General features: G+C 41.3%; 1 protein-coding gene and 1 non-coding gene across 2 annotated transcripts; both read right to left on the minus strand.

Annotated features, from left to right (window-relative positions):
* Positions 1–8341: 8341 nt before the first annotated feature.
* On the minus strand, positions 8342–38310 carry LOC141617429 (uncharacterized). The gene is made up of 9 exons (XM_074434630.1): positions 38305–38310; positions 31031–31091; positions 30799–30941; positions 30532–30594; positions 30358–30440; positions 24025–25152; positions 23599–23840; positions 10030–11043; positions 8342–9633 (listed from the first exon to the last, which is right to left on the minus strand). Exons 1-9 carry the CDS (start codon positions 38308–38310, stop codon positions 8342–8344), a joined length of 4032 nt encoding a protein of 1343 aa, XP_074290731.1.
* LOC141624646 (small nucleolar RNA R71) lies at positions 26730–26837 on the minus strand. The gene has a single exon (XR_012534452.1). It is a non-coding gene; the product is annotated as a small nucleolar RNA R71 (small nucleolar RNA).
* Positions 38311–72089: the final 33779 nt, after the last annotated feature.

The raw sequence follows: 72089 nt of genomic DNA on the forward strand, positions 1-72089 counted from the left end.
TACCTGACGACGGTATCATCTTCCAAGTCTTTGCATTAGCTCTTGACAATTCCTACCCGGGTTCATTTTAGTTTGACTCCTTATGTTCATTAGGTTCATTGGTTTTAGGTTCCAGAATCGTCGCTCTGATACCACTTTGTAACACCCCCATATACCAAGGTGCCTTACCAAGACTACCTAATGCATGGAAGTTCTACCATCTCGGTTACCCGAGGCAATGTATATCCAAAGAACCATAAAAGAACGTACTTTATTAAATAAGTTTAGTGCGATACATAATAAAACCAAAACTGTGAAAAGAGATATAACTGTTCCAAATACCAAAACTCAACTAATTGAAATATAAAGTTCAACAACATAGCGGAAGACTCTAAGGGACACGTGGTGACTTGATCCCAGATATCCCTCGCGCAATCCATCTCATACCTGCTCAATAAATGCTCATCATCCCCGAATGGATCACCATAGTTTTTGAAACAATTAAACGGGGTCAGTTACTGAATACACAATATAAGATAAGCCAATATCAACAATACAACAATCACCCAACTCCGTCACATCACCAATCACCTGACTAGCCCGATGGTCTAGTTCTGCCAGATTACGACCGCAACCAGTAATCCTCACCGCCAGTTGGGGACCGCAGCCGTTCCCACCTAAGCCCCGCTCATCAATACCAAGCGCAAACCCAAGTTCCTTAATGTGCACATCCCCTTTTTGGCGGGTTCCACAAAGGGCGAATCAAGGGCGTGAAGCAACTCCCGCAAGAGACTCCACTCAGCCGAGAACGCACCCCGCGAACCACAGAAAAACACAACCAACCAGCTATACATCAACAATTACCAATTACAAATTCCAATACGATATAGATCAACAACATTACACAACCATCAACCATCATCCATCAAATACAATGTAACCAATAACTGAGTAGGGAAACCCTACCTGGTAAAGCAATCATGAAGATCATCACAATCAGCTAATCAGAAACGTTCCTCTACGAAATCACCTCCTATCAATCACACAATCATACAATTACCATCTAACAATTACAATACTCCCAAAACCCCCAAAATACCCAATTAGGGTTTCAACCAAAATCAATGAAACGACATAAAAATCATACTAGAAGCTTACCCACACTGCGACGGTCTCAACAACATAAAGAACTTAGAAATCCGACAACACAAGCCTTGGGATTTGATAGCAATGCGAAAGAGAGAAGCAACGTAACTTGTTTTAATCTTTGTGAAAGTTAAAGTAAGGTAAAAAGTAAAAAGAACTGACGAATGGTGTGTATATATCTTCCTCGCATTTCTAACAAAACCCGTCAAACAAAACCCGTAAAACCGACTTACTCGATCGAGTAAGTCACTTACTCGATTGAGTGCCCCCTACTCGATCGAGTGACCCCTACTCGATCGAGTACCCACCAGACAGTACACTGTTTCGTAACCAAAACTTACTTACTCGACAGAGTAAGCCTTACTCCATAGAGTACCCAATAGTACAGAAAACTGGAGTATTATACTTAGACTCACCCTTTATCATCTTGTCATTCGAGGGATATATTTTCCCCCATTTTTGACTATCACGTTTGTATAGACTTAACTTTATTTCCGCATATTTTATCTATGTTGTAAGATTTATTGAACCCGCGCTTTAAACTTTAAAAAGTTTCGAAAATTTCCTAAAATTCTGCTTTTTTCCTTATTGTATTTTCTTGCGATATTGCGGGGGGTTCACACGATCGAGTTGTTTCCGTTAGAGCTTAATCCCGGTTTTCGGGTGATAATTATGATTTATACATACTCTTATCATCGTGTTAGTTTAAGAATGTAATACCCCATATTTTATTACCTTGGTTAAAGGTTAGTCAACGGTAAATGAGAAAATGTATTTTATAAAATTATATTTTTAATTACACTAAAACTTAGGAGAGACGGTCTTTTAATAAGTTATTGAGAGACCAGTCTTCCATACCCTTTTATTTTATTTCGTGACCCTTTTGTCGTTGACCGTGACATAGTAATTTCGTACCTATTTACATAATAAATGTACCCATTTTATTTTTAATCATGATTTGTACCTATTTTATTCCCGTTAGTACCACTTTTTCTTAAAATTATAAAATAGTCTCTCAATAAACTTATCGAGAGACCGTCTCTTAGGAGACCTACTCTTTTAATTGTATTCCTTTTACGAATTATGTTATAAGACGGAATAATAAAATGAGATAATTATGACTATGGTATTTAGTAATAATGGTAATAAAAATATACGATGATAATTGACTCAAGGCGGTAGTAATTAGTGACGGTTGCTAGAAACTTCCATCCACCTACTTTATTACCACCAACCTTATCCCATAAAAATCACAACAATATTAAGGAGAGAGAAAAGGGAGAGATTTGAAGGGAGCCTTTTGTACCTCCGCCTCAAGATCTTAAGGTAAGGCCGTTTTATAACTAGTCAGTCTCTTAATTAATTTATACCGTTGACCCGTCTCGATCTTGACCCGTCTCTGACCATCATTGACCACCCTTTTGACCACTGTTGACCGTCCCAAATCTGGGTTTGACCGTGTATTAAACTTGTTATTATTGTTGTTGTTTATACCATCTTTGGACTGGGTTTTGACTCTCAATTTGTGGCTGACCTAGGGTGATTTTGGGCGGCTCTCGTTGCGAGCTGAGAGGAGAGTTCGTTGGTGGTTGTGGGTGGTAGTTTAGGTGATGGTAAGTGGTATTAAACGGGTCATTTGTGGAGGGTAGCGAGTTGTGTGTTGTTGTTGAGTTGTTGTTGTTGGTGTCGTGTATGGTGGATTGGGCTTGGATTTGGTGGTGGCTGCTAGTGCTGGGCAGGGCCACGGTTCACCGTGGCTAGGTGGGGTATTTGTGGTGCGAATGGTGGTGAGTGTGGTGGTGTTTGGTGTGAGTAAGTTGTGTGTGTGTGTGTGTGTGTGTGTGGTGTTGTTGGGCTGTCATTATTGTTGTTGTTGCTGCGATTTTAGGGGCTGGTTGGGGGTTGTGTGAGGTGGCTGTCTAGGGTGGTGGTTGGTCGTGGTGAAAGTGGAGCATGGTGGTGTATGGTGGCGGTGTTGGCCGTGGTCTTGGGTGGTCTATGGGGCTGTTTTGGGCGTGTTAAAAGGGGTTGTCCACACGGGTTTACTCGTGTGTGTTTTCATGGGTTTGGGTAGATTTAAGAAGAGATTTAATTAATTAATTATATATCGTCTTATAGTTAGATTAGTTAGTAATTATATGTATTTATTATCTTATTTAGGTGTCAGTTTTGTGGAGGAGCACATTTGTATACGTTTACTTAATTGTTTGACGGGATTCCTAAAAGGTAGGTTAATCCTACTCGATTTCAATAAGTTTGAATGGTCATGTGAGTCGTTATTGAGTGGTCATTGCATTATAACATGTTTGTTGTGAATTCATATGTTACTAAAAATGCATTATAACATGATGTTGGTTATGACGACTCGAGGAACTCGGAATATTGAGGGATTAATGTTTATATCGTACTAGCTTAGAACCCGTGCAAAATTGCATGGGCATGTATAAAAAATATATAAATAGTCATTTGAAATTTATAATTATAATATCATTCAATATTATAGTATGAATGTACAAAAAATATAGTATGAATGTACAAAAATTTACACATTCAAATTAAAGTACAATATTGAATTGAGATTCAACATTTATAATACTCCTAACATTTAGACCAAATTGATATATAATTGGTATAATAATCGGTGAAGACTTTCTCATACCCGTGTCTTATATTTTCACCCAAGCATTCATAAACAAATGTGCTTAAACTTATATATTATTTCATATCGATGATGATTTCGAATGTACGCGAATTACACTCGTCTCATATGTTTTAAAAATCATTAATTAAAAAATATAATAAATTCTTAAATCATTAAAACTTCAAATTAAACATAGTTGGTGTGTATGCGGGTATATCCCCGTCCCACCACCCATCACAGGTGGAATGCACCCATACCCCTTTACAAATGCTCTACGCATACCCGCCCCAACATGGACGTGTATAGTGCGGCACCCATTGTACCCACCCAACTAACATCTCTATTCTTTACTAATAATCACACTATACATTATCCAAATAATTATAATTAAAAGGTACACGTGTAAAATACGTATTGTATCGCTTAAGAGGTATACATCTGGTCTTTACGGATTTTTTTCATTATGTTTTCAACACTACACAACAATCTTCGTGTAATTTTTAAAGACAGTACGATATAGACCATACGAAGTTAAATTATTATAAACACGGTAGGAATGGACCATATGAAAGATTTTTTTTTTTTAAAATGGGCCTAAAGGTCGGGTTGTCATTTTAGCTAAATGAAATACACATTTTGTAATGTAAACTTAAGTTTAGCCTAAAGAAGTGACATGAGACTCAAAATGAGATATATTCCTAACATTTTATGACATCCTACCTTAGTTAGACAAGCACAATGCTTTTTGACTCGGGATTGACGGTTTTAGGAAATGAAGATGGTTTTTGACCCGGACTCCAAATGTACTCTAATTACTGCCAAAACGACTGTAATGACACCTAGATGACAACCAAGGGGTAGACATAAGTGTACGAGTTACCTTTTATTAACCAATTTATAAAACGTCATAAAATCACGACATATGCTAAACATGCGGCCCAATCATCACTGGGTAGTTGGCGGGAGGTATAGAAACAAGGTGTCTACAATAAGATAGTCATAAATTAAATAACCACCACAATACTCAGTATAACAACCGCCTCAGCAAGATACACATATTAACATAAGATAATTAAATACTTATTATGAGTTGAGTAGAGAAAACCTACCTCAGCACTAGACCGTCGCAGCAAAAGCAATACAGCTAAAAGGGCTCTTCTACCGAATTCGTCCTAATATAATATAACCAACATAAAATAAACAATACTACAACAATAAAATACGCAACACACGAATTTTACGTGATCTAGGCCGAGACCAAGGCCACGACTAGGCCGCAACATGTCACGCTAGGCCATCTCTCATCCACGGCCAGGCCATGCTCTTCCACATCCATAACTCAAGGCCATTCCCCTCCCGTGTTCACGGTCTTACACGAAACCACCACCAAGCCTCACCTCCCTTACTCGCGCCAATAATTTACCATAAACTTATCAGTGCGAAACCGTCTCATAAAGGACAATTAAAATCTCATGCTATCATAGTAATCATCATACTAGGGTTCGGGTAAGAATCGCAAATATTACTACAACAATCACTAAAATTAAGTACAAGAAATTATAGAATTATGCCTACGATCAAAAGGATGAAAATTGGTAGAAAGAGTCCCGAAAATCGCGCCCTAGCCTTCCCGCCGTTCGTCTCCTCACTCGGTCCTCTTCTCCTCTCTTTTATCTCTAGGTTTTCTTCTATTTTGTGTTTAGAAATAGAAATCTACGATGTTGTAATGTAAGGTTGGGGCATATATATCCCGAGTGTAATAAAACAACTTAAATGAAACCTGAGCAACTCCCTTCCTTCGGCCTATACATACTCGGTCTACTCGGTCTATACATACTCAGCCAACTCGTCCCAACTCTTAATCCGTCTTTATGCTTAATTCCCGACTCCCTACTCAATCTCATACGCATAATATAAAATATATGGCATCTAACTTATAAACGTAATAAAATTGACATACGTGAATAATATATATATATATAGGCGGGATCCGGTGAGAATGAACATTCGGTGAGAACGGTGAGAACGACCTTTAGTCATAACTTTCACAGCGCGCCCCCTACTACAACAAACTTCATTTCTCATATATATACCCACCACAATTATTAACAACAAACACACCCCAATCCCTAACCTCACGCATCCCACCTACCACCCCCTACCACCACCACCACAGACCGGTGACCACCACTCATCACCGACACCAATGTTCCGGCAGAGATCGTGCGCGCGGCGTCCCTGTATTCTGCCAGAATTCGATGCCTTATTTCTCCCCATTTCCTACCGCTGTATGTATTAAATTACTCAATTATTGAGCAGCAAATATGGGGGAAAGACTAAAAACAACAACTCCATATCTACAACATTCGTCCTCGAAAATCATCAAACCAAAATTAACAAAATAAACTTAATTTAATCAATAATCATAAGATTAAAGGCTTGTACTCTAAGAAGTAATCTCCGATTGACAACAACGACATTATTATTCTTCGCCGGCGAAGACGACAATCTGGACAAGATTTGCAGCGAATACTGGTGATGTATATGTGATTTTGGTGAGGGTCGAATGGTGATTGCCATTGGTGTAACACCCCCATACACCAAGGTGCCTTACCAAGACCACCTAATGCATGGAAATGCTACCATCTCGGTTACCTGAGGCAATGTATATCAAATAGACCATAAAGAAACGTATTTAAATAAGTGAATGAGTTTAAGTGATTACAATGTCAAAATCCCAAACTGTAAAGGAAATAAAAAAGTTCCCAAAAACAAACAACTGAAAAGCAAACTAAGTTTATGCCACAGCGGAAGACTCTAATGACATGTGATGACTCCATCCCAGTTATCCCTCGCGCAAACCATCTCATACCTGCTCAACAACGGCTCACCATCCCGAATGGATCACCACAGTTTTCAAAACATTTAAAACGGAGTCAGTTACTGATTACATAAAACAATATACACAATATACAAGCAACACACAACTCCCAACTCCATTATATCTCCACACACCTGACTACACACTAAAGTGTGTAGCCCTGTCAGAATACCCATCGCAATAGATATTCCACGCCGCCAGTGGGGGACCGCAACCGTACCCACCAAATCCCCGCTCATCTAATCCCAGCGATAACCCATGTTCCTTAATGTGCACATCCCCTCCTGTGGCGGGTTCCATAGAGGGCGAATCAAGGGCGTGAAGCCACTCCCGCAAGTGACTCAACTCAGCCGAGGACACGCCTCGTGAACCACAGACAAACACAACACAACCACTTATACAACAACAACACCAATACAATCCAATATGTTAAAGATCAACAATAAACACAACCAATAACTATGTAACCAATAACTGAGTAGGGAAACTGATGTGACCAATATTTGAGCATATTTAGTCCCCGAATTAGCCTCGTTCCTATGCTTTTTAGTGCATATTTGGGTCATTTACTATCTTTAGTCCTTTGTTTTGCATATTCTTTGAGGTTTTGTTTCCTTGGTAGGAGAGGAGTGAAAAACTTGCATTTTCATGGCAAAATAGAGCTAAATTGATCGAATCTAATGACCAAGCATCAAAGAGAATACAAGACTAGAAGGCCTTTGTACATATTGTAGTAAATGGGCAATGATGAAGAAGACCTTTGCATCCCCGACAAAATCCCGGAGGATTGTTGGGAGAAGAGAAGAAGAAAAGAAGAAAATGAAGGCTGGGACGAGATCCGCTCGTCTAACCAGGCAGGACGCTCGTCCAGAAGCTTCCCATTACACTCGTCCAAGCTTCCCAGACGCCCGTCCAAAACTTCCAAGAATCCGAGCGTCCAAGCTTGAAGGCCGCTCGTCCAGCCACCTGAGAATCGGCTCGTCCCGACCCTTGGACGCCCGAATTGTGTTACAGACCCACGCGTCCTCTTTTGCTCCATGAAAGATGCGCATATTTTTGAAAGACCGGCTAAAAGGAGACCCACATCTTTTTTGAGAGGAGCGATTCCTCAAGGACTTAATCGTCATTTAAGCCCTTAGTAAACCCTAAGTTGTGTACCTAATCCCCACTATAAATACCCCATTAGTCTAATTAGATTAATCATGTTCTTCTTATCAATCCTTAGTATAGTTTATATCATTCTAATCTCTTTTTAATCTTATAATCAACTTCTAATCAAATCTTAATACAAATCTCATTTCCTTAATTTCTCTTTTGTTCATCTTTTATTTTGGGTAATTGAAGTTTATTTGGGTTATTATTGGGAGATTGACAACCTTCCAATCATTCATCAAGTACTTCTATTATTCTTTGCTTTATTTTGGAATCATCATTAGGTATAACTCTCTTAATCCTTTTTAATTATTGTTAATCATCTTCATTTATTCATCATGTTTTGCTTTGTTAATATGATTGACAACCTTGTTAACATGTTAAACTTGATAATGAGTCAGTAGTTTTCTTAACTAGGGTTAATGGGTAATTAGGGGAAACCAACATGGGGGATGATTCATGCTTTTGGGGAAATGTAAGTGATTATATTAATGCCCAACCAACAAATTCGCCAGAGATCAATCTCTAGCTCATTACAGAACTCATTCTAACCGTGTTATCCAGTCTTTCACACTCCTAATACTGGATCCAACACAACTAGCTCTCAATTGCAAAAGAAAAAGCTTCTTCACCTGCTTTATAACAACAGGCAAAGATAATACATTCTCAAGCCGACATCTATTTCTTACCTGCCATATACTATACATTACATGAGCCATACAAGCTGCAACTACATGCTTTCTCAACAAGGATCTATCCCTATGCCCTAGCCACCAAGAGATCACATTCTGATTGGGGATAGGAGAACCCAACCAAACTGCAATCTGTTGCTTGCATTGCTGACTGAAAGGACACAGAAAAAAGAGATGATCAATGTTCTCCTCAGCTGCTCCACACAAAAAACAACAATTATCATGAATAATATTCATCTTCATCAATCTATCCTGAGTGAGCAACCTGTTTTGAGCAACCAGCCAAATAAAAAACTCATGCTTGGGAAGCATTATCCTATTTCTGATCCAAGGATACCATGGTACATCAGCTACATCCTGTGCCAGCCAAGAATAACCCATATGTACAGAGTACTCCTGGTCATTCCTCCTCCATACTTCATCAAACATGTGATGTTTTAGTTGGTGTTTAACTGCACATATACGTTTCCAGGCCCAGCTAGAACTGGTAGAAGGCTCATATTCCTTCCATATCCTGTCTTTTATATAAATAACATGCACCCAACGAACCCATAAATGATCAGCTTTCTTCTCCACCCACCACACATATTTAGCAATGAGGGCAATGTTCCACTGATATAGATTTTTAAAACCAAGGCCTCCTTTTTTCTTTGGTTGACAGATCTGAGTCCAGGCTACCAAATGGGGATGCTCTCTATTCTTAGTACCATACCAGAGGAAGGCTCTATAGACTGTATCAATTTTATTTAGGACAAGTTTTGGGAGCATGAAAATTCTTGCCCAATAACTATGAAGAGCACTAAGCACAGCAGAAATAAGGACAAATCTCCCTGCATATGACAGTTGCCTAGCCCCTATTCTCTGTATCCTCTCAGTGACCTTATCAACTAAGCACTGACAATCAAGCACCCCCAGTCTTTTAGGCATGATTTTGACTCCCAGATACTTAAAGGGGATACTGCCTCTCTTCATACCAGTAAGTGCCTCAATATCCTTCACCAGACTATCTCCCATCCCATTACAATAGAAACTGGATTTGCCACTATTCATGTGGAGACTAGACGCCAAGGAGAAAGTGCTGAAGGCTCTCATCATTAGAGTAATTGACTTTAAATCACCCCTGCTAAACAGCAATAAATCATCTGCAAAACACAGATGATTCAGACTGAGTTTATTGCATAGAGGGTGGAATTTAAAACCATGGAACAGGTGCAGCACTCTAAACAGTCTACTCAGGTAGTCCAGACATATAGTAAACAACAAGGGGGATAAAGGGTCCCCTTGCCTTAAACCTCTTCTCCCTTTAAAAAAACCAAAGACTTCCCCATTCAGAGCCAGTGAGTATGAGGGGGAAGACACACATTGCATAATAAGATCAATGCTAGTCTTAGGAAACTGGAGATGGACTAGCATATCATGTAAGAAACTTCATTCAATTGAATCATACGCCTTTTGAAGGTCAATCTTCATCATGATTCTAGGGGAGCATATCTTTCTATTGTATAATTTTATAAGGTCTTGACATATTAAAATGTTGCCCACAATATCCCTCCCTGCAACAAAAGCACTCTGAGAAGGGTGGATGATATCAGGAAATATACAGCTTAACCTTGAACACAACACTTTAGCCATACACTTGTAGATAGTGTTACAACAGGCAATGGGCCTGAACTGAGTAACACTATCTGGAACTTCAACGTTAGGAATCAAAGTGAGTGTGGTATTATTTGCTTCCTTCAACACTTTCCCTGAGCTAATCATATTTCGGACAGCAATGCAGATGTCTTTCCCTACAATAGCCCATGAGTCCTTGAAAAACTGGCTACTATACCCATCAAGACCTGGGGCTTTAGTACCAGGGATGGAGAACATTGCAATTTTTATCTCATCATCAGTAACAAATCTGGTAAGAATCTCCCTATGCTCATCAGTTAAACACTTACCAGATCTAATGACTCCCTTATGAACAGGAGTCACCTCTTTAGAAGAGCCAAGCAAGCCTATGTAATATTCCTCAAAAGCAGATTTAATTCCTTGAGGTGTAGTACACAGCTTCCCCTCCTTATCCTTGATATGATACACCCTATTATGAGCCCTTCTTCTCTTAATACTAGCATGAAAGAAAGCAGTATTCTCATCCCCATTTTTCACCCAATTCTCCTTTGCTCTTTGGGCTAGAAAAGAATTCCTAGCCTTAGTTAAATTTACTAGATCCTGTGCACATTCTCTTTCAGCATTGCACAAATCAGGATTCAAAGGGTCCTTTGAGAGCTGATCTTGAAAATGTTTTAAGGAGAGATCAGTAACATGAGTAAGGTTCTCAATATTACTAAACTGTTCCTTATCCAACTCCTTCAAATTCTTCTTTAATCCCTTCAATTTCTTGACAACTCTGTACATGGGTGTACCCTGAACATCACAATTCCACCCTTCCTTGACCACTTCAGAAAAATTTGCAGCCATAGACCACATGTTAAAGTATTTAAAGGCAGGCTTCTTCCTCATAAAGTTCTCAGTCAAAGTGATCACACACGGGCAATGATCATATAGACCTTCAGGCAAAAACCGAGCCACAGAATCAGGATAGGAAATAATCCAATCATCATTGACAATTACCCTATCCAATCTACTATACACCTTGTAGATACCCGTATCCGTCGATATTGGAATTTATAGAGAACCCGACAAACACCCGATGATGATAGGACACATGTATTCTTTAGTTGTCATTGTCATTATTTGGAGCTCGTTTTACGAGGTAGAATGGGCGTCGTCGATGAAGTATTTTATTAATTTAAATGATATTTAAATTAATGTTTTTTTTTAAAAGGGAATTCATTTTATTATTTTAAATGATATTTAATTTAATGTTTTTTTAGTGAGTTCATTTTGTTAATTTGAATGATATTTAAATTAAAGCTTTATTTTGAATTTATTTTCCCAAGTTTATTTTATTGAAAATAAAATAAATAATTGATTTGAAAAATCATTTTATGAGTATATTTGATTTGAAAAGTCATTTATTTTAATTTATTAATTGATTTGAAAAATCGATTTTAAAAGCGAAGAACTCGTTTTTAACCGTGTGTTTTGAGCTCGATTTTAGCTCGGTTTTTAAGCCCGTTTCCTTTGCGAATTGGCACGAATCTCGAGTACACTAACCAAACTATACCAATACCCATCAACCCATGTTCGAACCCCCTCACAAGCGGCCCAAATCCTCATCCCAAACAGGCCACAAGCAGCCCGCAAAACACCAATGCAGTCCCCTGTTTTTGCGTGTCAATTCGCGAGCCCAAACCCGCTCCAAACACCACCAAGACCCGTACCCATTAACCCTAACCCATACCCTAGTATCCTACCCATATTATCCTAGCTTAATCACCAAGAAAACCCCCAAAACGAACCCTAGAAACCCCCCTCAAAGCTGCTGGACAGCAGCTATGTTCAGCTAGCCCGATTTGCCTCCCCTCTCTTTTAACCTACTTTAACTCCCTATAAATACCACCCCTTCACCATACAATCATTCCTCTAAGTTCTCCATACATCCTACCTTCACTCACAAGCTTTAAACCTCAGAAACAAACCCTAATTGCCTCCCAAAAACCCTAAACAAAACCGACACACAAACTGAAACTGTTTGTGTGTCTTCCTCGAAAAACAGTTCGTTCCTCCATCAAACCTCCATCAAAATTCGATTTTCTTGTTCCTAATTAACCACATAACATCCATCTACACATTAGACAAAGATTTACGAGCCAAATTGCCCTTGAGAGTACACGAAATCCCTCGAAAAAAGAGTGTTATACACTCTGTTTTTGTGTTTTTATTCTTGTCTGTCCAGTTCTGTTTGTGCTCGTTTTTCGTGCCCTTTAACCCAAAACGAGCAGGGGTTGCTTTAAGATCCCTGTTCTCCTCTCTTTCTAGTTTTCAAAACATCTTTTAAATCGAATTTTCGTCGTGAAACGAGGGAGATATCATCGTTTGAAAGTTGCTGTCCAGATTTGTCAAAAAACGCGTGTTGCTTTGTTTCTTCGTCGACGACGGCCTCTCGAGATAAAATCTACCATCGATTACGACCCAAGACAGTGTCAACGATACATGTAGGTTGAGGGTGCATCAAATCCTCCTCTTTTCCCTTTTATTTCGTTTGTTTTATGCTTGTTTTTTATTGTCTTGTTTTTGTTTATTTTTCGTTTTGTTTATCGATTGTTCTAATTAATTATGAAACTAGTTAGTCCGAGTATAAGTTAAAGTACCACCATGAACACCCGCGTTGACTTGAGATGGGAAAAGAAACCGCTACATCAGTCGGTCGTACACCCCCGTCTCATTTACATATCCTCGTGTTCAAGGTAGGGCATAAATAAAACGAATTTCTAACTTCCGTTCCTCGCTTTTGACCCTTCGTTGTTTCGGCCAATTCGACACACCCTAGGATCCGTTGTATGTTAGTTTAACCTCTGATTGTCAACATATGACGTATTTAGACGACATTCGATCATTTTAATAACCTAATTAGACATGTTAGGTGGCATCGACATAGCTTTTAAAATCGATTAACAATTCTATAACCTAATTGAATGCATCTCTCTCTTCCACATGATTTCTCGCTAGTATAAGAGTGCGTGATTAGCACCTTCTTATTAACACTCGATGAGTTAATTTAATTAGCGAATTTGACCTAACTTGACCCTTTTTAGGCCGTGTAGAATACACAATTGCAAGACCTCTTTTCAATCGATCAACGTCGTTTCTAACTTGTTTTCTAATTCGTTCCTAACCCGTTTCGCAATAATCGATCTAACCTAATGAATCTAACCTAAGAATTAGGGTGTGCTAGATCGTGTGGGCCGTGTTCGGCCGTGTCCTTGTAGTCCCTTTTCTCGTTTTTTTTCTCATCTTTATCTCGTTATTTCGTATCTTGTAATTACTTCGTTTATCGAGTCGTGTTTGTTATCGAGTTGTAATTTTTGAGTTAGCTTTCTTTTATCGAGTCAAAACCTCTTTCAAAACCTTAGTCTTGTTTGGTTAGATGGTTGTGTCCCAATGCATGTAAGAGCGTAGTAAATCGCATGATTGTTTAAAGCAACATGGCCCGGTTTATGCTAATGCATGTTTTGGTGCGTAGCCCTATGTCTAATTCGATGAGATTAAGTGAAAGCACACATCACGAGGAGTGACCCAAGGCCGTGAGTCATGTAAGCCGTGGGCCACCCCTCTTGTGCGCAGTTTCCTAGGCCGATTGGCCGTGTAATGTGTCGTGTACGGTTCTGTATGTAGCAATTGTATTTAGATCGAGTTGTATCTTTAATTTATTGTTGTGTCGGCATGAAATGCCTGGTTTGTAATAGGTAGATCCCAACGGCTCCCCCATTCCCCCTTAAGCCTTGTTTGCTTTGTTTTGTATGTTGTTAGATCAATCAACCCACATGCTAAATTACAACTTTGACAAAGTTAGTTTAGTTGCATCTAAAACGACATAGAAATTGTTGTCACATGTTAGGGTTTAAAACGATGTTTGCATATCATATATCGTAGTAGCTATGACCTTGTTTGAAATCCATACTTGACTTAGTAGAGGCCGTTATTGACGGGCGGGGTTGGGTGTCCTTATGGGCTTCCCAACACGTACCCTCACCCCTTACTCAAGATCTATGGTTTGTGGATCCGTCTAAATACCATTGGATTACGAGAGTCATTCAAATCGAGTGATATAGGGTACAAGTCTTTATCTTTAATCACTCGTAGTCGATTGGCTTTATGCTTTTTGATGAAAGGTGTAAAGTTGACTTGAACGGTTCCAAGTTCCCAAAAAACTTGGTGGCGACTCTAATATGTCTTAATTCGATTCGAAAGAACCTCGAGTCGATTATGCCTGGTGTGGATCCCGCGGACGCAGTTCCCGAGGGCCTTGTCCACAATTTGGCGACTCCGCTGGGGAAAAGAGGACTAGTTACACTTTGTTTCTAGGGTCTTTTCCTCCGAGGTGAAACTTGAAAAGAAAGTGTTGGAAAGTAAAACATTACTCATAGTGCTACGATTCATGCATAAACCCTTAAGGACTTGCCCGGGCCGTCCCAGCGTTTCTTCGTGATGCGTGGGGGGTGACGTCCCACTATGCTAGGAAGCTGCACCTTGCTCGCTTCCACTTCACCTCGCGTGGTTCTTGATGGTGGGGACGATCTTCTAGGTACTCTACCTTAAGACACCTTGCTCTATAAGACCGCAAAAGGATGGAGGGCATAGACCTTCTTGTAGAAGACTTGCCGAGACTTAGAGATGTCTAGGAGCATACATCCTTGTAACATGAGAATGACAATGTGCAAGGTGTTTTCCCGAGTCTTTTCAAAATTTCCCATGTCCTTTCCAAAACCGAACTTTTGAACAACTTACTTTCAAAATAGCATGGTTTTAAAAACGCGGAATGCTGCCCAAATAGGACTAGAATTTTCGGCCCAAAATGAGCTTTTAGCCGGCATCTGCCCATTTCAAATCTCATTTTCGAATCAATCTTTCGTTTTTTTTTCAAAACCAATCCAAAATGCCTCTCGAACCTCAACCAAGCATGAAATGCGTCAAGTCGTGTCCAGGTCATGGCCGTGTTAGGCCGGGTGTGTTTCGTTCCAAGAGTCTAGAACACGACCTTGTTGGGTCACCCAAGCTCACCTCTTGGGCCTTGAGTCATGTTGGTCGACCTTTTGGTCTAGGATAGTCCACAAAAACGTCCAAGCTAGGCCATTTAGGGCGTTTCACCCGAACCTATGGGCTATGTTAGTCCAATCACGGGTTTAGTCACACCGAGTCCGGTTTATAACCGATTTATGACAGTTTGAGTCATGTCGTTTTGTCGAGTCTAAAATGAACCAAGGTCTAGATCCAACCGTGAGTCGAACCTCTGGTTAGTCAATCTCAAGTCGAGTCTTTGTTTGAGTCAAGTTGGGGTCGTGTCCTTAAGTGTGCAGGGGCTCTTACTTTAAATATTGACTCAGTACGGGGTTTTCTTGTAGAAAGGCCGCCAAAAACCCGACGTCAAGCAATGGAAGATGCTATTAACAAGCTCACTGAGGCCGTGAACCTCATGATGACCCGAATGGATGCAATCGAATCTAAGCTGGGTGAAGATTCCCCTCCACCTCTGACTGATCTGGAGAAACGGTTCAAGTTCATCGAAGACCGTTTGAAACTCTCCCAGGGGAAGAACATTCACTACGAAAATGCTAGGGCCTATGCCCCAATTCAGGATAAGTTGCCCACGAACATGGTACTCACTGATATCCCAAAGTTTAAGGGCACAGAAGATCCAGTCCACCATGTTAAGGCATATAAGGGGTACTTAGCACTGAAAGGAGTACTCTTTGAAATGCTCTCTCGAAATTTTCGCTCAATCTCTCGGATGAACACCGAAGGCGTGGTTCTACAATCTTGACCTTAAGAACTTCCCCACTTTCGAAGATATTACGGTGGAGTTCTGCAAGCACTATGCTGATAATGTCGAGATTCAAACCAACATAAGAACATTGGAGGTGATGACACAGAAAGAAAAAGAAGGCTTTACTGAATTCCTTGCAAGATGGCGCGCTGAAAGCGTGAAATTAGCCAAGAATCCTGATGAAGTTGAAATGGTAGATAAGTTCGTAAAGAATCTACGACCTATTTACCGTAATGCTCTGAAATACCAAAATTTTGGCTCTTTCAAAGAATTGATAAGAATCGGGATAAAGGTAGAAGATGATGTCATAAGGGCAGAGGCTGAAAAGCCGAAAGGGTACCAAGGGGCCTCATCGTCTAAGGCCAAGGCCCCAGCAACGACCCATATTGATGAAGCCATCAATCTCTTAGAAGGGAAATCGAAGAATCCGCAGCGCCAAACACCAAGGGCATTCACCGATATCGGATGCACTTATACATACGCTCTCCAAAGGCTCATAGCCCAAGAAAAGCTGAAGCCTATTGGTCCAACTCCGGACCCTCCCGCTGATCAACAAGGTAAATGGTATAAACCAAATGCCTACTGTGCCTTTCATCAAGGGAAAGGCCATGATACTGAAAGGTGCTATCGACTGAAGCACGAAATTCAAGACATGATTGAGAACGGAACGCTCCCGATCCTAGCTGTTAAACCTAATAACATCACCAATCCATTTGGTGATCATTCCAACTTTGTTTCTGTCGAAGACAATGTCGATTATTCCCATCTTATCCGCCCATATCACTTGAAAGGGGTGTTTATCGGGAAAATATTTGTGGATTGCTGTGAATTCTTGCCAAACCCGAAGAATGAAATTCAAATCGGGAGTCTCGCTCTAGAATGTACTCCTCTCATTAACGAAGTTAATAAAAGACAATTCGATTCACCAACCTTCATCACTGGCGTAGATCCTCAGAGGACTACCTCGGGATGGAGGCCGACCATCAAAGGGATCAAGGACAAGAGCCGAGCATCTAAGTCGACAAATTTGAACAAGAGAAAGCTCAAGACCAGATTTGAAAATTATGAGTCGGGATCTGTTTTCTTATCTTAGTCGATTCGAGTCTAGGACTTTCTTTTCTTGAAGTTGAGTCGTTTGTTCCACGATGACCTAGGATGTGTCCTAGGAATCGTTCCTTCGAGTCTGTTAAGCATTTGTCATTCCAATAAAAAGTTGCAGTTTCATTTCCAAATATGTCTTGTTTTCAATCCCCAATCATTCCGAAATATGATAAAACGCACAACACACTCAAAGGCATCCCTGGGTAGAAATATGTCATGTTTCAAAATGTAAGGTACACTAGGATCCCGTGTTTGATTCCTTTACCTATTCCATGTCTGGTGGTAGAAAACCTCCATCTGAACCAATGTTTGTGACAAGCTTTTAGATGATTCTATGACAAACCCGGACTAGCTCCTTGTTTCCCCTATCGATGATGGAAGGCAAGCCTTTTCCCCAACAAAATCATCCCCTCTCGAAGAGAGAAGATATCAACCCGTTCTAACAAGGAATTGTTAGTTCTTACCCAATGTAGTTGGTGAAGCCCAGTTTTCAAGGTGTATCAATTTATGACTGAGAGAATGAATAGAAGATCATTTTCAAAGAGAGAAAAAAGATGAAAAAGAATGAAAAATGAGAAAAAGAGAAAAATTGGAAAAATGAAAAAATGAAAAAAAAAGGAAAAAAAAAAAGGAAAAAAAAGGAAAAAAAAATGAAAAATGAAAGAAAAAGAAAAAAGAAAAAAAGATGTTGAAGTTATTGCGGAATGCTTTTTGGTTGAATGTCGAAGTTACAGAGGCCAGAAGTCAAGTCAAGTACCCATAGTTGAAGTTCAATGGGCGAAGCCCAAAAGCGTAAGTAGTGACCTCTTTACCCTCTAAGTCCTTCCTGAGACAGGTACAAGGGGATAGTCAGGAATTTTGAGAATTACTCCGCTTGTGTTGTTACACCCAGCCTTTAGGGTCCAGACATGGAAATTTGAACCCACATCTTTTTTCAACCCATTTGCACTCGTGGTTCATCAAACCCGAGACACCCATTCCAACCACATCAGCAGCCATAGCCCTTGGCCTTAGCACCACAAAACAAACCTTCAGAATGATGGTTAACCATTCCAACTTGTTATTACCAAGCTCCACATCCCAAAAGATCCAAGCCTTTTACACCTAACCCCAAACACGGGATTTAACGGTACTTTACAGGCTAGAATGGGATATGACATGATACCTTAGGTGAAACCTTCGAGTGTGTACACACAATCAAAATGCCATGTTTATGCACCATGATCGAACTACGTCGGATTTGATTTCGCTCCACGCGAATACGTAGGCAGTCCTTCAGAATAAGGGATTCAATCCACCCACTCACCAACCAAGTTGTCATCTTGTCGGTTTCTTACGGGTCTTAACCAAGTCCAAATGAAGCCACCTTTGTTTGAGTCGGTCTTAGCACTCGATGTAGGCTAGGATGAGGATATAGGTTCAGATGAATAGTATCGAGTCTCAGAATGAGCTTTATCTAATGGTGTAGGCAAAGATGCTGAGTCACATAGATGTGGGTTTGTGTTGGGAACAGAAAATATGAAAAACCCGCTGAAAAGAAAGAAGGCGTGGAAGAAAAAATAATAAAAAGCCCGCTGAAAAGAAAGAAGGCGGTGGCAAGAAATGATGAATACTCGCTGAAAAGAAAGGAGGCGAGGAGAAGAGTGGCAGAATGTTCCCAACAAGCGTGATGTGTGATGTCCAACTGCTCTCATAAAATCAATCTGTGTTTAGTGTCTGGGCGAAGCCAACGTTGTTGCTCTATGAGTTTAATGCTCCTTGTCAATGCCAAGTGATCTTGATTCCCATGTGCCCTCGGGAGCACGCCCATGACATACGATATCTACATCCCAAGTCGACGACCTTGTGATTCCCGTTTGCCATCTTTTGGCGCCAGAATGGCCAATTTACATTTCTACCCCCAACAAGTCAATATTTGAATTAAAACCCGTGCACACTTACGGTTTTATTTTCCTTTTTGTTTTACGGTAGCGGGCTACGCCCACGTGGTTTACGAGTCATACAGAGTGTCTAAGTCGTATTTCATGCTCACCCATCAAGGTTCGATTCCAAAATGCCAGATATTTCAAAATTTCAAAATTTCAAAAACTTTTTGCGCATTATGGATAGATGATCCAAGTCAAGGTTCAAATCTCAATGTTCAAAATCAAATTTTGGGTCGACGACCCAACATCCAAGTGATTCATTTCAAATTCAAAATTTGGGTCGATAGCCCAATTATTCAAAATTTTCAACATGTTCAAATTTCGGGTCGATGACCCAGTCTTTCAAACTCAAATTTCGGGTCGATGACCCAACATTCCAAGTGATGTCAAATTCAAAATTCGGGTCGGTGACCCGATTATTCAAAATTTTCAAATTCAATTTTCGGGTCGATGACCCAATCATTCAAAATTTTCAAATTCAACTTTCGGGTCGATGACCCAGTACTTCAAAATGATCCAATTTCAAGATCGATGATCCAAATATGCTTATGTGATGATTATTGCTCGTACATTTTCTATGTTTCAATTTTAGCAGGATATGCTTCATCGGGGGCTCTAAAGTCTTCGACTTTAGAGCCATTCAAATCGGGGCTCGAAGCCGTTGGCTTCAGAGACCATTATCAAGATGAAAAGGATGACATCCACTCGGAATTCAATTCAATACAAGAGTATGAAATGGAAGAATTCCGTAGTTGAAAGCAAATGATGAAAACGGCGGCAACCTCCTTGGAAAGTCCCGTCCCATTCAGACAAGCGCCAGCAGATGACAAATTTTGGGCAAATGTCAGCAGAAGATGAATTCGGACAAACGCCAGCAGATGATAAACTTTGGGCAAGTGTCAGCAGGGCCGAACTACGACGCGGGTTTGATTCCGTCAGAAACGGATACGTAGGCGCCTAAGGATAAGCCTCAACCCACCATTTATGCAATTTATGGGTCGATGACCAACGATGATATTTCGACACAATGAAGCAAGAGTCAATCCCCCAACGAAGTTTCGGTATGATCTCTTCTTATGGTCAAGCGAGCTTATATACGCAAGTCTAATGGACTATAAACGACCCGCAGAATCCTCAGGTCGAGAGGGACCTGGGGTATACTTTGACTTTCGCCTTGTCCAAGCCTCAGTCAAAGTGGGGGCTCTGTAGATACCCGTATCCGTCGATATTGGAATTTATAGAGAACCCGACAAACACCCGATGATGATAGGACACATGTATTCTTTAGTTGTCATTGTCATTATTTGGAGCTCGTTTTACGAGGTAGAATGGGCGTCGTCGATGAAGTATTTTATTAATTTAAATGATATTTAAATTAATGTTTTTTTTTAAAAGGGAATTCATTTTATTATTTTAAATGATATTTAATTTAATGTTTTTTTAGTGAGTTCATTTTGTTAATTTGAATGATATTTAAATTAAAGCTTTATTTTGAATTTATTTTCCCAAGTTTATTTTATTGAAAATAAAATAAATAATTGATTTGAAAAATCATTTTATGAGTATATTTGATTTGAAAAGTCATTTATTTTAATTTATTAATTGATTTGAAAAATCGATTTTAAAAGCGAAGAACTCGTTTTTAACCGTGTGTTTTGAGCTCGATTTTAGCTCGGTTTTTAAGCCCGTTTCCTTTGCGAATTGGCACGAATCTCGAGTACACTAACCAAACTATACCAATACCCATCAACCCATGTTCGAACCCCCTCACAAGCGGCCCAAATCCTCATCCCAAACAGGCCACAAGCAGCCCGCAAAACACCAATGCAGTCCCCTGTTTTTGCGTGTCAATTCGCGAGCCCAAACCCGCTCCAAACACCACCAAGACCCGTACCCATTAACCCTAACCCATACCCTAGTATCCTACCCATATTATCCTAGCTTAATCACCAAGAAAACCCCCAAAACGAACCCTAGAAACCCCCCTCAAAGCTGCTGGACAGCAGCTATGTTCAGCTAGCCCGATTTGCCTCCCCTCTCTTTTAACCTACTTTAACTCCCTATAAATACCACCCCTTCACCATACAATCATTCCTCTAAGTTCTCCATACATCCTACCTTCACTCACAAGCTTTAAACCTCAGAAACAAACCCTAATTGCCTCCCAAAAACCCTAAACAAAACCGACACACAAACTGAAACTGTTTGTGTGTCTTCCTCGAAAAGCAGTTCGTTCCTCCATCAAACCTCCATCAAAATTCGATTTTCTTGTTCCTAATTAACCACATAACATCCATCTACACATTAGACAAAGATTTACGAGCCAAATTGCCCTTGAGAGTACACGAAATCCCTCGAAAAACAGAGTGTTATACACTCTGTTTTCGCGGTTTATTCTTGTCTGTCCAGTTCTGTTTGTGCTCGTTTTTCGTGCCCAATAACCCAAAACGAGCAGGGGTTGCTTTAAGATCCCTGTTCTCCTCTCTTTCTAGTTTTCAAAACATCTTTTAAATCGAATTTTCGTCGTGAAACGAGGGAGATATCATCGTTTGAAAGTTGCTGTCCAGATTTGTCAAAAAACGCGTGTTGCTTTGTTTCTTCGTCGACGACGGCCTCTCGAGATAAAATCTACCATCGATTACGACCCAAGACGGTGTCAACGATACATGTAGGTTGAGGGTGCATCAAATCCTCCTCTTTTCCCTTTTATTTCGTTTGTTTTATGCTTGTTTTTTATTGTCTTGTTTTTGTTTATTTTTCGTTTTGTTTATCGATTGTTCTAATTAATTATGAAACTAGTTAGTCCGAGTATAAGTTAAAGTACCACCATGAACACCCGCGTTGACTTGAGATGGGAAAAGAAACCGCTACATCAGTCGGTCGTACACCCCCGTCTCATTTACATATCCTCGTGTTCAAGGTAGGGCATAAATAAAACGAATTTCTAACTTCCGTTCCTCGCTTTTGACCCTTCGTTGTTTCGCCAATTCGACACACCCTAGGATCCGTTGTATGTTAGTTTAACCTCTGATTGTCAACATATGACGTATTTAGACGACATTCGATCATTTTAATAACCTAATTAGACATGTTAGGTGGCATCGACATAGCTTTTAAAATCGATTAACAATTCTATAACCTAATTGAATGCATCTCTCTCTTCCACATGATTTCTCGCTAGTATAAGAGTGCGTGATTAGCACCTTCTTATTAACACTCGATGAGTTAATTTAATTAGCGAATTTGACCTAACTTGACCCTTTTTAGGCCGTGTAGAATACACAATTGCAAGACCTCTTTTCAATCGATCAACGTCGTTTCTAACTTGTTTTCTAATTCGTTCCTAACCCGTTTTTTTCGCAATAATCGATCTAACCTAATGAATCTAACCTAAGAATTAGGGTGTGCTAGATCGTGTGGGCCGTGTTCGGCCGTGTCCTTGTAGTCCCTTTTCTCGTTTTTTTTCTCATCTTTATCTCGTTATTTCGTATCTTGTAATTACTTCGTTTATCGAGTCGTGTTTGTTATCGAGTTGTAATTTTTGAGTTAGCTTTCTTTTATCGAGTCAAAACCTCTTTCAAAACCTTAGTCTTGTTTGGTTAGATGGTTGTGTCCCAATGCATGTAAGAGCGTAGTAAATCGCATGATTGTTTAAAGCAACATGGCCCGGTTTATGCTAATGCATGTTTTGGTGCGTAGCCCTATGTCTAATTCGATGAGATTAAGTGAAAGCACACATCACGAGGAGTGACCCAAGGCCGTGAGTCATGTAAGCCGTGGGCCACCCCTCTTGTTGTGATTTCCTAGGCCGATTGGCCGTGTAATGTGTCGTGTACGGTTCTGTATGTAGCAATTGTATTTAGATCGAGTTGTATCTTTAATTTATTGTTGTGTCGGCATGAAATGCCTGGTTTGTAATAGGTAGATCCCAACGGCTCCCCCATTCCCCCTTAAGCCTTGTTTGCTTTGTTTTGTATGTTGTTAGATCAATCAACCCACATGCTAAATTACAACTTTGACAAAGTTAGTTTAGTTGCATCTAAAACGACATAGAAATTGTTGTCACATGTTAGGGTTTAAAACGATGTTTGCATATCATATATCGTAGTAGCTATGACCTTGTTTGAAATCCATACTTGACTTAGTAGAGGCCGTTATTGACGGGCGGGGTTGGGTGTCCTTATGGGCTTCCCAACACGTACCCTCACCCCTTACTCAAGATCTATGGTTTGTGGATCCGTCTAAATACCATTGGATTACGAGAGTCATTCAAATCGAGTGATATAGGGTACAAGTCTTTATCTTTAATCACTCGTAGTCGATTGGCTTTATGCTTTTTGATGAAAGGTGTAAAGTTGACTTGAACGGTTCCAAGTTCCCAAAAAACTTGGTGGCGACTCTTATATGTCTTAATTCAATTCGAAAGAACCTCGAGTCGATTATGCCTGGTGTGGATCCCGCGGACGCAGTTCCCGAGGGCCTTGTCCACACACCTTTGTATCATTTTCATGTTTGTTATTCCAAGTATAGTAAGAACCAGTCACCTTAAGCTCATGAAGGTTACACCCACTCATCATACTTCTCATGGGTGCAATCTCAGCCCATGTGACAGCAGCACCCCCTTATTCTTTCATCCACAGAGGCTATACTGTTAAAGTCCCCACAAACTAACCAAGGACCAGCAACAGTTACACTATACCCCTTAATACTCTCCCATAAACTCTCTCTTTCCTGGATCTTGTTAAAACCATAGACAAGAGTGAAAAAGAAAGACACCTTCTGCATTTTGTCATAAACTTTTGAGTGAATACATTGCTCAGTGATATTTAAGACATCCACCTGATATAGGGTAGGGTCCCATAGTAACCAAACACGACCACCAGGGTGATGACTATTATTTGTGCAGATAGACCAATCATTACATATATTAGCTCTAACATTATTCCACTTACTCCCCTTTATTTTTGTTTCAAGTAAACCAAATAAACCTAAATTATTTTGATGAATAAACCATCTAATATCTTGTTGTTTATTTAGGTTATTCATACCACGCACATTCCAAAATCCCAAACTACCCATTCTCAGAATTAGCAACTTGGAACCCCAATTTCCTTCTACTTTCAGTTCGTGCTTTTTGCATTGATAAATTCAGAGCATCCATGAAGGTAATTCCTCTAGGGGTGAACAATCTAGGTTCCCCAGAATCATTCCTTAACAGCCTGCTTATGAACCTCCTTGGCATTGACTGACCATTATCAATCCTTTCCTGTCCTATAGCAGGAGTCTCCATTATGACAACTGGCTCCACCATAGGTGTGACCACTGTAATAGGAGGAGATACAGGCTTAGGAACAGGTTTAGCAGTGGGTGTCTGAGTTGGTTTAGCAGTTTTTGTGTTAGCAGCAGCAGGTTTAACCTGTGGTTTTGCCTTTGGCCGCCAAACTTTCTGAGTTTTTTTCCCATCAGCCCTGCACAAATCAGATGTATGCCCAAGTCCCTTACACTTATCACATGAGAGGGGCAACCAATCATACACAACTCTTACCCTCTGAGTCTTTCCCAATTCATCCTCAAAAACAAGCTCAGTAGGGAATTCCTGTCCAATTTTAATCTCAACCAGAACTTTAGCATATCCAAGGAATGCACGGTTACTGGTAGCCTCATCACAACGCAAGAATTTCCCAACTAAACCACTGATTTTTGATAGACATCCAGGACCCCAAAACTTGATGTCTAAACCATATAGTTTCATCCAGATTGGAATCAATTGCACATCATGTTTAATTAATTCAACATCAGGAGTCCACTCTTTCACTATTACCGGCTTACTATCAAACATAAGATGACCGTTCCTAACAACTTCCAGCTGTTTCTCTTTTGTTTTAAAGTGAACCAGGAAGATGCCGTTAGGTAAAAACGAAATACAATCAACTCCATATGATTGCCACACTCGCTTAACAAAACCCGTAACCACACTACTAGGAGGCTTCGCGCCCAGAATGTAATAGAAAACAGCAGATGACCAGTAATTGATCTCACCTGCAACATCATCGACGGAGAGTTTAAGCCTGGTACCGGCTGTTCCTGAGCAGTCTCGGTGATGACCTCCACTTCCTGTTCTTCCTCCAGAATCACATCCAATTCCTCCGAGGCCAACAGAGAGAATGATAATCTGATCGGACGAGCAGAAGCAGGCGATTTCCCTTTATTATTACTAGAGCTTGCGAAATTAGAATCAACATGTTTTTTTGTTTTTATATTTGAGTGTATAATAGATGATTTTGATTTAGAAACATTAATCGATTTGGGACTTTTATTAGGGTTCTTAATCCCAGCCATTACTAAAGATTAATCCCCTTTTTAGAATTTTAGAGTGTTTTATATCTCTAGAATCTCTCTCATCCCGAGTGCTTACCCATAGGTAATATGTTTAATCTAATATGTTTTCATAATTTATTTGCTTGCTTGTTGTGATCTCAACTTATGCACATGTTATGTTTGATGAAATGCGAGCCTATGAATCCTTGCATTTTTTACCCATCACTTACCTTTTCAATGAGACTTGTAAGACATAAACCAACTCGAGTCTCATTAGACCATGCATATAGTTGAGTAGGGAGGATTAAGTCGACTTGTAGGTGTTGTACAATCTAATCGATTCGGCTCCGGGACCCAAACCTTCCTAGGATTGTAAGATATAAACCAACTCGATCCTATCACAACAATAATTGCTTGCTTATAATTTGAGAATATGTTTGTTTGATCAATTCCCATGAATCCCCTATGACCCCATGACACCCTAGTGCTTTTAATCAATTGTTTACATCTCATTTTAATCATCTTGCTTGTTTACTTTTATTGCTATTTAGTTTAGTGATCTTCTTATCTCAGCCTAAATCGTGACACCCCTAGACACCGCTACTTGCAATCGAAAATCCTACATCAATACCCGTCCCATGGGATCCGACCTTTACTTACGTCTTTACTAATAGTATAGTTGTTTGTGAAGTTATAAATATTGTTTTGGTCTAGGTGCTCCTAACGACAAGTAACCGAAAATTAAGCTCCAAGTGAGTCCGACCAAAAATGGCGCCGTTGCCGGGGACGGTGTTAACTTGATTTGATTTTCTTAGATTGTTATTAGTTGTGTCTTTCTTTGCCTTGGGGAAGTAAAACTCCTCAAGGTTTGTTCTAATTATTTTCTTGTTGTTTGATATTTTTCATGTTTAGAAGATCACAAGGTAACTTGTTACCCATTGATCACGAGATTGAAAGGACTTTGACAACCAATAGAAGGCTTGCTAGAAACACTTTGAGAGAAATTGGTGAGGTTGTAGATATTCATTCTTGAGTTCATCAACCCTTTTGCAAGAGGAGGTGAGGAGAACCCAACACAAAATCAATCACAAAATCAACCCACAATGCCTAAATTTTCATCACATTCCGTACCAACCGAGGAGAACCTACCCAATGGAACTCCCACACCACAACACTTAACCGGAAATTTCATTGCTAAATCCGCATTTATCCAATTAGTCAAAAGAAGCCAATTTTTGGGGATGCCTAGTGAAGACCCTCATTCCCATATGGAAACTTTTTGTGACTATTGTGATGCGATTTCACAAACCGGTGTGACTCAAGACCAAATTCGATGGGTCTTATTCCCTTTTTATCTAATTGGTGGTTGAAAAGCCTTGATAAAGTTACTCTTGGAATTGACTCTTGAAAGAAGTTGGCTCTAGCTTTCTACAAAAAATTCTATCCTCCGGAAAATACTAACATGCTAAGAGCTCAAATTACGGGTTTTAAGCAAAGGGATGAAGAATCTTTGTATGAAGCTTGGGAGCGATTCAAAGGAATTTGTCGCTCATGTCCTCAATCATGGACTTAGCGAGTGGTTCCTGGTACAACAATTTTGGAATGGTCTTTATGAAGACTCAAGAAATATTCTCAACATGGGATCAAATGGTATGTTCACCGAAGTTGACGATAATCAAACTTGGAACAAGATTAAGGAAATGACGGTCCATAATTCACAATATAGTAGACCTCGCAAGGCAACTAGAGGAGGAAAGCATGAAGTGGACTCTATTACTCAATTGGGTGCTCAACTTAGTGCTCATATTGATACAATCAACTTGAAGTTTGAGAAGGCTATGGCTAAACTTGAAGAAGCCTCAAAATCACAAAAGCATCATGTTAATACCATGGTAGCATCTTCATCAATCCCAAGTGGGATATGTGAGAATTGTGGAATTTTGGGACATGACCAAAGCGAATGTAGGGGAACAAATGAACAAGTGAATGCTTTTCAAGCATACAAAAGTGGTACCCCTTATTCCAACTATTACAATAAAAACACCAAATTCCACCTAAATCTCTCATACAAAAGCCAAAATGTTCAAAACTCTCAACAAACATACACCCCACCTCCCATGAGAAACCAAAATCAAAGACCCTTTTACAACCAAAATCAAGGTTACCAAAATCAAACTCCATACAATCAACAAAATGACCAAGGTTTTGATGTTCAAAAAGCGGTCCTCCAAATGCAAAAGAATCAACAAGAATTTTTCACTCAAATGCAAAACGATAGCCAAGCAAAAGACATCACCATCAACAACATCCTAGCCCACACAAAAATGTTGGAAACTCAATTGACCCAACTAGCATCTTCAAACTCTGAAAGACAAAAAAGGGCAATTACCACCTCAAAGTAATCCCCCAAGACATGAAACGTTTAGTGCCATTCACTTGGGGAGTGGTACGGGATATGAAGGACCAAAGAAGCAAGTTGAGGATGAAGTTGTGGAAGCTAGTGACAAAGAAGAAGTTGTGCAAAACTCTAAGGAAGATGAACCAACAAAAGAAGAAGTTTCATAGAAAAGTGAAGAAAAGGCCAAGGAGAAGGAGCCCATTGTGATTAGACTTCCATTCCCAAGTCGTCAAGCTAAGCCTAAGTTTGATGACCAACTTGGAAAATTCATGGAAATTGTGAAGAATTTGGAAGTCTCGATTCCTTTCACAGAATTAATCAATCACGTGCCGGCCAATGCAAAATACATGAAGGACATCCTTACGAAAAAGAAGTCGATCCGGAAGCTTGAGACTATCGCCTTCACTAAGGTGAGTAGTGCAATCCTTCAAGGGAGTTCACCTCCGAAACTTAAAGATCTGAGAAGCTTCTCAATACCGTGTACCATTGGCGACACCACGATCAACAAGGCTTTGCGTGATCTAGGAGCAAGTGTGAGTATTATGCCGTATTCGGTTAGTAAAAGGCTAGGGATAGGAGAGCTTAAATGTACCAACATCACACTCCAAATGGCCGATAGATCGACGAAGACACCGTTAGGGATATGGGAAGATGTTCCCGTGAGAATTGGCAAATTCTTCATCCCAGTGGACTTTGTCATTGTTGACATGGAAAAAGACTCCAATATTCCGATCATCCTAGGTAGACCTTTCTTGCACACCGCGGGTGCGGTGATAGATGTGAAGCACGGAGAGCTTACTCTAGAAGTGGGAGACGAGACCATAACTTTCAATCTTGACAAGACCATGAGAGCTCCCCGTTTGCATGAACCATGCTTCATGGTTGATCACTATAGCCGGAAGGATGATAGGAAGAAGTCGAAATTCCAATGGAAAACGAAAGTTGATGATGCTCCATCAAAAGAGCAAGGAAATAGCAACAATGAGAGCTTGAAAAGCTCACCCATGACAAGTGAAGAGGATGGCCATATTGGCCAAGACAAGAAAGAAGGAGAGTTGTCTCTATCAACTCAAGAAATTTTTAATGATCAAGTAGACGAAGTTTGCGGTCTTTGGGATGATGAGTTCGAAGGGATATTCAATCCCTACATTGGTAATGCTATGAACCAAGACAATCACAGAGAACAACAAGTGCAAAAATCTATTAAGGACCTTTATCATGATAACGAACAAGCTTTCTACTACTTCTTCAAGGTGTTGAGTAACATCAACAACACCTTGAACATGCCCCTTTGACATCTCACATTGGATGAGAGTTTGGTGGAGTCCTCCCTAAACCACCATTTGTAAATATTCCAACTCCCTAACTTGTATTTCAATTTTTACATTGCATTCTTTGTCATTTTTGGATTTATATTTTTGTGCCTTGATCAAGATATTCATCATTTTTGAGAGAAGTGAGGGAGGGGACTTATGATTTCATTAATGTGTAGTGCTTTGACTTAGTGTGCGGATAGCAATTGCCTAGGCTATTCATGCCTTTGTAGTGCCCCATGCAATGAAGAACACGAGAATTGAAGAATGAAAATGATACGGGTTATGCAGTACCCATGGATGGACCTGAATCCGTGTGGTCAAGGAAGAATCCGAGCGGCCAAAAGGAGAATCCGCTCGTCGACAAGGAATCCGAGCGTCTAAGATGCATTCCGCTCGTCTGGCGGAGCTGCAGAATTCAAAAAAATTGTTCTGTCACAGAATCCGAGCGTCTCAATTGAGAATCCGCTCGTCTGACTCTAGACGCTCGTCTTACAGGAAAGACGCTCGTCTTACAGGAAAGACGCTCGTCTTACATGCCCTCTTGACAGGCCGAATACCAAGCCCTCCAGCTAGGCAGGGGACATAAGCCCTCCTGACAAGCCGGTTTTCCCACCCCTTCAACCATTATAGCCAAAAAAACTATACTTGGTTGAATTACTCATGAATAACAAAATAAAACGAAAATGATGTGCAGGTTATCCAAACAAAATGTTTGACAGGCCCAACAGGATGAAACTCACAAACTAAGCAAAGTCAAAACCAAAATCAGCCAAAAGAAGGCCACCATGCCTATATTAATAAAAACCTTCACCCCCTGGGGCAATGGTGCCAAAATATTCATAAAGGCCAGGGATAGTCTCCCTGACCCAAGACAGGAAAAGAAAAATATTGTTTGTCCAGGGACATCCCCCCTGGATGGGCCAAAATACCAACTGAAAAAAATAAATTACTGCTTCTCCTTAGAAACATTACCAGCATCAACAACCCGCTCCCTACTCTTAGCCGGATCAACGTCAACATCCTGCTCCCCTAGAGAGTCGACCTCCTGTTCATTTTCCATATTATGCAGGTCAGGATACTTTGAAGCAGCGAAAGCCATCTTAGCTTCAGGGTTCCATTTTGCCCTGGCCTCGATAGGCTCCGACATAGCAGCCGCCCTTCCCTTGATATAGAAGTAGAGGGAAGCATCATCCAGCTTGAACTCCAAGTCATCCCTCTCTTGGGTGAGGTCCTCATTTCTGTCCAAGGCCTCCTACAACAGCCGCTTGCTCGAAACTGCCTCAGTCATAGTAGCATCTGTCTCAGCCTGCACCCTTGTCAAGTCAGCAGCTTTAGCAGCCAGGTCAACTCGTGCAAAATCCAGCTCAGACTTCAACCTATCATAATCTGATCTCATCTGATCAATCCGGGCTACCAAAGAAGTAGCCTGATAGGCATTATGGAGACAGGTCGCAACACCCTGATCAAAAACAGAAAGGAAATCATGAGTAATTTACACCAATAATAAAAACCACCCAAACAAAACACACATAAAAATTGTTCCAGCCTACCTCCCTTACAGCAACCAAGGCACCAGCTAAGAGGCTGACTGAATGATCCATTGAAGCAACTGCCTGATTAGCGGTCTCAACAGAGTCAAGGGTGAGCATGCCATCTGATTTAGAAGTAGCGTAATCCCTGATCTTCACCCTAGTAGCCTCCATATTGTCCACCCTGGCTCTCACTTCCCTGACCGGGGCAGAAATGTCAACATCTTCAATTTTCCTTTTCTAGACTGCTGAACTTATTTCAGCAGGGGCAGCAGGTACAAGAGTGACCTTGGCAGCATCAGATTGTTCAGTCAAGTCAATAACAGGTTCAGCATCCCCGCTTCCCTGGGAACCTTCCTCCTTGATCTTAGCCAGCCTGGCTGAAAGGTTAGCCATACCAAACCTGCCAAGGCGAATAGATGACCTGGTGGCTACAACACGAAATACTATATTAGAAATATAAACCAAGCATTATCAGGAAGCTAAAGTCAAAAGAAAAGAATGACTAAGATAGACTTACTGCTTGAGGTAGTAGCACTAGCAGCCCCTGAAGGTTTAGCCGCCCTGGCAGCACCGTTAGCCTTCAAGCAGCGAGGAAGGTGACCGACCCCACAATAGAGAGGCCAAGACCTCTCCAAAGGAGGAATAGCAAGGAAAGCAGAAATATTGGGAGTGGGATACTCAGTTTCAGTAACCCAATCATCGACTGCACACATAAGAGGTATGACTTATTATAATTTTCATTTTATTTTTTCACTAAAAAGTAAAAAATGCAGGGCAAAGAGAGAAACCAAAAGACTCACCAGCAACGCAAGCCTCATGATTCAAATACGCCAAGTCAGGACCTACAGAATTGGTCCTGACAAACATGTACCCAGCAGCCCAACCTTTATCATGGCCGCTGTCCAAGTTACTCAAAAGAGGAGTAGTAGACGCCCTGACCTTAAAACTTATACGGCCAGGACTGTTTGTTTTAACAGCATAACAAGTCTTCAAGTCGTCAAGAGAAAAAGAAATATTGTGTTTTTTACAGAGATTCTCAATGGAACATACAGCCTTCCACACCATTGGCATTAACTGATAAATTGGAACACCGATCTCCTTAATAACCTCAACCATAAGAGGAGGAAAAGGAAGCTTACAGCCTGCCCTGAAAGCCCAATCATGAATACAGAACCAACCAGGACAAGCCCAGTCAGCCCTGATGGGAGAATTCTCAGGGATCCAGACTTCAGCATTAGCAGGGATGATCCCCTTATCCTTCAAAATCTTCTCAAACTCAGGCTTCAAACGGTTTGCAGGAGACTGATCCTCATTTAAAGCCTTCGTAGGCTTGAATTAAAAATCACCATGGAATATTGAGATCATCTCCAATGGATAATCACTCGGCTTACTGATTGTGGGAGATGGAGCAGCAGAAGAAGTAGGCAGATTTTCAGAAGAAGTTTCCTCAGGATTCTGAGGAGGAGGGGTTGCAGGAACCGCTGCCCTGGTAGACTTCTTTTTTGCAGCCATTATTAGAAAGACTATGGAAAATTGATTGAAGATTGAAGAAGTTGGGAATTAAGAGAACTGAAGAGAAAGATTATTAAAGAGAGAAATAATAAGAATTGCTTTGGTGAGTTCAACTTAATGAAGCACGCAGGTATTTATAATGAAGAAGATTAGGGTTTTAGCCGCAAAGGAAGTGGATAATCATTAAGGAAGTTGCAGTAAATACTATACGCGTCATCAACTGCAGTAAAATAGCTATTACAGGAAACTGACTAGGCAAAACTTAACCATTGGGTAATCTCCCTAAAAATAAAGTTATCTCCTCATTTTTTCGTCCTGGCATACTGCAAATAAGGAGATAAGGGGCAATTGTTAGGCCTGGAAATCCGCAGACCTTCCTGATCAGTATCTCATCTGAACCCGACTGCCAGGCCGTCAGGGTGTCAGGCTATCAGGACACATGAAGATAGGCGCCAGGCCATGGAGAGGACAACGGTCAAAATATCAGGACGATATTAGACCGTATACGCGTAATATAAAGGAATTTTATACGCAGCATTATGTGTGAAGATCTCGCAGTAAATGCAGTAATTAAGGGAGGAATAATTAGCAATTATTCCAGGCAATAATGGAGAATAATCCGCATTCATTACCATATCAGGCAGTCGTTCAAGATTGAAGATTATATAAGGAGCACTTGAAGATGTTGGACTTATCTCATTCTCACACAACAAGAAGCATACGTAATGCATAGAGAAATATAAGCATTGTTATTATCATACAATTATTCTCCCAAATTACATAGTGAAATCCTCTCCTGGCTTGGTGCCCGTGGTTTTTTCCCATTCAAGGGTTTTCCACGTACAAAATTCTTTGTCTTATTATTATTATCGTTATTTTATTTACAGCTTTATATTGTACCCTGACGACCTGACCAACAGACTACCTAGAGATAGTTAACCTTACACAACTCTACCCTGACCTGATTTCGTCTTGCGCAAAATCCACACAAAACAGTCCGCATAACTCTTTTGTCGATCCTGGGCCGCTTTCATCTTTTGCCGAATCACTTTAACCTGTTCTACCATCTCCTGTACCATCTGTGGTCCTAAAACCACTGCCTCAGCTCCATCATCCCAGAAAATCGGACTCCTACACCTCCTCCCATACAAACTCAAACGAAGCCATCCTAACACTCGCGTGGTAGATGTTGTTGTAAGAAAACTCAATCAAATCCAACCTATCTTCCCAACTACCACCAAACTCCATCACACAAGCTCTCAACATATCCTTCAAAGTTTTGATAGTTCTCTCTGTCTTCCCATCTGTTGAGGGATGAAAAGCAATACTCATCTTCAAGGTAGTCCCCATTATCTCCTACAATTCTTGCCAAAACCGAGAAATAAACCTCGCATCCCGATCTGACACAATATCCTTAGGGACTCTATGTAACCTCACCACATGCTTCCTGTACCCATTAGCCAACTGAACCTTACTCCATGTATCCTTCATTGGAATAAAGTGAGCTGACTTAGTCAAACGGTCAACTATCACCCATATCATGTTATTACCCTACTGGCTCCTCGGTAAACCAACTATAAAGTCCATGGAGATAGACTCCCATTTCCACTCAAGTACCTCAAGAGACTGAATCTTACCTTGTGGCTGTCGCTGCTCTCCCTTTACCCTCTGACATGTCAAACATCGAGCCACGAACTCAGCTGTTTCCCTTTTCATCCCAGGCTACCAGAAAGTCTTTTTCAAATCTCTATACAGCTTATCACCACCTGGATGTACTGAATACGGTGTGCAATGAGCCTCTATCATGATCACCTTTTTCAACTCTTCATCCTTAGGTACACACCATCTCCCATCAAACCGAACACTCCCATCTGAATGAATAGAGAACCGAGACACTGTCCCTTTCCCTACTTTAGCTCTCCACGTTTGCTTTCCCTTCATGGTATATGATATCCATGTCATATTCCCCTATAAGCTCCATGCATCTCCTCTGTCTCATGTTCATCTTATTTTGAGTAAAGATGTACTTTAGGCTCTTGTGATCTGAAAACACCTTAAAGGTCGCCCCATAAAGATAATGTCTCCAAATCTTGAGAGCAAACACAACTGCACCCAACTCTAGATCATGTGTCGGATAATTCTTCTCATAAGGCTTTAATTGCCTAGAAGCATAGGCAATGACTTTCTCATTCTGCATCAACACACAACTCATCCCGTTCTTTGAAGCATCTGTATACACCTCAAAGTTCTCACAACCTTTAGGTAAAGCTAAGACTGGAGCTGTGGTCAAACGCTCCTTTAATGTTTGGAACGTTGTCTCACAACTTTTATCCCACCGAAGCTTATTCTCTTTCCTCATCAACGCTGTTATAGGTCCGGCGATATTTGAAAAGTCTTTCACGAACCGACGATAGTACCCTGTAAAACCCAAGAAACTCCTGATCTCTGCCACATTCTTCGGTGCTTCCCACTTAAACACTGCCTCTATCTTTAAAGGATCCAAAGATACACCTTCTTTAGAAATCATATGCCCCAGAAAGGCAACATCCTCAAACCAGAACTCACACTTAGACAACTTTGCATACAGCTGATTATCGCGCAAAGTTTGTAACACTAGCCTCAAGTGCTCCTCATGCTCCCCCTTAGTCTTGGAATAGACTAAGATATCATATATGAACACCACCACAAACTGATCAAAAAACTGACTGAAGTCCCGGTTCATCAAATCCATAAACATTGTCGGTGCATTAGATAACCCAAACGGCATCACCACATACTCATAATGACCATACCTCGATCGAAAAGCTGTTTTCGGTATGTCCTTGTCTCGAATCCTCACCTGATGGTAACCTGATCTCAAATAAATCTTTGAAAAGACTCCTGCCCCACTCAACTGGTGAAACAGATCATCTATCCTTGGCAAAGGATACTTGTTCTTTACTGTAACACTGTTCAACTCCCTGTAGTCGATGCACAACCTCAAGCTCCCATCTTTCTTTTTCACAAACAGAACTGGTGCTCCCCATGGCGATACACTAGGTCTAATGTATCCCTTAACTATCAAATCATCCAATTGTTTCTTCAGCTCTTCTAACTCTTTAGGACCCATGCGGTACGGGGCCTTAGAGATTGGTCTCGTCCTTGGTTTCAACTCCACACTGAAATCTATGTCCCTCTTCGGTGGCAAACCTGGTATCTCCTCTGGAAAAACATCTGGTAACTCTCCCACCACTGGTATTTGATCATCTGTCGGCCCCACCATACTATGGTCTTTGACATGGCATAAGATCAAAGGACACCCCATCCTCATACAAGACTTCAATGTCACCGCTGCAATCACTTTGACTTAAGGTTTGACAACAAACCCACGATAAGACACACTAACTCCCTTAAGACCTCTCAAAGAGACTCTCTTTTGGTGACAATCTATTCTAGCCTTGTATTTACCCAACCAATCCATACCAACTATCATCTCAAAACCATCCATAGGAAATTCTAACAAATCTATTGGAAGATCAACCTGCCCAACTGTAACCCCCCCATACACCAAGGTGCCTTACCAAGGACCACCCCAGTGTATAAAGGTGCTACCATCTCGGTTTCCCAAGGTAAGTAGATCAAATGACAATAGTATAACATTTATTAAATAACTTAATACTTTACATCGTAGAACAGTGTGGCAAAGATACAACATGAACAACTACAAAGACTACTAGCGTGAGTGACGGCGACATCTACTTCGGTAGCGTGATGACTCGATTCCCTTCCATGCCCCACAAGAAACAAGACTACCTGTACCTGCTAAACCAACTGCTCACCATCCTCGAATGGATCACCACAGTTTTGAAAACACAACACGGAGTCAGTTAACTGAACAACCAAGATAAGACAAAGTACGATAAAGATAAACAACTGTTCACATTCCACCTCCAACTCCCAATCACATCTCATAACTGACTACACACTAAAGTGTGTAACCCTGCCAGTGGGGACCGCAGCCTTGCCCACCTAAGCCCCCGCTCATCAACAAGCGATAACCCTGTTCATTAATGTGCACATCCCGTCCTCTGGCGGGTTCCATAAAGGGCGAATCAAGGGCGTGAAGCCACTCCCGCAAGTGACTCCACTCAGCCGAGGACGCACCTCGCGAACATCATCAACCATCTCAACACCAACACCATACTCCAATCCACCAACAGCAATCAATCACAATACCAATCGTACAATCAATTACAACACATGTCTTAAATCAATTAAATTGTAAACCGAGTAGGGAAACCCTACCTTATCGCTAATCCATGAAAGTGCATCCAACAACTAGCCAAGCAAGACTTCGAGGCGAATCCTAGAAGTAGTAACCATATCCTATTACTAAACTACTCCAAAAACCTACTGAAAGATAACGACGAAGCATAAACTTACCTTGAGATACGGACCGAAGTCATCGACGATGACCTCCCGACTCGAAGACTCCGAGCATGAACCATTTCCCCTCCTTGGGTTAGTGTCTAGGCTAGGTGAGAGAGTGTAGAGAGGTGGGTGATAGGTAGGAGAGAGAGAGGTCAGGGTTAGAAAGATAAAGGAACCGTCGAGAAATGAAATAAGGTTTACGATCTCGCGTTTTATAATAACGCGTTAACAGCCGTGATACTCGGTCGAATTTTACCACTACTCGGCCGAGTAACCCCTACTAGGTTGAGTAAACAGATACGTAGGTCTCCTATCCTCTCTCATATCCATTGTTACGGGTCTCCTTTGGTCAAAAGGTCGGTCAACGGGTCCTTAAACAGGGCGGGTATTACAGTCTTCCCCCCTTAAAAGGAACTTTGTCCCCGAAGTTCGTCCCATACATCCCCAACACAACGGACAACACATCTAAGGAAGGACCTATCGCTTCACGACAATGAACACAAAACAAAAGTTTAAGATACATATGGCATTAGGTTTTAGACATCCTTAACATAGCTTCGATGACCACATCATCACTATACTATTACTATATACAACTACCAAGTTAATTACGTAGCAAAATTAAATTCAAAGGTACGTATTACATAAGTTTGTGACGACTCAGAACTTGAAAGTTAAAATGCAGATGAAGCATAAAAGGACTCAATCAACTTGTTAGAACTTTTACCGCGATGTTATCTACCCCTCTAAAAAGGAACTTCTTCCCCGAAGTTCATTCTACCCTTCGAACCAAACTTACAAGTGCGCAAGTAAATGACAACCATAGAACATATATTACGTCACGCGACAATTACGACACGCCCATAATGTATGTAAACAGCCACCCTATTCATGCAATTTTAAGGGGACAAGACAAGCAACACAAACAAAGAGATGTCAATAGTACATATATGGACCATGATGATACCATTGCCATTCAGTCAACACTGATTACCGCCAACACTCGCATCCTAGGTCTCATATAACTATTACCGTCTCATCTCAATTTTAGATCGTATATCGTTATCATATAAACAAAGTGCATATCATGAAGTCTTAACATGACACTAAGACATCGAAGCATGCATGTACCAAAAATAGTTACCCACTTAATTCTATACAAATCTAAACAACAAGGGATGCAATATCCGGTATCGGTCGAGTATCAAGAAGTACTCGGTCGAGTACGTGATACTCGGCCGAGTATCGGCATGCTCGACCGAATTTTCCAGAGCAGAATGCGCTTTTGCGGCATCGTAAACACACAACACCAAAGTCTAGTCCTGCAAACAGCTAAATGGCTACATCAACTCAAAGTTCCTGAGCCAGACGACTCAAAAGCAGTACGGAAAAACAAGTAGTGGCCTTATGGCCAATTACAACATCCAAACTAAAAGAGTATGAAAAAAGTGTAGCAAATATCCAACCACAAACCCGAGAAACAAGTCTAGAAAACAAGCGGAAATCAATCATCCGCACCCTCCTCCATCTCCTCACCACCTCCGGTGCCAGATGTACCTGCTCCAGATGCGCCCGCTCCCGGATAAGGTCCAGCTGAATAACTTCCACCACCGGTCCATCTCCCTACCTCATCCAGCTGACTGCCGTAGTTGGCTCCCCACGGTCCCGCGAGGCCGCCAAACTCGGTCTCCTCCGCTGGTCTCCAAAAACTGGGATCAACTCCGTAATATGGAAGATTCCAGTGTCAACCCCGGATCCTCTCCACCAAACCGGCTGCACCAACTCTGTCCCTATACCCTGGTTGTAGACCAACTCGTGCATGTTCCGGAGCACCAAGGTAATGGAGATCCGCTCAGTCAGGTCACCAACCTGCATCCTGGAGTCGTGGACGGTGGGATAGGGTGAGTACCGTGATGGGTAAAAGCTCGGTGTAGAAAAAGAAGGCCCAGTCTCAACCTCGGCCACCCTAGATGCTCTCCTTCTACGGCGCTCACGGGGCGGGGGAGCGATCGGCTACTTCTCCGTCACAGAGACGGGCTCAGGTAAGTTTAGGAGGATGGCGGGGTCGATCAAGTAAAACTGAGGCTCAAGTTCCGGTTCCTCACTTTCCGGGTCATACTTTGCCAGATGGTCAATCACGGGTAGGTGCTCGGGATCGGGGAGCACCATCCACATGGATCCCCTCACTCTCAACGCATACGACCCATCCTCCAACTTCCTAAGACATCTGATATGACACCAGTACTTCTCATCCATCGTAGGGACAGACTCAAACAACCCAGTACCCGACGCAAGTGGGGCCTTAAAGTCAGTCAACCTCTGAAACAAGTGGGTCACTATAGCCCCACAAGAAAGATGGCGGCTCGGAGACCATGCCATGAGGTCCAAACTAGTGCATACGACTCCGGGAGCACTATAGTAGAAAGGCATCCCCCGACGAAGGTTAAGATAGTATATCAACAGCATTACCTCATGCGAGTTCACTTGCTCACATCCTCCCTCCCGAACAGTAGGCAAGTCATCATCCTAAGGAACATACGGAGTGACACATACTGAAAATCATTGATCAACATGGCACTCGCACTAGGAACGGGTCGGTCGATCAGGTAAGGTAGGTAGTGGGGTGCCCCACTGTTCTTTGCCACATCACTAATGTACCCCTCTTTCTCCGTCTTTAGTCCAATGTGGTTGGCAAACTCATCAAGTGTTAGGCTCTGGTCCTCGTTCATGAGGCGGAAAGAAACGGTTTTCCCCTTTACATCAAACACGAAGGAGCTCAAAAACTCCAAGGTCAGATATGAATAGGACTTCTTGCGTAGATGGTAGAGTCCCTCCATTCCCAAAATCTCGAAAATGTGCATGATATCCCCTTTAACCCCCAAGGTCTCCAAGATGTCAGGATCTACACAACGAGTTGGCCTCATGGGCCGACCCATCAAGGCCACAAAAGCAGCTCGCTGCATAAAGTCCGAGAAAATTATCGATGGCTATTCCTCCACCGGAGGAACAACGGTTCTTGGCTAGACTGACCCGTTTCCAAGTGAACATTGGCGCGCGTCCACTTCTTAGCCGAGGCTTTTGCTTTCGGCATGCTGAAAAAAGATGAATTTAACAAGGATTTTTCCAGAAATTTGCCATAGTAAGGACTGTTTTTCGAATTACACACTTTTAAGACGGAGTTTTAAGACGGATGTTTCTTACAAAATACATGTCATACTAATCAAGAAAAGCATTACTATCAGCAAGAAACTCCCAAGAAACATCCTAAGGCAACCTAGGTGACCAAAAAAAATCAAAACTTGAAGCAAACCCTAGAAAATTTTGTAACATAAGATGGATGATTTCAAGCATAAAACCGTTTTAGAACATATATAGACGGTGTTTAAGAGCAAATAGGACAAAAATATCAAAGTAGAAGCATAAAACCTGGATTACAAGAGTTAAAATTCGAAATTTTGGGGCAAATTTTTCCATAGATTGAATGAAAAATTGAGAAAGTTGATTAGATACTTTACCTTGATTGGAGATTTGAACAAGCAAGAGGAGATCTAAGAGCAACCACAACCAAGAATCACCCAAGTATCTTGAGAGAGACAGAAAGTTTGAAGAATTTTGAGTAGAATGAATGATAATAAGACGGAAATAAGATAGGAAGAGGAGTTATAGGGTTTTTGGAATTAACCGAGCTGAACCGCGATAAACGGGTTCTCGGTCGAGTATCGGGTTTACTCGGCCGAGTAGTCTCTACCCGGTCGAGTATTTGGCCTACTCGGTCGAGTCTTCAGAGATCAGTAGCAAGCTTAATATGTCATTCTGAATACTCGGTCGAGTGCCTCTTTACTCGGCCAATTATGGTCTACTCGGTCAAGTATGGACGTTACTCGGCCGAGTTCAACAGAACAGTAACAGAATAAGACGGTACTAAGAGTTTTTTTGCAAAACATCAACGTCGTTCGGAGTTTCACTTAATTGGGCTCGTCACCGTTAGACCCTATTTCTAACACAACAAGGCACATCATTAATCATAAAATTCATTACGATATTCTTAAGTAACACATGTTACTATGCACATAACCGGTAACAAAACAATTCATGCCACATCACGTATCCACAACCAATCTTAGCTATATAGCAGGAAGAACACATCATATATTCCTAAGTCTATTTACGAGCATACATCCACACGATCGTTACAAGTATACATACCTACACCATTAAACACCCGTTCACACTCCCATCCTTCTTGTCATGTTACAACACTACCATCATTGGTTACCTCTTCCGTCATGTACCACCATGCATAAGACTTAGACTCATCAGTTAATTCATCCATACGACACATACTCCTAACCTTACTACCACTTTACTGAAAACATCGCTTACGCGCATACAAAACTCCACCTATTACATATTCGTCACATTACCACATAGGCTACTACATGCATACACATTTGACATACACACTGGCACAGAGACTCTCCTACATAGCTAACCTTCCACGGTGGCTGGCTTAAGCATGATTGGAGCCTGGATTCTGAGATGAGGGCACCTTCTCACCCAAAATCTACATAAGGGGCTCCCAACACACATACACCAGGTTTATTTTAATTTGACATCCTACGCTCATTTGGTTCATTGGTTCAGGTTCCAAAATCGTCGCTCTGATACCACTTTGTAACACCCCCATATACCAAGGTGCCTTACCAAGGACCACCCCAGTGTATAAAGGTGCTACCATCTCGGTTTTCCGAGGTAAGTAAATCAAATGACAATAGTAGAACATTTATTAAATAGCTTAATGCTTTACATCGTATAATAGCTTGACAAAGATACAACATGAACAACTACAAAGACTACTAGCATGAGTGATGGCGACATCTACTTCGGTAGCGTGATGACTCGATTCCCTTCCATACCCCACAAGAAACAAGACTAGATGTACCTACTACACCAACTGCTCACCATCCCCGAATGGATCACCACAGCTTTCAAAACACAACACGGGGTCAGTTCACTGAACAACGAAGATAAGACAAAGTACGATAAAGATAAACCGCTGTTCACAATCCACCTCCAACTCTTAATCACTTCTCATAACTGACTACACACTAAAGTGTGTAGCCCTGCCAGTGGCGGACCGTTGCCTTGCCCACCTAAGCCCCCGCTCATCAACGAGCGATAACCTGTTCATTAATGTGCACATCCCCTCTGGCGGCGGGTTCCACAGAGGGCAAATCAAGGGCGTGAAGCTACTCCCGCAAGTGACTCCACTCAGCCGAGGACGCACCTCGCGAACATCATCAACCATCTCAACACCAACACCATACTCCAATCCACCAACATCAATCAATCACAATACCAATCGTACAATCAATTACAACGCATGTCTTAAATCCATTAAATAGTAAACCGAGTAGGGAAACCATTCTTTATCGCTAATCCATGAAAGTGCATCCAACAACTAGCCAGGCAAGACTCTGAGGCGAATCCTACAAGTAGTAACCATATCCTATTACTAGACTACCCTAAAAATATACTGAAAGATAACAACGAAGCATAAACTTACCTTAAGATACGGACCGAAGTCAGCGACGATGACATCCCGACTCGAAGACTCCAAACATGAACCATTCCCCCTCCTTGGGTTAGTGTCTAGGGTAGGTGAGAGAGTGTAGAGAGGTGGGTGATAGGTAGGAGAGAGAGAGATAGAGGTTAGGGTTATAAAGATAAAGGAACCGTCGAGAAATGAAATAAGGTTTACGATCTCGCGTTTTATAATAACGTGTTAACAACCGTGATACTCGGTCTAGTATTTTCATACTCGGCCGAGTAAGCCATACTCGCCGAGTATTACCACTACTCACTGAGTAACCCCTACTAGGTCGAGTAAATGACACGTAGGTCTCTTATCCTCTCTCATATCTATTGTTACGGGTCTCCTTTGGTCAAAAGGTCGGTCAACGGGTCCTTAAACAAGACGAGTATTACACTAACTATCATAGATACACCCTTATAAAACATCCCACAAGACATCGACTCACCCGACGTTATAAAAACCTCATCTTTTAAAGACTCAAACTCTCTCAAACCCAAAAGCTTAGCATGACTCGACGATACAAAAGAGTGTGACTCCCCCGAATCAAACAAAACAAAGGTAGAAACATCATTAACAAGAAAGGTAACAGTGATCACGTGAGCATCATCCACAACAGCTTTCTTGTCCATCATGAATAACTTGCCACTGGTCTTTTATCCACCTCCCGAATCGTACTCGCTAAAGTAGATGGCTTGGCGGTGACCGATTGTTGTTAGCGCTTAGGTTTTTGATAAGAGTTACCGCCATTGCGGTTGGATCCACCGTTGTTGTTGCCCTGACCTCCTTAGTTATTCCATGACCCCGCCGGTCGGTTGCTAGCATAACTCGAGACGGACCCGGAAAAAGCTCTCTCCGCAATGGCCTCGAAAACCTCTCGCCCCGCACTCGTACACTCATGCCTCTTATGGCCCATACCGCCACGCTGTTGAAACAAGAGATACTCCACTGCTACCGCTACCACCATGACCACGCCCATAAGAAGCTCAACCACTAAAACCCGATCTCGATAAGTAAGCCCTAGTCTGGTTATGGTTACCCCTCTTGTAGCTAGACCGACCACCTCCTCACTCTCACCCTTTTTTTTTCAGACCTCTCTCCTTGTTCTCTTTGGCCATTTCGACCAATCTCTCGAGCTCTCCTCGCTCGCTCATAAACTTCCTTAACATCTATAAGGACCCCAACTGGTAACTTCTCCATTATCTGGTAGGTTAGCCCCTTCTCAAACCTCAGTGCCAAGTTATCCTGACTCAGCCCCATGTCCTCTGCATATCTCGATTTATCATTAAACGTATGATAGTACTCAACCACTTTCATATCCGAACTTATCTTGAAAGCATCAAACTCCTCCCTCAGCTTACTACGAACATGTTCTGGAACAAACTCCCGGCGCATAGCTCTCTTAAACTCAACCCACGGTATAGCTGACTTTCCTGGCTTCAGATACAGATCTAGGGCACTCTCCCTTACATTGTCCTACTACTCTTCCGTAGTATCTCTCAAGTAGAACGCAACTTATTCCACTTTGAAGTTCTCGGGACAATGAACCACATTCAAGATGTTCTCCATCTCCCTATGCCAATTGTCGAGCAAAATTGACGCACCAGTACCCATATACTCCTTTGGGTTGAATTGGGCTATCGTAGTGCTCATCTTGGCAAAGTCTACTCCGACATCTTTGTCTTTCCCAAATCTCTTTAGGGCCTCGATAAGCGCATCTTGATGCTCAAGCATCTTGGCTATATCATTCACACTCATCTCTTGCACCCTAGCGTATATAGTGGATCTCTTTGGCGGTATATCTTTGAGCTATAAGAGGAGAGACAAGCGTAAGCACATAGCCTATAGCTCAAAGCATATATGACCTGTACAATACTTGCTCGATCGAGTAACAACACACACTCGATCGAGTAGAGGTCACTCGATCGAGTACCTCAACTCCAGAACCTGACCAGAACGTACAATAAAACGCACTCGATCGAGTCACTAACGTACTCGATCGAGTAGCCCCCACTCAATCGAGTGCTCCTCCTACTCGGTCGAGTTGCACAAAACAGCAGCGGCTGTTCAACTTAGCCACAAACCCACTCGATCGAGCTCAGCCCACTCGATCGAGTCCACCCTACTCGATCGAGTATCCCTCACTCGATCGAGTCATGCCGACTTTTCTAGCTACCCGCATGCTTTAACTTACTAACTTTTCGCAGCTAAAAATATATACATATACATCAAACATAAACATCCTATTCACATGTTACTATAGAGCTACATTATAAATCATCCATCATGCAACATTATTATCCACAACATATTATCGTATGATCTACTTCACCCTTTTCCACCACATCCTCCATTCCTCCACAATCATTTTCCAACATTTCAATACAACGACACCCCATAGTGACCGGTTCAAAGTTGTAGGGAGAGTTCGCGACTTTAGGATGTCTTCCAAGTCTTTGCATTAGCTCTTGACAATTCCTACCCGGGTTCATTTTAGTTTGACTCCTTATGTTCATTAGGTTCATTGGTTTTAGGTGCCAGAATCGTCGCTCTGATACCACTTTGTAACACCCCCATACACCAAGGTGCCTTACCAAGACTACCTAATGCATGGAAGTTCTACCATCTCGGTTACCCGAGGCAATGCATATCAAAAGAACCATAAAAGAACGTACTTTATTAAATAAGTTTAGTGCGATACATAATAAAACCAAAACTGTGAAAAGAGATATAACTGTTCCAAATACCAAAACTCAACTAAATGAAATATAAAGTTCAACAACATAGCGGAAGACTCTAAGGGACACGTGGTGACTTGATCCCGGATATCCCTCGCGCAATCCATCTCATACCTGCTCAATAAATGTTCATCATCCCCGAATGGATCACCATAGTTTTTGAAACAATTAAACGGGGTCAGTTACTGAATACACAATATAAGATAAGACAATATCAACAATACAACAATCACCCAACTCCGTCACATCACCAATCACCTGACTAGCCCGATGGTCTAGTCCTGCCAGATTACGACCGCAACCAGTAATCCTTACCGCCAGTTGGGGACCGCAGCCGTTCCCACCTAAGCCCCGCTCATCAATACCAAGCGCAAACCCAAGTTCCTTAATGTGCACATCCCCTTTGTGGCGGGTTCCACAAAGGGCGAATCAAGGGCGTGAAGCAACTCCCGCAAGAGACTCCACTCAGCCGAGAACGCACCCCGCGAACCACAGAAAAACACAACCAACCAACTATACATCAACAATTACCAATTACAAATTCCAATACGATATAGATCAACAACATTACACAACCATCAACCATCATCCATCAAATACAATGTAACCAATAACTGAGTAGGGAAACCCTACCTGGTAAAGCAATCATGAAGATCATCACAATCAGCTAATCAGAAACGTTCCTCTACGAAATCACCTCCTATCAATCACACAATCATACAATTACCATCTAACAATTACAATACTCCCAAAACCCCCAAAATACCCAATTAGGGTTTCAACCAAAATCAATGAAACAACATAAAAATCATACTAGAAGCTTACCCACACCGCGACTGCGACGGTCTCAACAACATAAAGAACTTAGAAATCCGACAACACAAGCCTTGGGATTTGATAGCAATGCGAAAGAGAGAAGCAACGTAACTTGTTTTAATCTTTGTGAAAGTTAAAGTAAGGTAAAAAGTAAAAAGAACTGACGAATGGTGTGTATATATCTTCCTCGCATTTCTAACAAAACCCGTCAAACAAAACCCGTAAAACCGACTTACTCGATCGAGTAAGTCACTTACTCGATTGAGTGCCCCCTACTCGATCGAGTGACCCCTACTCGATCGAGTACCCACAGAGACAAAGATAATCGTTTCGTAACCAAAACTTACTTACTCGACAGAGTAAGCCTTACTCCATAGAGTACCCAATAGTACAGAAAACTGGAGTATTATACTTAGACTCACCCTTTATCATCTTGTCATTCGAGGGATATATTTTCCCCCATTTTTGACTATCACGTTTGTATAGACTTAACTTTATTTCCGCATATTTTATCTATGTTGTAAGCTTTATTGAACCCGCGCTTTAAACTTTAAAAAGTTTCGAAAATTTCCTAAAATTCTGCTTTTTTCCTTATTGTATTTTCTTGCGATATTGCGGGGGGTTCACACGATCGAGTTGTTTCCGTTAGAGCTTAATCCCGGTTTTCGGGTGATAATTATGATTTATACATACTCTTATCATCGTGTTAGTTTAAGAATGTAATACCCCATATTTTATTACCTTGGTCAAAGGTTAGTCAACGGTAAATGAGAAAATGTATTTTATAAAATTATATTTTTAATTACACTAAAACTTAGGAGAGACGGTCTTTTAATAAGTTATTGAGAGACCAGTCTTCCATACCCTTTTATTTTATTTCGTGACCCTTTTGTCGTTGACCGTGACATAGTAATTTCGTACCTATTTACATAATAAATGTACCCATTTTATTTTTAATCATGATTTGTACCTATTTTATTCCCGTTAGTACCACGTTTTCTTAAAATTATAAAATAGTCTCTCAATAAACTTATCGAGAGACCGTCTCTTAAGGAGACCTACTCTTTTAATTGTATTCCTTTTACGAATTATGTTATAAGACGGAATAATAGAATGAGATAATTATGACTGTGGTATTTAGTAATAATGGTAATAAAAATATACGATGATAATTGACTCAAGGCGGTAGTAATTAGTGACGGTTGCTAGAAACTTCCATCCACCTACTTTATTACCACCAACCTTATCCCATAAAAATCACAACATACTACCTTATCTCATAATCACAATTCCACCAACAATATTAAGGAGAGAGAAAAGGGAGAGATTTGAAGGGAGCCTTTTGTACCTCCGCCTCAAGATCTTAAGGTAAGGCCGTTTTATAACTAGTCAGTCTCTTAATTAATTTATACCGTTGACCCGTCTCCATCTTGACCCGTCTCTGACCATCATTGACCACCCTTTTGACCACTGTTGACCGTCCCAAATCTGGCTTTGACCGTGTATTAAACTTGTTATTATTGTTGTTGTTTATACCATCTTTCGACTGGGTTTTGACTCTCAATTTGTGGCTGACCTAGGGTGATTTTGGGCGGCTCTTGTTGCGAGCTGAGAGGAGAGTTCGTTGGTGGTAGTTTAGGTGGTGGTAAGTGGTATTAAACGGGTCATTTGTGGAGGGTAGCGAGTTGTGTGTTGTTGTTGAGTTGTTGTTGTTGGTGTCGTGTATGGTGGATTGGGCTCGGATTTGGTGGTGGCTCCTAGTGCTGGGCAGGGCCACGGTTCACCGTGGCTAGGTGGGGTATTGGTGGTGCGAATGGAGGTGAGTGTGGTGGTGTTTGCTGTGAGTAAGTCGTGTGTGTGTATGTGTGTGTGTGTGGTGTTGTTGGGCTGTCATTATTGTTGTTGTTGCTGCGATTTTAGGGGCTGGTTGGGGGTTGTGTGAGGTGGCTGTCTAGGGTGGTGGTTGGTCGTGGTGAAAGTGGAGCATGGTGGTGTATGGTGGCGGTGTTGGCCGTGGTCTTGGGTGGTCTATGAGGCTGTTTTGGGCGTGTTAAAAGGGGTTGTCCACACGGGTTTACTCGTGTGTGTTTTCATGGGTTTGGGTAGATTTAAGAAGAGATTTAATTAATTAATTATATATCGTCTTATAGTTAGATTAGTTAGTAATTATATGTATTTATTATCTTATTTAGGTGTCGGTTTTGTGGAGGAGCACATTTGTATATGTTTACTTAATTGTTTGGCGGGATTCCTAAAAGGTAGGTTAATCCTACTCGATTTCAATAAGTTTGAATGGTCATGTGAGTCGTTATTGAGTGGTCATTGCATTATAACATGTTTGTTGTGAATTCATATGTTACTAAAAATGCATTATAACATGATGTTGGTTATGACGACTCGAGGAACTCGGAATATTGAGGGATTAATGTTTATATCGTACTAGCTTAGAACCCGTGCAAAATTGCACGGGCATGTATAAAAAATATATAAATAGTCATTTGAAATTTATAATTATAATACCATTCAATATTATAGTATGAATGTACAAAAAATATAGTATGAATGTACAAAAATTTACACATTCAAATTAAAGTACAATATTGAATTGAGATTCAACATTTATAATACTCCTAACATTTAGACCAAATTGATATATAATTGGTATAATAATCGGTGAAGACTTTCTCATACCCGAGTCTTATATTTTCACCCAAGCATTCATAAACAAATGTGCTTAAACTTATATATTATTTCATATCGATGATGATTTCGAATGTACGCGAATTACACTCGTCTCATATGTTTTAAAAATCATTAATTAAAAAATATAATAAATTCTTAAATCATTAAAACTTCAAATTAAACATAGTTGGTGTGTATGCGGGTATATCCCCGTCCCACCACCCATCACAGGTGGAATGCACCCGTACCCCTTTACAAATGCTCTACGCATACCCGCCCCAACATGGACGTGTATAGTGCGGCACCCATTGTACCCACCCAACTAACATCTCTATTCTTTACTAATAATCACACTATACATTATCCAAATAATTATAATTAAAAGGTACACGTGTAAAATACGTATTGTATCGCTTAAGAGGTATACATCTGGTCTTTACGGATTTTTTTCATTATGTTTTCAACACTACACAACAATCTTCGTGTAATTTTTAAAGACAGTACGATATAGACCATATGAAGTTAAATTATTATAAACACGGTAGGAATGGACCATATGAAAGATTTTTTTTTTAAAATGGGCCTAAAGGTCGGGTTGTCATTTTAGCTAAATGAAATACACATTTTGTAATGTAAACTTAAGTTTAGCTTAAAGAAGTGACATGAGACTCAAAATGAGATATATTCCTAACATTTTATGACATCCTACCTTAGTTAGACAAGCACAATGCTTTTTGACTCGGGATTGACGGTTTTAGGAAATGAAGATGGTTTTTGACCCGGACTCCAAATGTACTCTAATTACTGCCAAAACGACTGTAATGACACCTAGATGACAACCAAGGGGTAGACATAAGTGTACGAGTTACCTTTTATTAACCAATTTATAAAACGTCATAAAATCACGACATATGCTAAACATGCGGCCCAATCATCACTGGGTAGTTGGCGGGAGGTGTAGAAACAAGGTGTCTACAATAAGATGGTCATAAATTAAATAACCACCACAATACTCAGTATAACAACCGCCTCAGCAAGATACACATATTAACATAAGATAATTAACTACTTATTACGAGTTGAGTAGAGAAAACCTACCTCAGCACTAGACCGTCGCAGCAAAAGCAATACAGCTAAAAGGGCTCTTCTACCGAATTCGTCCTAATATAATATAACCAACATAAAATAAACAATACTACAACAATAAAATACGCAACACACGAATTTTACGTGATCTAGGCCGAGACCAAGGCCACGACTAGGCCGCAACATGTCACGCTAGGCCATCTCTCATCCACGGCCAGGCCATGCTCTTCCACAGCCATAACTCAAGGCCATTCCCCTCCCGTGTTCACAGTCTTACACGAAACCACCACCAAGCCTCACCTCCCTTACTCGCGCCAATAATTTACCATAAACTTGTCAGTGCGAAGCCGTCTCATAAAGGACAATTAAAATCTCATGCTATCATAGTAATCATCATACTAGGGTTCGGGTAAGAATCGCAAATATTACTACAACAATCACTAAAATTAAGTACAAGAAATTATAGAATTATGCCTACGATCAAAAGGATGAAAATTGGTAGAAAGAGTCCCGAAAATCGCGCCCTAGCCTTCCCGCCGTTCGTCTCCTCACTCGGTCTTCTTCTCCTCTCTTTTATCTCTAGGTTTTCTTCTATTTTGTGTTTAGAAATAGAAATCTACGATGTTGTAATGTAAGGTTGGGGCTTATATATCCCGAGTGTAATAAAACAACTTAAATGAAACCTGAGCAACTCCCTTCCTTCGGCCTATACATACTCGGTTTACTCGGCCTATACATACTCAGCCAACTCGTCCCAACTCTTAATCCGTCTTTATGCTTAATTCCCGACTCCCTACTCAATCTCATACGCATAATATAAAATATATGGCATCTAACTTATAAACGTAATAAAATTGACATACGTGAATAATATATATATATATAGATATATATATATATATATATATATATATATATATATATATATATATATATATATATATATATATAGGCGGGATCCGGTGAGAATGAACATTCGGTGAGAACGACCTTTAGTCATAACTTTCACAGCGCGCCCCCTACTACAACAAACTTCATTTCTCATATATATACCCACCACAATTATTAACAACAAACACACCCCAATCCCTAACCTCACACATCCCACCTACCACTCCCTACCACCACCACCACAGACCGGTGACCACCACTCATCGCCGACACCGATGTTCCAAGCAGAGATCGTGCGCGGCGCCCCCGTATTCTCGCGAATTCGATGCCTTATTTCTCCCCATTTCCTACCATTGTATGTATTAAATTACTCAATTATTGAGCAGCAAATATGGGGGAAAGACTAAAAACAACAACTCCATATCTACAACATTCGTCCTCGAAAATCATCAAACCAAAATTAACAAAATAAACTTAATTTAATCAATAATCATAGGATTAAAGGCTTGTACTCTAAGAAGTAATCTCCGATTGACAACAACGACATTATTATTCTTCGCAGGCGAAGACGACAATCTGGACAAGATTTGCAGCGAATACTGGTGATGTATATGTGATTTTGGTGAGGGTCGAATGGTGGTTGCCATTGGTGTAACACCCCCATACACCAAGGTGCCTTACCAAGACCACCTAATGCATGGAAATGCTACCATCTCGGTTACCTGAGGCAATGTATATCAAATAGACCATAAAGAAATGTATTTAAATAAGTGAATGAGTTTAAGTGATTACAATGTCAAAATCCCAAACTGTAAAGGAAATAAAAAAGTTCCCAAAAACCAAACAACTGAAAAGCAAACTAAGTTTATGCCACAGCGGAAGACTCTAATGACATGTGATGACTCCATCCCAGCTATCCCTCGCGCAAACCATCTCATACCTGCTCAACAACGGCTCACCATCCCGAATGGATCACCACAGTTTTCAAAACATTTAAAACGGGGTCAGTTACTGATTACATAAAACAATATACACAATATACAAGCAACACACAACTCCCAACTCCATTATATCTCCACACACTTGACTACACACTAAAGTGTGTAGCCCTGTCAGAATACCCATCGCAATAGATATTCCACGCCGCCAGTGGGGGACCGCAACCGTACCCACCAAATCCCCGCTCATCTAATCCCAGCGATAACCCATGTTCCTTAATGTGCACATCCCCTCCTGTGGCGGGTTCCATAGAGGGCGAATCAAGGGCGTGAAGCCACTCCCGCAAGTGACTCAACTCAGCCGAGGACACGCCTCGCAAACCACAGACAAACACAACACAACCACTTATACAACAACAACACCAATACAATCCAATATGTTAAAGATCAACAATAAACACAACCATCAACTATGTAACCAATAACCGAGTAGGGAAACTGATGTGACCAATATTTGAGCATATTTAGTCCCCGAATTAGCCTCGTTCTTATGCTTTTTAGTGCATATTTGGGTCATTTACTATCTTTAGTCCTTTGTTTTGCATATTCTTTGAGGTTTTGTTTCCTTGGTAGGAGAGGAGTGAAAAACTTGCATTTTCATGGCAAAATAGAGCTAAATTGATCGAATCTAATGACCAAGCATCAAAGAGAATACAAGACTAGAAGGCCTTTGTACATATTGTAGTAAATGGGCAATGATGAAGAAGACCTTTGCATCCCCGACAAAATCCCGGAGGATTGTTGGGAGAAGAGAAGAAGAAAAGAAGAAAATGAAGGCTGGGACGAGATCCGCTCGTCTAACCAGGCAGGACGCTCGTCCAGAAGCTTCCCATTACACTCGTCCAAGCTTCCCAGACGCCCGTCCAAAACTTCCAAGAATCCGAGCGTCCAAGCTTGAAGGTCGCTCGTCCAGCCACCTGAGAATCGGCTCGTCCCGACCCTTGGACGCCCGGATTGTGTTACAGACCCACGCGTCCTCTTTTGCTCCATGAAAGATGCGCATATTTTTGAAAGACCGGCTAAAAGGAGACCCACATCTTTTCTGAGAGGAGCGATTCCTCAAGGACTTAATCGTCACTTAAGCCCTTAGTAAACCCTAAGTTGTGTACCTAATCCCCACTATAAATACCCCATTAGTCTAATTAGATTAATCATGTTCTTCTTATCAATCCTTAGTATAGTTTATATCATTCTAATCTCTCTTTAATCTTGTAATCAACTTCTAATCAAGTCTTAATACAAATCTCATTTCCTTAATTTCTCTTTTATTCATCTTTTATTTTAGGTAATTGAAGTTTATTTGGGTTATTATTGGGAGATTGACAACCTTCCAATCATTCATCAAGTACTTCTATTATTCTTTGCTTTATTTTGGAATCATCATTAGGCATAACTCTCTTAATCCTTTTTAATTATTGTTAATCATCTTCATTTATTTATCATGTTTTGCTTTGTTAATATGATTGACAACCTTGTTAACATGTTAAACTTGATAATGAGTGAGTAGTTTTCTTAACTAGGGTTAATGGGTAATTAGGGGAAACCAACATGGGGGATGATTCATGCTTAATCTAATATGTTTTCATAATTTATTTGCTTGCTTGTTGTGATCTCAACTTATGCACATGTTATGTTTGATGAAATGCGAGCCTATGAATCCTTGCATTTTTTACCCATCACTTACCTTTTCAATGAGACTTGTAAGACATAAACCAACTCGAGTCTCATTAGACCATGCATATAGTTGAGTAGGGAGGATTAATTCGACTTGTAGGTGTTGTACAATCTAATCGATTCGGCTCCGGGACCCAAACCTTCCTAGGATTGTAAGATATAAACCAACTCGATCCTATCACAACAATAATTGCTTGCTTATAATTTGAGAATATGTTTGTTTGATCAATTCCCATGAATCCCCTATGACCCATGACACCCTAGTGCTTTTAATCAATTGTTTACATCTCATTTTAATCATCTTGCTTGTTTACTTTTATTGCTATTTAGTTTCGTGATCTTCTTATCTCAATCCAAATCGTGACACCCCTAGACACCGCTACTTGCAATCGAAAATCCTACATCAATTTCCGTCCCTTGGGATCCGACCTTTACTTACCTCTTTACTAATAGTATAGTTGTTTGTGAAGTTATAAATATTGTTTTGGTCTAGGTGTTCCTAACGACAAGTAACCGAAAATTAAGCTCCATGTGAGTCCGACCAGAAACCCTACCTGGAATAAGCAATAACCAAATCATCACAAAGCAGCTATTCAATATTGCTCCTCTACGAAACCACCTCCTATAATCACATAATCATACAATTACCATCTAATACAACATTATACTCCCAAAACCCCTAAATTACCCAATTAAGGCTTTAAACAAAATCAACGAAAAGGTATAAAAACTAAACAAGGATCTTACCCATGACATGGTGAACTCAACGGCGTAAAGAACACGATGATCCGACAACCTTAGCCTTTGGGATTTGATAGCAATGCGAAGATGAAAGTAACGTAACTTGCTTTTTCTTTTGAGAGGTTTTAGAAAAGATAAAAAGTGATAAAGAAAGTGACGAAAGGCTTTAAATATCAATCACGCGTTACTAACAAAATCCGGCTAAAACAACCTGCAGAACCAACTTACTCGATCGAGTGCCACACTTACCCGATTGAGTACCCTTCAGCAGAACAATGTTTCGTAAACCAAACATACTTACTCGACAAAGTAAGCTCCACTCGATAGAGTACCCAAATACATATAAAACCGTAGTATTATGGTCCTCCCTCCTTAAAAAGAACTTTGTCCCCGAATTTCAACCCATACACAAAACAAAACATGCTAACTCAAACACGACACAACAACACAACTAAAACTCAAAACAAAACTCCCAACCACAACTCAAACCGACTCAAAGCAACTACTAACTGTACCAAAACTAACATAAACCATACCAAAACCTCATATGATTTGATGAACTTCTGGCTCAGCTTCCCTTTCTTACCAAACCTCATAACCCCACGTATAGGAGACACTTTCAGCAAAACCTTATCCCAAACCCGAAACTCTATGTCACGGCGATGTAGGTCTGCATAACTCTTTTGTCGATCCTGGGCCGCTTTCATCTTTTGCCTAATCACCTTAACTTGTTCTATCAACTCTTGTACCATCTGTGGTCCTAAAACCAGTGCCTCAGCTCTATCATCCCAGCAAATCAGACTCTTACACCTCCTCCCATACAAAGCCTCAAATGGTGCAATCCCAATACTCGTGTGATAGCTGTTGTTATAAGAAAACTCAATCAGATCCAACCTATCCTCCCATCTACCACCAAACTTCATCACACAAGCTCTCAACATATCCTCCAAGGTCTTGATAGTCCTCTCTGTCTGCCAATCTATGGTAGGATGAAAAGCAGTACTCATCTTCAAGGTAGTTCCCATCATCCCCTGCAACTCTTGCCAAAATCGAGAAATAAACCCTCGCATCCCGATCTGACACAATGTCCTTAGGGACTCCATGTAACCTCACCACATGTTTCATGTATCCATTAGCCAACTGAACCTTACTCCAAGTATCTTTCATAGGAATTGTAATACCTCGTATGTATTTAAGTATACCTAGACCGAATAAAGAACCCACTCGACCGATTGCAGATCCACTCGACCGAGTACTCCAATACAGTAGGCTGGAAAGCCTGGAAAGTCGGTCATTCGACCGAGTGGAGCCTCCACTCGATCGAGCGGGCTTCCACTCGACCGAGTGCCGGTCGAGTGCATTTTATACGGGAAATGTTTGGTGAGATGTCGCTTTCATAACCCTATCACTTCATATTTCCTACACCAAAACCCCTCTCAAAAACTATTCACCACTCTCTACATCTCCTCAACTTCTCTCTAAACTACCCACCATCAAATCCTCTCAACAACCCTAATTTCTCTAAAGGAGATTCTTGCCTCCTTAGCCTTTCTTCTTTGTTGTAAGTAGATCTACACTTCCTCTTCTCCTGTATTTTGTTTTAATAACTCTATTTAGTTAGTAGATTAATCCTTACTTAATTATGTTATAAGAATTCAAGGGGTTAAGTTAGTATGTTGTTATAATAGATTGTAGTGTTAATTATAATAACTAATATATGTAGGAAGCTTCATTGAGGAGCATTTATAGGGATTAGCTTGTGGAATTGTGAAGATAAGCTCAAGGTAGGGTTTCCCTACTTAGCTATGGTGTTATGAGTGTTTAATTGTGCATTTAATACCATTAATTACATTTATCTCATAGTAGTTGCATTGTAGCATGTTTTGGATAATTAGGGGTTGGCACATATTGTGGTCTCATGATGATTTTGGGAAGAATGGATATGGTGAATGAATCTAGTATTGATTATCTTGCACTATAACATGTTAATAAGCAATTAAAAGAAGAGAAAATGAATTAATGAAGTTATGAGCATGAATTGGTTGTTGTATGAATTTAATGGCATGCTTGTTTTTGTTTGGTTAATTGTTCTTGTTGTTGGTGAATTGTTGACATTGGAGATTGTAGGGGAATGTTGATGATGGTTTTGGAGACGAAAGGCGGTTGGGAAACCGTGTTCCACTCAAGTCTCCCTTGGAGCTTCCCACTCCAAGGGAATGTGCACACTGAGTACTTGAGTTATGGAGGGACTCATGCGGTGAGGCATGTCGTGTGGCAGGGGACTCGAGTTGCATTCGGGCCTGGTACCGCGGACGTGTTCCGAGTACCTTAGTAGTTTTGGTGACATCGTGGGCGTGTCCCGGTCACGGTTGGAGGAGATGAGTTGGTGGATACTTGTCATGTTTTCATACCTCATTAAATTAGTAAGTTAGTTGCATCTCTTGTTTATTATTGAACATTTATATCATTGGCTAACACTCGAGTTTGAATGTCTGTGATGAACCATATGGTGATTTCCGCCCAAATGGGGAGCAGCGTCGACAGGTGCGCATGTGTGAGTAGCGGGCTTGCGTGCGGTCTACCTCATTGTCGCCACTTGTTCTTATTTAGTTTTTGACGTTTAAACTCCATTCGATTTGGTTGTAATATTGGGATGATTTTCATATCCCTTAACTTGTGGTCTCTTAACTTTACAACTTAACTATTTATGTAATCTAAATTACTTCTTTACTTGTTGTTTGCACTACACTCTTGGGAAACTAAGGCTTGTGACACCTCCATATGATGGGAATTGCCTAGAGGAAGGGTCCCGACCTATGGGGGTGTTACAAAGTGGTATGAGAGCGACGGTTTTGGAGCCTAACCAATGAACTAGGGTGAGTCAATTTAAAATGAACCCGATTTGAGTTTTAGAGGGTTTGTGATAATCTTGGGAGATGTCTCAAGGTTAAGTATTTGCCTTCTTAACTTGAGTCGGTCACTACGCATGGCTAATGGGACGTGTTTGGTGTATATAATTATTGCATGCTTCTTGCTTGATGTTGTGGAATTTGGTATGCTTGGTGATGTCCTACATGATAATATGCTCAATAATGGTAAGACTTTTGAGAAAGGCGGAATGTATAAGAGTAAGTATACGTTTTAAGTACCATCATACGTGTGTCATATGTTGTGCATATGTTTATATTTTCTCCCGTTCTTGCGTATAGGAACATGTGAATAGGGTTATATGTGGACTTATGTGAGTTAGAATGAGTAAATAGCCCTTATTTAATGTACTCGACCAAGGGAAGAGAGGAACCCGGTCGACTAGATAGCACTCGACTGAGTGCCCCTCCCACTCGACCGAGTGGATGCCTTTCCAGAATCAAAAGAGCTCCTGTAAGTTGCCACACTGGACTGAGTGAAGGTCTCACTCGATCGAGTGTGTCCTACTCGACCGAGTATTATGGCCACTCGACCGAGTGAATATGGGAGAATTCTGGAAACGTTCTGATTGTTGTGACACTCGACTGAGCGAAAGATTTACTCGACCGAGTGTATTGCACTCGACCGAGATTTGAGACCACTCGATCGAGTGGACTTCTGGGGATTTTGGGAAACCTTCTGATTGTTGAGATACTCGACCGAGTGGAACACCACTCGACCGAGTGTGCTCACCACTCGACCGAGTGACTTTCCTCACTCGACCGAGTGGACCTGTATAGTGGTCAATACCCATTGGCTCGTGTTTTGAGACATGTATTGACATTTGTTATGCTTATTGAAGAGACATTATGCCAAGACCCCATGCAAGGATTCCTTCCCCTCCGCCTCGCGTCTCCGAGGAGGAAATGGAGCGGCTCATTACTCAAAATGAGGCCCTGATCGAAGCTCTTAGGAATGTCACTCGAGAGAGAGAGAGAGAGAGAGAGAGAGAGAGAGAGAGAGAGAGAGAGAGAGAGAGAGAGAGAGAGAGAGAGAGAGAGAGAGAGAGAGAGAGAGAGAGATGCGGCAATGGATACCGCGACCGTAAGGACCGCCATCTCACGCCACCGCCCCACCAAGTTCCTTGGGGTGTGGGAGCCTTGCCTCTTTAGAAATTGGGTGAGAGAGATGGAGAACGTGTTCGAGGTGGTGAGATGCCAGAAGAGGTTAAGGTGGAGCAAGCCGCCTTCTACTTGGGAGGACTTGCGGGAGGTTGGTGGTACAAGGAGCAGGAAGCTATGAAGAACTTCTATGAAGAGAGGGGCGAAGCTGCCATCCATTGGTCCGATTTCAAGTTGGAGATGAGGAATGAGTTCATCCCTGAGCACGTGAGGTGCAAGCTTCGAGCGAAATTCGACCGGTTCGTTATGACCGATGTTATGGCCGTGCAAGACTACTACATCCGTTTTTGTGAGCTCCCTACTTACGTGGAGGACCTTCACCTTAGCCAATCTCATTTGGTTCTCAAGTTTGAGGGAGGTTTGACCATCAAGCTCTTGGAGAAGCTCCCACTCGGGGATTTGTCTAGAGTGAAAGAAGTGGATGCTAGGGCTGGTAACGCGGAGAGGCTACTCGGTGTCACCAAGGATGCTTAGTAGAAGTCCGAGGAGAAAAGGAGGAATGAAGGTGAAGGAGGATACCAACCCAAGAAGATTACTTTTAACCAATCCAAGTCGTACTCGGGAGGAGCACAAGGAAATAGCTTCGGTGGAACAAGCAACTATGGGAATAGAGCCGCTAGTCAAGGAGGAGGGTTAAGGTGCCATAATTGTGGTGGCCTCGGTCACAAAAGGTTGGAATGCAGTAGTTCTCAAAAGGGACATAACCGGAGATTTGGACAAGGAAACTCTTACCACACCCCTTCCCAAAGCGGGGCAGGCAACCGGAACTCGGGGGCTTGGAGTGACCTAAGGAATGCAAATCCCAACTTCAATGGTGGAAACAATCGAGGGAACTTCAACCGGGGAACCCCATCAAGGGCAACAAGCTATGCGGGCGGCAATACTTCCGGGAATAGGCCAACTCAATCGGCTAGCACGGTCCAAGGAGCACCCAAGTCTAGTGGCAAACTCTTTGCCATGGACAAGAGGAGTGCCGAGGAAGACGCCCACGTTGTATCTGGTACATTTCTTGTTAACTCTCACCCATGCTTTGTTTTATTTGACTCGGGAGCTACACCTTCTTTCGTTTCTAGGAGTTGTGTACCGACCTTAGGATTGGGGGAGGGCGAACTAACCAAGGATGACGTGACCTTACCTTCGGGGGAGTTTATTACATGTTCCAAGGATTTATAAAAAGGTACCCGTCTTAATTCACAAAATAAATTTCCCGGTAGATCCTTTTGAATTTCCTTTGGAGGGGTTTGAGATAATTCTAGGAATGGATTGGTTGAGTAAACACAAAGCGAACATAGATTGCTACCAAAAGAAGATTGCTTTGAAAGGACCTAAGTGTACTAGGGTGTCATACAAAGGTTACCTAGTCAAGCCTAAGGTAAAACTAGTTTCAGTGATGACCCTAAAGACTTGCTTAAAGAAGAAGTGCCCAATGATCTTATACCACATGTGGGATGCTAGTGTGGAGAGGCCTCAAGCTAGGGATATACCGGTGGTGGGGGAATTTAAGGATGTATTTCCGGAGGAATTGTCCGGATTACCTCCACCGAGAGAAGTGGAGTTCGGGGTGGACTTGAAACCGAGTGCGGGACCGATTTCTAAGGCCCCGTACCGGATGGGTCCAAAGGAGCTAGAATAATTGAAGAAACAACTTTGGGAGTTGGCGGACAAGGGTTACATTAGACCGAGTGTTTCACCTTGGGGAGCACCGGTTCTATTCGTAAAGAAGAAGGATGGAACGTTGAGATTGTGCATTGATTATAGGGAGTTGAACAATGTTACCGTCAAGAACAAATACCCTCTACCAAGGATTGATGACTTGTTTGACCAATTTAGTGGAGTCAGAGTGTTTTCAAAGATCGACCTACATTCGGGCTATCACCAATTGAAGATCAAAGATGAGGATATCCCAAAGACCGCTTTAGATCAAGATATGGACATTATGAGTTTGTAGTAATGTCGTTTGGACTTATGAGTGCGCCGGCCGCTTTTATAGATCTTATGAATAAGGTGTTTAGTCCGTACTTGGACAAGTTCATGGTGGTATTCATAGACGATATCTTGGTCTACTCCAAGACCAAAGAAGAGCATGAGGAGCACCTAAGGATAGTATTGCAAACCTTAAGAGAGCACCAACTTTCTGCAAAGCTTAGTAAGTGTGAGTTTTGGCTAGAGAAAGTGGCTTTCTTGGGCCATATCGTGCCAAAGGAAGGAGTTGACGTGGATCCCACCAAGATTGAGGCCATGTCTAGGTGGGTAGCACCCAAGAATTTAGAGGAGGTTAGAAGTTTCTTAGGTCTAGCCGGGTACTATCGTCGGTTTGTGAAAGACTTCTCTAAGATTGCAAGACCTTTGACATCGCTAATGAACAAGGAGAGCCGTTTCAAGTAGGACGGGAGTTGTGAGACGACTTTCATAACTTTAAAGGAGTGCCTAACCACGGTCTCGATTTTAGCCTTGCCGGAAGGAAGTGAGAATTTTGAGGTTTACACCGATGCATCAAAGAATGGCTTGGGGTGTGTACTTATGCAAAATGGTAGGGTTACAGCCTATGCATCAAAACAATTCAAGACTCATGAGGAGAATTACCAGACTCACGACTTAGAATTTGGAGCTGTTGTTTTTGTATTGAAGATTTGGAGGCATTATTTTTATGAAACGACCTTTAGGGTGTTTTTCGACCACAAAAGTTTGAAGTACATCTACACCCAAAAGGAGTTGAATATGAGGCAAAGGAGATGGATTGAGCTAATTGGGGACTATGACATGGAAATACTCTACCATGAAGGGAAAGCTAACGTGGTGGCCGATGCCTTGAGTAGGAAGTCAGTGCACTCCTTGTGTACCGCCTTGTCAATGCTAAGGTTGAAGGAAGATGTGAAAAACATGGGTATCCATATGATACGAAAAGGGGAAGCAATGGGTGATTTGACCTTAGAGCCCGAGTTATATGATAAAATCCAGAGAGGACAAGCTAATGATACGAAGATTCAAGAATATAAGGGAGCACTAGAAAAGGGATAGCCCTACCGATTCGAGTTGCACATGGATGGAAGTCTAAGGTTCAAAGAGAGGTGGTGTGTACCTAATGAGAATGAACTTAAGAAGGATATTATGAATGAAGCCCATAACACGCTCTATTTGGTCCACCTGGGTGGGTGACAAGTTGTACAAGGACCTCAAGAAAACGTTTTGGTGGCCGAATATGAAAAGGGAGGTAGCGAAGTTTGTGGCAAGGTGTTTGACTTGCCAAAGAGTAAAGGGGGAGCACAAGAGACCGCAAGGAAAGGTGCAACCTTTGGATGTGCCGGAATGGAAATGGGAGTCAATCTCCATGGACTTTTTAGTAGGCTTACCGAGGACTAAAAAAAGTAACAATATGATTTGGGTTATCGTGGATAGACTGACCAAGTCGGCTCACTTCATTCCAATGAAGGATACTTGGAGCAAGGTGGAACTAGCTAATGCATATTGCAAGTATGTGGTCAAGCTTCATGGATTCCCAAAAGACATTGTTTCGGTTCGAGATTCGCGGTTCATCTCTAGGTTTTGTCAAGAGCTTCAAAGCTCCTTGGGTACTCAATTGAAAATGAGCACGGCCTTCCATCCCGCGACGGACGGACAAACGGAAAGGACAATTCAAACGTTGAAAGACATTTTGAGGGCTTGTATTCTAGAATTTGGAGGTTCATGGGAAGAAAGGTTACACTTGATCGAATTCTCCTACAACAATAGCTATCATGCTAGCATTGGTATGGCCCCATTTGAAGCTTTATATGGTAGGAAATCCCGAAGTCCGATATGTTGGGACTATAGTACCGAAGCCATGATTTTAGGGCCCCAAATGATCTAAGACATGGTTGATCAAGTCCGTATAATCCGTGAGAAGATGACAGCCGCACAAGATAGGCAAAAGAGCTACACCGACTTGAGGAGGAGCGACATAGAATTTGCGGTAGGAGACAAGGTACTACACAAGGTTTCACCCATGAAAGGGCTCATCAGATTTGGAAAAAGGGGCAAGTTGAGCCAAAAGTTCATTGGCCCCTATGAAATCTTAGATAGAGTCGGGGAAGTTGCTTATCGCTTAGCACTCCCACCGGCCTTGGACCGAGTTCACATGTATTCCATGTGTCTCAATTGTGCAAGTACATAAGTGATCCCTCTCACGTGCTCGAAGCGAAGATGGTCGAACTTGATGATGCCCGAACATATGTGGAAACACCTACGGAAATCCTAGACCGAAAGGTTAGGAAGACAAGACGTGGTGATGCAACCTTGGTGAAAGTATTGTGGTCCAATCACCTTGTAGAGGATGCTACTTAGGAGGCCGAGGAGAACATGAAGGAGCGATACCCTCATGTTTTCAAGCAGGTATGAGTCGGTTACGAGGTAGTAACCATGTTTCTAGAGGAGTAGGGCGTACTACGCAAGTGTCTTAAATAGAGTTTTCTCTCTTTTCTCTTTTCGTATATGTAGTTAACCGCCACCTAACATCACCTTTGAGTCAACACTAGTCTTATATTTACCCCGACTCGCCTTAGAGCACCTTGGGGGGGCTATAATTTCTATACCTAGTGTCGGGAGTGAACTTCGGGGACGAAGTTCTTTTAAGGGAGGGTGTGGACACGGGGGGGCCCACGGGGGCGCTTGGGAACAAGCGTTTGCATTTTTGGAGTCGCCACCAATTCTTATGGGAAATTGGAACCGTTCGAATACCTCGCGTCACGTCAAGACACAAAGTAGTGACATGAACACTAAGAACTTGTTACCCTTAGCATTCTATTTCTAGAATGACTCCCGTGGATGCCAATGAACACGGATTTTCACAGAGATCTGGAGTAAGGGGTGAGGGTACGTATTAGGAAGTCCTTTTACTGAACAGCTAATCCCGCCCGCCTCGATAGCGACTTCTACTAATGATTAAGGAAATTATTCGTATTTGATATGTTGTCGATTATAGCATGCAATGCAACATCTAACGTTTTGATCCTAGCATATGAATTAACAAAGTCGGTGAACAAATAATTAGCACTTATTAATGTCAAATTAGGGTTTAGAATTAATTACACGTGAAGAATAAGTAAAGAAATCGTCCATAATACAATAAATAAATTGCGATAATGGAAATTATAATAAATTACAATGATTTAATGATTTACGTCAAAAATATACTTAAGACGGATAATTTGAGAAGAGAAAGAAAAATAAAATATAGACAGATTAGGAGGTGATATTACGGCTAATAGTCGATTAATTACGTAATTAAAGAATTAGGTAAAAGCAAGAACGGAAGTTCGGAGACAGAACTCATCCCGGAACAGGCGCAACATTGCTGCATCCCTTGGAAGAGGTGCAGTGGTCACTGCGTCTGTTCCTGAGGAGAGTTCTGGCTATGAAGTCAGAACTGCGAGTTGTTAATGTTCGTTGGCAATTTTAATGGTTGATTATTGGTATATAACTTGAGTAGAAGTGATTTAATCATATTATATGCATATGGAACCGTCAAAAAAGCGATAAAAACGAATTAAAACTAATTAGAAGGAATTAAAGGCTAATTACAACGAGTTATGTCAAACTAGGTTAAAATGATGAAGACGGAAACGAGTTGAAAGGCGTGACAAACTGGAAATAAATGGTAAAAATATGTACAAAGGCGAATCCCAGAAACTTGATATGAACGAATCGAGTCCCTGAAAATCCGGGTTTGATTTAATGACGAAAACCCGCAAATATCGATTATTAGGGATTTAAGCCGTAAAACAAAGCATAATTATTATTAGGATGTATTAAAAGATTTATTATGTATGAATGAAAGAAAGAAAATAAGAAATAAGAACAAAAGGAACGAATTAACAGGGGACGGAGGAAGAAGAAGAAAAGCAGGAACTGCGGCAGGCTCTGAAAGAGGCGCAGCAGATGCTGCGACTCTTCGAAGAGGTGCAGCAGTTTCTGCGTTTCTTTTCGACGTCTGCCCACTGTCAATCCGTAAAAACAGTTTAATGAAAGGGTTTTAGAAATTGGTTTTAAGCATGCTTTCGACGTAAATCTTACATTAATTAGTAAAATAATAAAGATGGGATTTACACCCTCAAAGTTACGTGTTTGACGAAACGAGATTAACTAAGTTAACGTTTTAGTGATTGCTCGACTCGAATGTATGATGAAAGTGCCCTCATAAGAGGATTTAGATTAAATTGATTGATGTGTAGTGGTTAAATTGGTCGGTCATGCAGCGTGACTGGTACTCAGAATAATCTGAGCTTACGTGGTCGATTGATCAAGCACGTAGATGTCAAAAGCTTAGAGCACGGTCTTATAGTGCAAAGGGAGAAGAGAAGGGCGGACACTCGCGTGAAAAATTTGTGGAACGAAGTTCCCTATTTATACTAAAAAATATGGAGAGTTATGGAATGACTCAAACTTTGGAAAGAAATCACGAAAAAATCTGAAAATACACAGAAAAGGGCTAAGGAAGAGGCGTAGCAGCTGCTGCGATCCTTCAAAGAGGCGCAACAGATGCTGCGTCCTTTCCCCAGAGGTTTCCTCTTGCGGAAGAAAGATTTCCGCGTTTCTTTTATGGAATTGCGGTGGATTTCTACTTCCTTATTCTTTAAAACAAGATTTTCGAGATATATTTTACCAAAAGATATAAAATTAATTTATGGAATAAAAATATCCGGAATATTCAAGGACATTCCGACTCGGCAGTTCAAACGGTTTATTAGAAAATGAAGCGGTTTTTGACCCGGACTCCAAATGAACTCTAATTACTATCAAAACGCCCGTATCGGTGCGTAGATGATGGCCAAGGGGTAGACACAAGTATTTGAGTTATCACTTGATGATGAACTTACGAACTGTCATAAATCGTTCCGCGTACGAAACACGCGGCCCAATCATCACTGGGTGGTGATGTGACCATAATTGGCGCATATTTAGCCCCCGAATTACCATTGTTTCCATGCTTTTTAGTGCCTATTTGGGTCATTTCTTATCTTTAGTTCTTTGTTTTGCATATTCTTTGAGATTTTGATCCCTTGGTAGGAAAGGAGTAAGAATCTTGCATTTTCATGGCAAAACGAGGCTAAATTGATTGTATTCAATGACCAAGCATCAAGAAGAGACAAGACTAGAAGGCCTTTGTACATATCATAGTAGAAGAGCAATGTTGAGAAAGGATCCTTGCGTCCCCAAGGAAATCCCCAAGGAATTTATGAAGAAAAGGGAAGAAAAAGAAGAAGAATTGACGCTGACCAACAATCCGAACGGATTGCAGACAATCCGTCCGTCCAGCCTCAACAATCCGAGCGTCCCTCCTTGGAATCCGCTCGGATTCCCCCTCAACAATCCGAGCGTCCCTCTCCTGAATCCGCTCGGATTGCCCAGCCCAAATCCGGCCGTCCCGACTCTAATCCGCACGGATTTGATGACAAAGACGGATTTCATTCTTCAAGCTACGAAAAGAGAAGCCCTTCTCTCAGAAAATACCGGCTCCTCCTTGCTCAACTTAAAAAGTGTAATTACTAGTTTAGCCCTTAGTTAACCCTAATGCATCCTCCCTAATTTTCACTATAAATACCCCATTAGGCTAATTAGAGGAGCATGTTATTCTTATCAATAATTAGTGTAGTTAATATCAATCAAATCTCTCTTCAATATTGTAATCAAGTATTAATCAAGTTTTAATCCAAGTTTTAGTTCTTTAATCTCTCTCTTGTTCTTCCTTTATTTTGGGTAATTGAAGATTATTTGGGTTATTATTGGGAGATTGACAACCTCTCAATCTAGGATTCAAGTACTTCTATTATTCTTGCTTTATTATTGGAATCATTAGTAGGTATAATCTCTTAATCCCTTTTTAATTATTGTTAATTACTTTCATTTATTCATCATGTTTCATTATGTTAGTATGATTGACAACCTTTCTAGCATGATCAACATGATAATGAGTGAGTAGTCTCTTAGCTAGGGTTTAATGGGTGATTAGGGGAAACCAACATGGGGAATGATTCATGCTTAAATCAATATGCTTTCATATCTTATTTGCTTGCTTGTTTTGATCTTAATACATGCACATGTTATATTTGATGAAATGCTAAGCCTATGAATCCTTGCATTTACTATCATCTTCTATCTTTTCAATGAGACTTGTAAGACATAACCCAACTCGAGTCTTGTTAGACCATGCATGTCTTGAGTAGGAAAGATTAAGTCGACTTGTAGGTGTTGTACAATCTAATCGATTCGGCTCCGGGACCCAAACTTTCCTAGGATTGTAAGATATAACCCAACTCAATCCATCACAACAATAATTGCTTGCTTATAATTTGAGAACATGTTTGTATGATCATATCCCATGATTCCCCTATGAACCCATAACACCCTAGTGCCTTTAATCAATTGTTTACACCCCTTATTTTATTCATCTTGCTAGTTTATTTTCATTGCTATTTTAGTTTAGTGACCTTCTACACCAACTCAATTTGTGACACCCCTAGACACTACTAGTTACAATAGAATTCTCATTTCAATGCCCGTCCCTTGGGATCCGACCTTTACTTGCCTCTTTACTAATTGTAGAGTTGTTTGTGGAGTATAAATTGTGTTTTGTATCGACCATTGACCAACGACCACATATGCTTAATTGTGAACACGAAATGGCCTCGATCAAAAATGGCGCCGTTGCCGGGGACGGTGTTTAATTGATTTAAGATTTCTTTTATTGTTATTAGTTGTGTCTCTTTCACCTTGGGGAAGTAAAACTCCTCAAGGTTTGCTCTAATCGTTTTCAAGTTGTTTGATATTTTGCGAGAATGGATTTCATAGATTGTTTTGTAGAGGACCACTTGAGTATCCCTTACTTCAAGGATCCCATGCAAGCATTAGAGGCCTTAGAAGCAAGTAAGGCTAAGAGCATGTATTGGGAGTTGGAGGTGGATCTCTTTGAGGCCGCTCTAGCTAACAAGGAACTCACCCATGCACAATCCGAGTTAGTGCATAATATTCTAGTGGAAGCATGTCAACCCATAGAGGATGAGCAATCCATCCTAGAGGATATTCTACAAACTCAAGAGCAAGAGGAACCCATCATGGAATTCGAATATGATGAGGTTCATGAAAGTGAAGATGAGTATGTCATGAGAATGGAATGTTTAATGGAGATGGAGCAAATTCTCAATGAAACTCCAAAGGAGGAAAGTGAGGTACAAACTCCTACTTTAAAACCCCTTCCCCCAAATTTGAAATATGCTTATCTTGATGAATCAAAGACCAAACCCGTGATTGTTAATGATAGACTTGATGATGACCAATTGGGAAAATTACTTAATGTGTTGAAACAACATGAGAAGGCTATAGGTTATAGTCTAGATGACCTTAAGGGGATAAGTCCCAACTTTTGCATGCATAGGATTCATCTAGAGGACGACCATAGACCTACCATTCAACCCCAAAGAAGATTGAACCCCCACATGCAAGAAGTTGTCAAGGGAGAAGTCATGAAATTACTTGATGCGGGAATCATATATCCCATATCGGATTCTTTGTGGGTTAGCCCCGTTCAAGTGGTACCTAAGAAAGGAGGTACCACGGTAGTAACAAATGAAAAGAATGAATTAATACCCAAAAGAATGATTACCGTTTGGCGTATGTGCATTGACTACCGTAAATTAAACTCCGCAACAAGGAAAGATCACTTCCCCTTACCATTCATTGACCAAATGCTTGAGAGGTTAGCCTCTAACAAATTCTTTTGTTACCTTGACGGGTATTCGGGATTCTTCCAAATCCCTATACACCCGGATGACCAACATAAGACCACCTTCACATGCCCTTATGGCACTTTTGCATATAGGAGGATGCCTTTTGGATTATGTAATGCCCCCGCTACTTTCCAAAGATGCATGATGAGTGTCTTCTCCGATTATCTAGAGACCATAATGGAAGTTTTTATGGATGATTTTAGTGTTTATGTAAAGGACTTTGACTCATGCTTGCATAATATTTCTCTTGTATTGCAAAAATGTGAAGATGTTAGTCTTGTTTTAAATTGGGAAAAGTGTCATTTCATGGTCAATGAAGGAATTGTTTTGGGTCACTTGATTTCGGAAAAGGGTATCGAGGTCGATAAAGCTAAAGTTGAGGTGATAGAGAAACTCCCACCTCCCGTGAATGTTAGAGGGGTGAGAAGTTTTCTCGGTCACGCGGGTTTTTATCGTCGTTTCATAAAAGATTTTTCGAAAATAGCAAAACCCCTCACTCAACTTTTGCTTAAAGATGCCCAATTCCAATTTACTGACGAGTGTGTTGAAGCTTTTAATAGAATCAAAGAAGCATTAATCTCGGCACCAATCATCCAACCCCCAAATTGGGAGTTACCTTTCGAGATTATGTGTGACGCTAGCAACTACGCCGTTGGAGCGGTTCTTGGCCAACGGGTAGGGAGAGCTCTTCATGCCATCTATTACATAAGCAAAACCCTCGACCCTTCTCAAGTAAATTACGATACAACCGAAAAGGAGCTTCTTGCCATTGTTTATGCTTTGGATAAATTCCGTTCCTACTTGCTTGGATCCAAGGTGATTGTATTTTCGGATCACCGTGCTCTCCGACATCTCTTGATAAAGAAGGAGGCAAAACCAAGATTGTTGAGATGGATTTTGCTTCTTCAAGAATTTGACTTGGAGATAAGAGACAAGAAAGGAGCCGAGAATGTAGTAGCGGATCACTTGTCAAGAATCCGGTTTCATGATGAAAATGGAGAAACCCCGATCAATGACTCATTCCCCGACGATATTTTGATGGCTATTCAAACTCAACTTGAAAGGCACATCACCCCATGGTTTGCCGATTATGCCAACTATATTGTTGGAAAAGTGCTCCCTCCCAACTTGAACCACAACCAAAGGAAGAGATTCCTATTCGAAGTGAAGAGGTACTTTTGGGATGACCCAAACCTCTACAAGGAGTGTAGCGATGGGCTCTACCGAAGATGCATCCCTCAATGGGAAATCCAAGGAATCTTGGAAGGATGTCATTCATCACCCTACGGTGGGCACCATGGAGCAAGAAGAACCGTTGCAAAAATTCTCCAATCGGGCTTCTATTGGCCCACAATGTTTCAAGATACAACAGAATTCATCATTCATTGTGATGCTTGTCAAAGAACGGGCAATATATCTTGAAGAAACGAAATGCCACAAAGGGGCATTCTAGAGGTGGAGATTTTCGATGTTTGGGGAATTGACTACCAAGGACCCTTTGTGACATCCAACGGGAACAAGTATATCCTTGTGGCCGTAGATTATGTTTCAAAGTGGGTGGAGGCAATTGCCACCCCAAATGATGATGCGAAAACGGTGACCAAGCTTTTCAAGAAGATAATTTTCCCACGATTTGGAGTTCCTAGAGCTATCATTAGTGATGGAGGAACCCATTTCCATGAGAAAAAGCTTGCATCCCTTTTGACCAAATATGGTGTTCAACATCGAACCGGCTTGGGATATCATCCTCAAACAAGCGGTCAAGTGGAAATTTCAAATAGAGAGATCAAGCAAATTCTTGAAAAAGTTGTGAACAAGACTCGGAAAGATTGGAGCACAAAGCTTGATGATGCTCTTTGGGCTTATAGGACGGCATATAAGACTCCCATTGGTGCCTCCCCCTACAAGCTTGTATATGGAAAGGCATGTCATTTGCCAATCGAATTGGAATACAAAGCCTATTGGGCAATCCGAGCACTCAATCTTGATCTCAAATTAAGCGGTCAAAAGAGGATGATCCAAATCCAAGAGTTGGAGGAATTCCGACTACAATCTTATGAGAATGCAAAGATTTACAAAGAAAGAACCAAATTGCTTCATGATAAGAGAATTCGACAAAAGGCCTTGCACAAGGGAGACAAAGTCCTTCTATTCAACTCCCGCTACCGACTCTTTCCGGGAAAATTGAACTCTAGATGGATGGGTCCCTATGTGATAACCGAAGTTGGAAAATATGGAGATTTCGAACTCAAGGCGGAAGATGGAAGCCAGTTCAAGGTAAATGGTCAAAGGTTGATGCCATACTATGAAGGAGCATTTGTTGGAGAGGTCGAGGCTACCTACCTCGGGCCTCCTCCCCCTTGAAAGGACCATCTAAGGGAGAGTTTGGTGGAGTCCTCCCTAAACCACCATTTGTAAATATACTAACCCTCTAACTTGTATTTATTATTGCTTTTATTTTAATAAATGTCATAAACTCTTTTCATGAGCGTAAGTGAGGGAGGGTTACGAACAAGTTTTTGAATGAAGGAAGGAGCAAATTCCTAAGTGTGGGGATGCATTGAAAGAAAGAAGAAAAAGTCAAAGCTCGCAGCCAGAATCCGAGCGGATTCCCTGGAATCCGGCCGTCTTGGCCGAATCCGGACGTCTAGGAGAGAAACCGCACGTCCAGCTGTGTCGAAAAATTGAAGGTTTCTGGGCTGTTTGAAAATCCGAGCGTCCTATGAAGAAGACGCCCGTCTGGTTGAATCCGGCCGGATTTGTTGAAAGACGCTCGTCTCTCCGCCTGTGCATTTCAAGAAAAATCTCTGTACTGAAATCCGCCCGTCTTCTGAAAGAGACGCCCGTCCCACCATGGAAGAATCCGAGCGTCTTATTCTCGGGACGCCCGTCTTATGGCGACAAAAATTTTGGAATTTCACTCTGTGGCAGAATCCGGGCGTATTGCCCAGAATCCGCCCGTCTCGTGAAGGAGAAATCCGAGCGTCTTCCCTCCGAATCCGCTCGTCTCTTCCCACTATTTCCCGACCCGACTTTCTCCAATTAAAACACACCCCACCACCCATATTATGCCACATCACTACTCCTTCCACTTACCCTATAAAACCCACCTCCTTATGACTCCCATACATATCCAAATCACTCTCTTTGCCCTCAAAATTAAAAATCCCCAATTTTCTAGGGTTTCTAATTCTCAATCAACAAGGAACATCCTTAGCAAATCTTCAAATCAAAAGAACCCAACAAAAGAAGCAAGAATGGCACCAAGGAGATCCTCCTTTAGAAGTGCAAGAAGACCAAGGATGGTGGGAAGTTCCTCTACCTCACATCTCAACACCATTAGAAGGGAACATGTAGAGATTGTAGACCTCACAAGGCTCGATGATTTCTCGAATGTGGAATTCCTTGATGATGTGCAGCGATTGGTCTTCCATCGACTCTTAAGTAAGAATATTCTTCTCACTAAATTTCTTTGTCATGATACCTTAAGAAAGCTTGGAATCTTTCACCAAGTAGAAGCACTCTTTGAGGTTTTGGGTCTTTCGACTCTCTTTCGCATGTATGAACCAACCTATCGGTCCCTTGTGCTAGAATTCTTAAGCTTTTTGAGAATCACAACCTTGAACAAGACTATTTGCATAGAGTTTAGGTTGGAGAATGTCTCTAGAATGATGACCCTTGTCGAGTTTGCCAATGTGTTCGGACTTGATGTTTCGCCTACCCGAACATCAAAGCCCAAAAAGTATAATGTTGCACCATTGTGGAGGGCCATGACGGGCCGGGATTTCATTCTTACCAAAGAGTGTCTTGCTTTTCACATCCAAAACCCGATCTTGAGGCTTACATATAGATTTCTTTCGGGTACTCTTTTCGCCCGCCGTGATCCGGCCATTGTCAACCAATTGGACCTTGTATTTATGGAATCATACCTCAACATTCAAGGGAGAGATGGGTATCAATTCAATGCACCTCTAGTTATGCTAGAGAAATGGGCAAAGTTTCGAAATGGGAATGATGATGGAATGAAGCACATAGTGAATGGTGGACTCATAACTAGACTTGCAAAGCACTTCAACCCAAGGTTCAATGAGAACAATGAGTACACTCCACTTGCGGGGAACACGAGAATTAATGAAGATCTCCTTATCGTCCAACACCATTGGATAACCCTTGAGGGGGTTGATAAGAGGATAAAGTGGTTAACAAAAGGGAGCGATCCACTCTATCTCCCAATGCATGATCTACCACGGGTCTCCCCAAGAAGAGGAAGCTTGTCCCCAATGCCCTCCTACCTCATCCCAAGTCAAAAAAGGCAAACTCCACCTCCACAAAATCCACCACCACAACAAGAACAACAAACTCAAAATGAGAAGATAAAAGTGCCTCCTTACCCCTTTCCCTACCAACCATATAACCATCCAAATCCCTTCATCCTCCCCCGTGACGACTTTGTCACGGGAATTTTGCAAGATTTACACTACCGTCAATATGAGACCTCCGTGGACAGTTATTATGCCCTTTACCCCCAATACTATGAGATGGCTCAAAAAGGACGGATTAGTGAGGAAGGAGCTTTCCCCTCATGGGCT

The sequence above is a fragment of the Silene latifolia genome, chromosome X, assembly GCF_048544455.1.
Source record: "Silene latifolia isolate original U9 population chromosome X, ASM4854445v1, whole genome shotgun sequence".
Lineage (NCBI taxonomy): Eukaryota > Viridiplantae > Streptophyta > Magnoliopsida > Caryophyllales > Caryophyllaceae > Silene > Silene latifolia.

Excerpts from the sequence above, each read along its gene's own strand:
- LOC141617429 (XM_074434630.1), bottom strand. Across the intron at positions 30,942-31,030 it reads TAGTGCTACTACCTCAAGCA|CCACCAGGTCATCTATTCGC; the intron begins GTAAGTCTATCT and ends TTCGTGTTGTAG. Across the intron at positions 30,441-30,531 it reads CCTTGGTTGCTGTAAGGGAG|GGTGTTGCGACCTGTCTCCA; the intron begins GTAGGCTGGAAC and ends GTTTTTGATCAG.